This window comes from Schistocerca gregaria, chromosome 2 (assembly GCF_023897955.1).
Source record: "Schistocerca gregaria isolate iqSchGreg1 chromosome 2, iqSchGreg1.2, whole genome shotgun sequence".
NCBI classification, from domain to species: domain Eukaryota; kingdom Metazoa; phylum Arthropoda; class Insecta; order Orthoptera; family Acrididae; genus Schistocerca; species Schistocerca gregaria.
In genome coordinates, this window is record NC_064921.1 from 1,009,615,077 (window position 1) to 1,009,687,165 (window position 72,089).

Below are 72,089 nucleotides of genomic sequence, written 5' to 3' on the forward strand. Positions count from 1 at the left end.
TTGTTATTTTGACAATTTACGAGTTGTTTGGCTCTCAGGATATAAATGTATTGCATTGTTTATGGGTGTTCTGCCGGTCCATAAGCTGTGCACTGTATTATTTTGGCAGTTTACAATTATCAAGTGCATATGCAGACCATTATGTTGCACGTCTGCACGTTATGTACTGAAATTATTTCGCTAATTGGAGTACGAGTTGTGTGTTGTGTGTTATTTCGGTAATTTATGAGTGGTTTACAGGTCTGTAGGCTGTGTGGCGTGACCCTAAGCATGTCAGAGTGTGTGTTTTGTATCAGTATGATGAAAACAGGATCTTAAATCCATCCATAAATGAAGTGTTCCAAAATAAATAAAGTACACTCTTACCTCTCTCCTGCAGACCAGTGTAGGCTGAGTCATTTTCCCAACAATCCATAGGAAGAGGTGGCAGTCGGGTGACTTAGGTTAGTGGAGGCAGTCCAAGTGACCTATTTTTTCACCATTTTCTTAGGTTAGTAGACTGTGTTGCATTGTCTTGATGAAATTTGAACTTTATGCCATTTTCTGCTGGAGGGGAGGAGAGTGGTGTTATGTTAGTGGAGGTAGCGCATTTGACCTATCTTCCCTCCAAAATTCAAACTTCACGCAAAAATCCGCCATCTTGGGTGATATAGTGCTTTTGCCAACTTGATTGATCTCATCGGCGCCATCTTGGATACGTCTGGCAACAATGGAGTGTGGGGTAACAGCTGCTAGGTCCCACTACTGTGGTGTGTGTCATCTTCAAGTACATTTCAACGTAGCATCTAAGGCTAACCTGGTGCGGATTGTAAAATTATTGCTTAAGACTGGTTTTCCTAACCTTTTAGAACAGAGTTTGAACAATGTTTATTAAGGAAAGTACGTTAAAAATTGCTGATGGTCGCAGCAGTCGTCCAGGGTATCCATAACCTACAAAGCTGCTTCACCCTGTATGTACCATACGATGTGTTGATTTCCTGTCGGCACTTCATGTTATTGTTCGATAATACCGTTTTAAACGGCTTGGGAAAAGCTACAGTACAGGTGGTTCTTTGCTTGGGTGTACGAGTAATTACCTGAAACTGATGGTGCATCAGAAGCCTACACTACTGCCCATTAAAAATGCTACACCAAGAATAAATGCAGAAGATAAACTGGTATTCATCGGACAAATGTATTATACTAGAACTGACGTGTGATTAATTTCCACGCAATTTGGGTACAAAGATCCTGAGAAATCAGTACCCAGAACAACCACCTTTGGCCGTAATAACGGCCGTGGTACACCTGGGCATTGAGTCAAACAGAGCTTGGATGGCGTGTAAAGGTACAGCTGCCCATGCAGCTTGAACACGATACCACAGTTCATCAAGAGTAGTGACTGGTATATTGTGACGAGCCAGTTGTTCGGCCTCCATTGACCAGAAATTTTCAATTGGTGAGAGATCTGGAGAATGTGCTGGCCAGGGTAGAAGTCAAACATTTTCTGTATCCAGAATGGTGCGTACAGGACCTGCAACATCGGTCGTGCATTATCCTGCTGAAATGTAGGGTTCCGCAGGGATCGAATGAAGGGTAGAGCTAAGGGTCGTAACTCATCTGAAATGTGACGTCCACTGTTCAAAGTGCCGTCAGTGCTAACAAGAGGTGACCGAGACATGTAACCAATGGCACCCAATACCATCACGCCGGGTGATAAGGCAGTATGGCGATGACGAATACAGGCTTCCAATGTGCGTTCACCGCGATGTCACCAAACTCGGATGCGACCATCTTGTTGCTGTAAACAGAACCTGGATTCAACCGAAGAAATGTCATTTTGCCATTCGAGCACCCAGGTTCATCGTTGAGTACAGGCACTCCTGTCTGTGATGCAGCGTCAAGGGTAACCGCAGCCATGGTCTCCGAGCTCATAGTCCATGCTGCTGCAAATCTCGTCGAACTGTTCGTGCAGATGGTTCGTGTCTTGCAAACGTCCCTATCTGTTGACACAGAGATCGAGACGTGGCTGCAAGATCCGCTACAGCCATGCGGATAAGATGCCTGTCGTCTCAAATGTAGTGATACGAGGCCGTTGGGATCCAGTGCGGCGTTCCGTATTACCCTCCTGAACCAACCCATTCCATATTTTGTTAACAGTCATTGGATCTCGACCAACGTTAGCAGCAATGGTGCGATACGATAAACCGCAATCGCGATTGTCTACAATCCGACCTATATCAAAGTCGGAAACTTGATGGTACGGAGTTCTTCTCCTTACACGAGGCATCACAACAACGTTTCACCAGGCAACTCCGGTCAACTGCTGTTTGTGTATGAGAAATCGATTGGAAACTGTGCTCAGGTCAGCACGTTGTAAGTGCCACCACCGGCGCCAACCATGTGTGAATGCTCTGAAAAGCTAATCATTTGCATATCACAGCATCCTCTTCCTGTCGTTTAAACTTCGCGTCTGTAGCACGTCAACTTCGTGGTGTAGCAATTTTATTGACCAGTAGCGTATAATCTAACAATATGGACGTACTGCCCCAGGATTATATAGTGCATCATTATGTTCTCCTAGATCGGTGAGGCCAGCCGGTGTGGTCGAGCAGTTGTAGGTGCTTCAGTCTGGAACCGCACGACCGCTACGGTCGCAGGTTCGAATTCCTCCTCGGGCATTGATGTGTCTTTAGGTTACTTAGCTTTAAGTAGTTCTAAGTTCCAGGGGACTGATGACCTCAGATGTTAAGTCCCATGGTGCACAGAACCAATTGAACCATTTGATTTATATCGACGAGTGTTCACAAAGACAAGGGTATCGTCAGGTGCGCCCCAGAAAATGTGATGAGACCACCATTACTCTCTATGTACATAAAAGATGTGGCGGCCAGGGTGGGCAGCAATTTGTGAATGTTTGCTGATGATGCTGTGGCGCACGGGAAGGTGTCAAAGCGGGGGTGACTGCGGGACGATACAAGATGACGTAGACCAAATTTCTAGCTAGTGTGTTGAATGGCAGTTAGCTCTAAAGGTAGAAAAATGTAAGTTAGTTCTGATGAGTAGGGAAAACGAACCCGCTATTTTCGGATATTGCATTAGTGTTGCTTCACTTCACACAGTCACGTCGTTTAAATATCTGGGTGTAACGGAGCAAAGAGATAGGAAATGGAACGAGTCTGTGAGGATTGTAGTAGTGGAGACGAATGATCGACTTCGGTTTGTTGAGAGAATTCTGGGAAAGTGTGGTTCATCTGTAAAAGAGACTGCATATAGGACAAGACCTACTCTTGAGTGCTGGTCGAGTGTTTGGGGTCCGTATCAGGTCGAATCAATGCAGGACATCGAAGCAAATCGGAGGTGGGCTTCTAGATTTGTTACTGAGAGGTTCGAACAATAAGCAAATGATACGGACATGACTCAAGAATGCAAATGGGAGTCCCTAGAGGAAAGGCTGGATTCTTTTCGAGGGACGCTATCGAGAAAATTTAGAGAACCGACGTTTGAAGCTGACTGCAGAACGGTTTTGTTGCCTCCAACACACGTAGAGCGTAATGAATTACGAGGGTGAGGTATGTGAAGTTAGGGCTCATAGGGAGACACTCTACTTGCGAGTGAAACAGGAAGGGAAATAACTAAAAGTTGTTCGACGTACCTTCCAACATGTGCCGCACGGTGGATTGCGGAATATTTATATAAATGTTGATGTGGATTAGTATGGGACTGAATACTCAAATTGTTTCCACAGTTTCGTGCTGCTTCGGCAGGACTGTAATTTTCTTGCGAGGGTGCGAGAGTTGGTGAAGTATGTGTCACACGTTCTTGTATTTGTTTCACTTCTGTTTGCAACTGAAACAAATGCGAGGTCGTACTCTACTTCTAAGTCGGCAGATCCTTATATCGATGGGTGCTGTGAGTTGTTTGGAGTCATGACTATTATCACTTTGCGGAATTTCATGATGTGTGAAGTACCATTCTGAATAATTCTGCTAGGGGCATACATTTCCTCACAAAATTGCACTTTAAAGTCAGTAATGTGCTCAGTGGTAAAATGGTCTACTCTAAACGTGAGTACAGACTCACTTCGCGTGCCGTTTTCTGCAGTACGTGTATCTACATTCTATATGGACTATCGCATACATTAGTTATGTTCGACACGTTACTGGTCATCGCGTCTTGTTGTTTCTTTAAATCCGTATTTTGTTTGGATATTTTGTCATCATCAGTTTCAGACGTTACAGTAATCTAATTTTAGACTAGACACTGACCAGGATCGATCAGAAAACTACATTGTTATATTCTTTTTCATTTTAACAATTTTTGAAGTAATTTCATCTGACAGTTTAGTGGTAATTTCTTATGACACATTAGCACTGAGGGTATCAAATGTAGCGTGCGTTGCGTTAGTGCCATCCATATTGTCTAGGATATTTTGCGTCATTCCCTACACAGCGAGTTCATCAGAATTAGGTGATGTCGGAAATGCCATGTCATCTAAAGGTTGAACTGTTGCATTTGCTATCTGTACATAGCTCGCAGTTGGCTGAATATGTGGCTGAACTGTACTACCTTCAGCTGGTGTAACTATGTCGCACGCTGCAACATTAATATCATCGGCAATAATATTGCTTTCCAGTTCATTGCATTCTTTTTTCGAAAATATGTTACTAAGCTTTGGTCCGTCCATTGTTTCTTTTTGTACGATTTTCACCATAGTACTTAGAGATTAAGAAATCGATGTGGGACGTTTTTCATCTTAAATGACGTTGAATCACAGCTGCTGAAAGATTACTACAACACAGCTAACTGTAATTTGCACAATGGAATACGCCATTATGCATGAAATGGGTTATAGTCGTCCATCTTGGATCGGCTAAGATGTGTATTATAGTGTCGGCTACTGTCAACTATATTATGTGAAATTATGCAGTGAGAATAATGTACTGCAGAATTCGTAAACGAAAGGGTAAGAAAAGCAGCCTAGTACTCAACACCTTAAGCAATGAAGCACAATAGCAACTCTTCGCTTACCTAATGTGTTTATGTACTGTTTCGGCTTGGATTTATCTTTGCTGTTATCCTTCATTACTATATAATATATTAATTATTCTATTTATCTTCATTTTACAGTTTCATTTGAATATCATATCCATGTAACAATGCTCTTAACAGTTCATCGATCACGAAAAAAATACAGTTATTTTATGCAAACAATTACAGTTTTTACATAACACATATTGTTGTTGTTTATAACAATGGTGCAGGCGCGGTTGGCAATGTGAGTTGCAACCCCTATCTTGCCTGCTTGCGAAGATGTAGTCGTAATCATATATCATTTCTCAGCATCAGTAACGTTGAGGAAAACTTACCGAGCAAATGCTTGTTGAATCCTGCTGTGTTTTACTCTTACTCCAGCCTGGTGTTGGAGGAAAACGCAAAGTTACAGACGTGGCCCAACGTAATTTTGAAAAGACGAGTACATAACGCGATCGTTAAACCGCGTACGCTTAATTGAGTGTCGAACTTCGTTTCTGGGAGGCTGCAGGTTCACTAATGTACGGTAAAGGATCTGATAATTTCCTAATCAGTATTAGGATCATACCAATCAGGGACCAGCTACACGGCAGCGATTTCCCATTTCTTTCATGAATGGCTGCAGATAAAGCTGATAATCACAAGGGATTAATTCAGTGGGATGTGTTTGGGTTGTTAAATGAAAAAATCTCAATGGTTCTAATTTAAATATACGTAACTACATTCATGCTTCTTAAGAGCTAACAAATGGCCCAGATGGCTCTGAGCACTATGGGACTTAACATCTGAGGTCGTCAGTCCCCTAGAACTTAGAACTACTTAAACCTAACTAACCTAAGGAAATCACGCACATACATGCTCGAGGCCGGATACGAACCTGCGACCGTAGCAGTCGCGCGGTTCCTTACTGAAGGGCCTAGAACCGCTTGGCCACTTCGGCCGGCAATGAGCTAACAGGATTGCTGTTTAAATAGCGAAATCTGAAGAACAAGAAACGATACGAATCAACAAGCCTTCTTCTTCCTTGCCGCAGAAAAAATTTGAAGCCTACGCTTCCTTTATTGTAATAGAAAATATTACAAGTATTCAATATTTATGGACTCTCTGGTCCATACATTTTATATTTTATAAGCATACAGAAAGAAAAATATTATTGTGGTCTTACGCTTCACACCTTTAGATGTGTGTGATTTATCGTGTAACCAAAATTTAACTGATTCCTTCTAATACTCATGGGGTACACAATGGTTCAAATGCATCTGAACACTATGGGACTTAACTTCTAAGGTCATCAGTCCCCTAGAACGTAGAACTACTTAAACCTAACTAACCTAAGGAGATCACAAACATCCATGCCCGAGGCAGGATTCGAACCTGAGACCGTAGCGGTCACACGGTTTGAGACTGTAGCACCTAGAACCGCTCGGCAACACCGGCCAGCTACTCATGTGGATGACCTCACACTTTTCAGTACCTAAGCTCAACTGCCAGATTTTGCACCCTACAGTATCTTGTATCAGTCATTTAGCAATTGATTTTGATGATTTTACGAGACAGTAAATGACACCATCATATGCAAACAATCTAAGAGTGCTGCTCTGATTGTTTCCTATATCGTTTATGTAGATCACGAACAGCAGAGGACCTGTAACACTGCCTTCGGGAACCTGATAAACCTTCTATTTTAGTTGATGGCTTCCTGTCAGTTAATATGAACTACAAACCCTTTGACAGGATATCACGAATCCAGTAACACAACGCAGATGATTCAGCATTGGATAGTAGTTCCATTGGAAGTGTCTTCTGAAGGTCGGTATCAAAAATCTACTGGATCTCTAGAAATATGAAATCAATTTGATACTTCCTGTCGATAGAACTCATTACTTCATGAGAGTTGAGATGTAGTGTTTTACAAGAACGATATTTTCTGAATCCCTAATGACTATGTCAATAGTTTGGCTCATTTAAGATTGTACTATTGCAAATTCAACTTGAAAAGCACGATTAGGACACATATGTAGATCAAAATAGTCTGACAGATCTGGAGTACTTTATATATGCGAGAACCTTGTCGAGTGTTTACTAGAGATGGAAAGCCTTTCATTAATGATACGTGACAAAGTTACCGGGAGGCTGGCAACTGTAAGCCAAGGGATGTGGGTTCTTATATCAGCAACAAGGTCGGAATTTTACGACCGGCGGTACTGCAGGGAAATTCGAGCAATCTGAGTGCCAAGAACGAGGCGCTTGACGCCGCCCAGGAAGTTTGGCTTCACGCCAGACGCTAACAAGTGATTATGCAAAAGAGGCAAGCAGCGGTTCGGCATCAGAGGCGAAAGCTGTGCGTTAGGGGTTCCAAATGGTTGCCTCTAACTCTTGCGATTAGCATTTGTAAGATGCGTCTTTTTCCTAGTGACAGATTTCGCGGTCTAACTGTTGAATTAGAGAACGTATGCATTTCAGTGAGATGAATAATTTTGCCCATTATATCAGCATTCTTCGACAGTAGAACTGGTATTACACCGTTTGTTATGATGGGGTATGTGGTAATTTTTGGCTTTTTGGGTGCGTAGTAGAGAGCGAGGAAAGCAGTGTATGCAGTTTATTGAATGTGGTTAACAGTAGGACGTACTTAATGTACATTGACTGTGTAGAGGATCTACTTGATACATCTACATCTACATGGGTACTCTGCAAATCACATTTATGTGCCTGGCAGATGGTTCATCGACCAACCTTCACACTTCTCTATTATTCCAATCTCTTATAGCTCGCGGAAAGAATGAACACCTGTATCTTTCCGTACGAGCTCAGATTTCCGTTACTTTATCTTGGTGATCGCTCCTACCTATGTAGGTTGGTGTCAAGAAAATATTTTCGCATTCGGAGGAGAAAGCTGGTGATTGGAATTTCGTGACAGGATTACTTCGCAACGAAAAACGACTTTCTTTTAATGACGTCCAGCTTAAATTCCGTATCATTTCTGTGGAACTCTCGCCCATATTTCGCGGTAATACAAAACGTGATGCCTTTCTTTGAACTTTTTTGATGTCCTCCGTCAGTCCTATCTTGTAAGGATCCCACACCGTGGAGCAGTATTCTAAAAGTGGACGGACAAGCGTAGTGTAGGCAGTCTCCTTAGTAGGTCTGTTACACGATAGATACTATACGATAGAAGACAAGGCCTAGTGGAACACCTGCTATGAAATGGAAGCAACAGACATTCGTTTGTCGGCATTTAAGACCGCGGCTCAGGTCTGAGACATACAGGGCCGGTCTGTGTGGCCGAGCGGTTCTAGGGCCGTAAGTCTCGAACCGCACGACCGCTACGTTCGCACGTTCGAATGCTGCCTCGAGCATGGATGTGTGTGATGTTCTTATGTTAGTTAGGTTTAAGTAGTTCTACGTTCTAGGGGACTGATGACCTCAGATGTTATGTCCCATAGTGCTCAGAGCTATTTGAACCATTTTTGAGATTGGTTTTGTCAATAATAACCAATGTAGACAAAGGTAATTGGAAATGCATGTATCTTTAGCCAGAACAAAATAGCAGAAAGCAATATGCCTTTACAGTCTTTCTAGAGTTCAATATAAACAAAAATGTTGAACGTGCTTTTACTAAAGTGTTATGATAGAGGTTGGGTGCAGTACGTAAGGTATTTGGTAGAAACAAAGCTGGGCTAGAAGCCACACTGGTTAGCGAGGATGGGTAGTTGAGGGTGTACATATTTATAGATGCTTTTAGAGTAGAAACGGGGTGCACTCCGCCTCGTGATGCAAACTGAGGAGCTACTCGACCGAATAATAGTGGCTCCGGTCAAAGGAAACCATCATAACGACCGGGAGAGCGCTGTGCTGACCACACGCCTCTCCTATCCGCATACTCAATGGAGGATGACACGGCTGTCGGATGGTCCCGATGGGCCATTTGTGGCCTGACGACGGAGTGTTTTTTTTTTATAGAGTAGAAAAATTGTAAGCCCTTTTTGAACTGCACGATGAGGTTCATAAGTACGTATTAGCAGATGTCCCTACGTGTTTTATTGGGTTTGAAGAAATGATGTAGAATCATGATGATGATGTTTGGTTTGTGGGGCGCTCAACTGCGCGGTCATCAGCGCCCGTGCAAAGTCTCAAATTTCTTTACAGTCCAATTTTTTACAGAGTCCAAACGAGCCACTGTCACGAATGATGGTGATGACGATGAATTGATGAGGACAACACAAACACCTGGCCCCAGGGCAGCAAAAATCCCCAACCCGGCCGGGAATAGAACCCGGGACCCCGTGATCCTCAGGCGGCAACATTAGCCACTTTTTTCTTTTTGTTGATCTCATTTTGTTCTATATCGTTCGTTGAATTTGTTTTTGGCGGACGTCTGCTGACACTCGTTCTGGTTGTTCGTCGATCCGTTCACTCTGTTGTCTTTATTGCAGAGGGTAGCTAAACCCTCTGACCGAACACTCTGAGCTACCGTGCCGGCGTCACAAACTGTGGACAGAAATGTAGGCTACGGTAGTTTCTCAAGAGTTCAGAATAGTAGCCTGTGTACTTGGATGGCTTTATTAAGTGTGGCACGCAGTTTCGCAGCGGGTCACAAGAATATCTATGAACGATAACTGCGATTTTTTAAATCAGTTCTCTAGAGTGATGTCATTGTCGGCTGAATTTGGCTTTATCTACAACTGCTGTTTGCATATTTCGCAGTTCTCTCGTATTATGTTAACGTTTCAAACAACATATCGATGCATCTCATACACAAGAAACACACCTCCTCAAACACAATAAACTCCTAGTCTTCAATCACGTAAAGAAAGGGAATAAAATAAATACTCCAGAATAAATGGAAATTTTAAGTGATTTTAAAAATCATCCAGATATACTTGTATATGAAGAAACTGAACTACAAACGCAGAGTGTATTTCGGTAAATTTGACGGTGTTCTGCTGATGGCTAATCAAAATCACAGTAGGCAGTCCATCCTTAGTTTTATCACTAACAGATAGGTTTATTCATTCATAGTGCTCAAATTAAAAAATAAGATTATTCACGTCCTCTGTTTGCCAAACACACTTCGTGGGTGTAATGATTGGGTTAAAAGAGGAGTAAAGTGTAGGTTAACCATTGTCTGAAACCGCTTTATTTATGCAAAATGTTGTGTGTGTTAGACATTATATCATGGGCCAGTACAGGTTTTTGGCGTGTCGTGGTCACCTGCATATCAACTGAAGTTGCTTGACGGCAGTGGCCCTGCACATTTCAATCAGGAAGCAAGAGAATATCTCAAAGCTGGTTATCCCAATAAGTGGACAGGTTGTGGAGTATCAGTTGCTTGGCCCGCCAGATCTCGGGATCCTAGCCTCTGGACTTATACCTTTTTGATTGTCTCAAGGAGCTCGCTTATGGTGTTGCAATTGAGAATGCAGCACAACTTCAGCAGCGAATTAAAAATAGTTGTACAACAGTGCAGAATAAGATGAACGGAGCTTGCAGCATTCAGAAAGAGTCAACAGAACTAGATCCTAATATGCTACTGTAAGGAAGATCCTGCATCCTTACATATATATTATGATGTATTTTTAGGCACATACCCTATGTGTTCCCCCCCATGAACCATGGACCTTGCCGTTGGTAGGGAGGCTTGCGTGCCTCAGCGATACAGATGGCCGTACCGTAGGTGCAACCACAACGGAGGGGTATCTGTTGAGAGGCCAGACAAACGTGTGGTTCCTGAAGAAGGGCAGCAGCCTTTTCAGTAGTTGCAGGGGCAACAGTCTGGATGATTGACTGATCTGGCCTTGCAACATTAACCAAAACGGCCTTGCTGTGCTGGTACTGCGAACGGCTGAAAGCAAGGGGAAACTACAGCCGTAATTTTTCCGAGGACATGCAGCTTTACATGATGATGGCATCCTCTTGGGTAAAGTATTCCGGAGGTAAAATAGTCCCCCATTCGGATCTCCGGGCGGGGACTACTCAGGAGGATGTCGTTATCAGGAGAAAGAAAACTGGCGTTCTACGGATCGGAGCGTGGAATGTCAGATCCCTTAATCGGGCAGGTAGGTTAGAAAATTTAAAAAGGGAAATGGATAGGTTAAAGTTAGATATAGTGGGAATTAGTGAAGTTCGGTGGCAGGAGGAACAAGACTTCTGGTCAGGTGATTACAGGGTTATAAACACAAAATCAAATAGGGGTAATGCAGGAGTAGGTTTAATAATGAATAGGAAAATAGGAATGCGGGTAAGCTACTACAAACAGCATAGTGAACGCATTATTGTGGCCAAGATAGATACGAAGCCCACACCTACTACAGTAGTACAAGTTTATATGCCAACTAGCTCTGCAGATGACGAAGAAATTGAAGAAATGTACGATGAAATAAAAGAAATTATGCAGATAGTGAAGGGAGACGAAAATTTAATAGTAATGGGATGACTGGAATTCGAGTGTAGGAAAAGGGAGAGAAGGAAACATAGTAGGTGAATATGGATTGGGGCTAAGAAATGAAAGAGGAAGCCGCCTAGTAGAATTTTGTACGGAGCACAACTTAGTCATAGGTAACACTTGGTTTAAGAATCATGAAAGAAGGTTGTATACGTGGAAGAACCCTGGAGATACTAAAAGGTATCAGATAGATTATATAATGATAAGACAGAGATTTAGGAACCAGGTTTTAAGTTGTAAGACATTTCCAGGGGCAGATGTGAACTCTGACCACAATCTCTTGGTTATGACCTGTAGATTAAAACTGAAGAAACTGCAAAAGTGTGGGAAATTAAGGAGATGGGACCTGGATAAACTGAAAGAACCAGAGGTTGTACAGAGTTTCAGGGAGAGCATAAGGGAACAATTGACAGGAATAGGGGAAGGAAATACAGTAGAAGAAGAATGGGTAGCTCTGAGGGATGAAGTAGTGAAGGCAGCAGAGGATAAAGTAGGTAAAAAGACGAGGGCTGCTAGAAATCCTTGGGTAACAGAAGAAATATTGAATTTAATTGATGAAAGGAGAAAATATAAAAATGCAGTAAATGAAGCAGGCAAAAAGGAATACAAACGTCTCAAAATTGAGATCGACAGGAAGTGCAAAATGGCTAAACAGGGATGGCTAGAGGACAAATGTAAGGATGTAGAGGCTTATCTCACTAGGGGTAAGATAGATACTGCCTACAGGAAAATTAAAGAGACCTTTGGAGAGAAGAGAACCACGTGTATGAATATCAAGAGCTCAGATGGCAGCCCAGTTCTAAGCAAAGAAGGGAAGGCAGAAAGGTGGAAGGAGTATATAGAAGGTTTATACAAGGGTGATGTACTTGAGGACAATATTATGGAAATGGAAGAGGATGTAGATGAAGACGAAATGGGTGATACGATACTGCGTGAAGAGTTTGACAGAGCACTGAAAGACCTGAGTCGAAACAAGGCCCCCGGACAACATTCCATTAGAACTACTGACGGCCTTGGGAGAGCCAGTCATGACAAAACTCTACCAGCTGGTGAGCAAGATGTATGAGACAGGCGAAATACCCTCCGACTTCCAAAAGAATATAATAATTCCAATCCCAAAGAAAGCAAGTGCTGACAGATGTGAAAATTACCGAACTATCAGTTTAATAAGTCACAGCTGCAAAATACTAACGCGAATTCTTTACAGACGAATTGAAAAACTGGTAGATGCGGACCTCGGGGAGGATCAGTTTGGATTCCGTCGAAATGTTGGAACACGTGAGGCAATACTGACCTTACGACTTATCTTAGAAGAAAGATTAAGAAAAGGCAAACCTACGTTTCTAGCATTTGTAGACTTAGAGAAAGCTTTTGACAATGTTGACTGGAATACTCTTTTTCAAATTCTAAAGGTGGCAGGGGTAAAATACAGGGAGCGAAAGGCTATTTACAATTTGTACAGAAACCAGATGGCAGTTATAAGAGTCGAGGGGCATGAAAGGGAAGCAGTGGTTGGGAAAGGAGTGAGACAGGGTTGTAGCCTCTCCCCGATATTATTCAATCTGTATATTGAGCAAGCAGCAAAGGAAACAAAAGAAAAATTTGGAGTCGGTATTAAAATTCATGGAGAAGAAATAAAAACTATGAGGTTCGCCAATGACATTGTAATTCTGTCAGAGACGGCAAAGGACTTGGAAGAGCAGTTGAACGGAATGGACAGTGTCTTGAAAGGAGGATATAAGATGAACATCAACAAAAGCAAAACGAGGATAATGGAATGTAGTCAAATTAAATCGGGTGATGCTGAGGGAATTAGATTAGGAAATGAGACACTTCAAGTAGTAAAGGAGTTTTGCTATTTAGGAAGTAAAATAACTGATGATGGTCGAAGTAGAGAGGATATAAAATGTAGACTGGCAATGGCAAGGAAAGCGTTTCTGAAGAAGAGAAATTTGTTAACATCGAATATAGATTTAAGTGTCAGGAAGTCATTTCTGAAAATATTTGTTTGGAGTGTAGCCATGTATGGAAGTGAAACATGGACGATAACTAGTTTGGACAAGAAGAGAAGAGAAGCTTTCGAAATGTGGTGCTACAGAAGAATACTGAAGATAAGATGGATAGATCACGTAACTAATGAGGAGGTATTGAATAGGATTGGGGAGAAGAGAAGTTTGTGGCACAACTTGACTAGAAGAAGGGATCGGTTGGTAGGACATGTTTTGTGGCGTCAGGGGATCGCAAATTTAGCGTTGGAGGGCAGTGTGGAGGGTAAAAATCGTAGAGGGAGACCGAGAGATGAATACACTAAGCAGATTCAGAAGGATGTAGGTTGCAGTAGGTACAGGGAGATGAAGAAGCTTGCACAGGATAGAGTAGCATGGAGAGCTGCATCAAACCAGTCTCAGGACTGAAGACCACAACAACAACAACCCTATGTGTTGTGGCATGCAAGATTTTTCTAATAAATGTTGAGCTTGAATCGGTTTTTAGGGAAGTAACAATTTCAACAGTATACAATGTATCTTACGACTTGCCTTTAATTACTGTCAGTTAAATCGTTTATTGTGCGTATCAATTTGCTGCTACTAAAGAATCACATATTTTTGGCCGATTGAAAAAAACTTGTGTGGAGAGCAGTACTGCAGCACTGCAATGTCTTCAATACTTGTACTTGTTTCTGGTGTAATGCGGAAAATGGTTTGTCTTATTTGAGGTATTTAAATTTTTTGTACCCCACAGAGTTGGTTGTATCAGAACTAGCCATTAGTTATACCTCTTATACAGCTTTATCAGCAATGGTGCTGGAAAACTGCGACTGTGATGAAAACGGGTTTCCATTAATGATTACAACAGTTCACTTTTTGTGATGGTTTAATGTTTATTTTCCGTTACCGCTTTCAAATCGCCTAGCGATTGATCATCATCATATACACTACTGGCCATTAAAATTGCTACACCAAGAACAAATGCAGATGATAAACGAGTATTCATTGGACAAATATATTATACTAGAACTGACATGTTATTACATTTTCACCCAATTTGGATGCATGGATCTTGGCAGAACAGTACCCAGAACAGTCACATCTGGCCGTAATAACGGCTTTGATAATCCTGGGCATTGAGTCAAACAGAGCTTGGATGGCGTGTACAGGTACATCTGCACATGCAGCTTCAACACGATACCACAGTTCATCAAGAGTAGTGACTCGCGTATTGTGACGAGCCAGTTGCTCGCCCACCATTGACCTGACGTTTTTCAGTTGGTGAAAGATCTGGAGAATGTACTCGCCAGGCCAACATTCGAACATTTTCTATATCCAGAAAGGCCCGTACAGGACCTGCAACATGCGGCCGTGCATTATGCTGCTGAAATGTAGGGTTTCGCAGGGATCGAATGAAGGGTAGAGCCACGGGACGTGACACATCTGAAATGTAACGTCCACTGTTCAAAGTGCCGTCAATGCTAACAAGAGGTGACCGAGACGTGAAACCAATGGCACCCTATACCATGAAGGCTAGTGATACGCCAGTATGGCGATGACGAATACACGCTTTCAATAGGCGTTCACCGAGAAGTCGCCAAACACGGATGCGACCATCATGATGCTGTAAACAGAACCTGGATTCATCGGAAAAATTACGTTTTGCCATTCGTGGAACTGCTCGTGCATATGGTTGTTGTCTGGCAAACGTCCCCATATGTTGACTCGGGGATCTAGACGTGGCTGCACGATCCGTTACAGCCATGCGTATAAGATGTCTGTCATCTCGACTGCTAGTGATACGAGGCCGTAGGGGTCCAGCACGGCGTTCCATATTACTCTCATGAACCCACAGATTCCATATTCTGCTATCAGCCACTGGATGTCGACCAACGCCAGCAGCAATGTCGCAATACGATAAAACGCAATCGCGGTAGGCTACAAACCGACTTTTATCAAAGTTTCACCAGGAGACGCCCGTCAACGCTGTTTGTGTATGTGAAATCTGTTGGAAACTTTCCTCATCTCAGCATGTTGTAGCCAACCTTGTGTGAATGCACTGAAAAGCTAATCATTTCCATATCACAGCATCTTCTTCCTGTCGGTTAAATTTCGCGTCTGTAGCACGTCATCTTCGTGGTGTAGCAATTTTAATGGCCAGTAGTGTAGTACAATTTTGGTATCCATTCACAGCATTGTGGGAGCTCTTTCTTAGCGCACAAATAACTTTGCAGGCATATCAGTTACACACTGTTACCCAGTTTTTACCAAATTTTGTACCCTATAAATCATTTGGGAATTGTTACCTGTAATAAAGTGCGTGTATTTGTGTATAAAAAACAGAAATGACGAACATAAACAATGTTTCTCAGGATGATTTCTCCACCAACAGAATTCTTTTTTAGTCATCAGTCTCCTCAGTGTTTTGATGCGGTCCATCGCTGCTACGAATTCTTCTCTTCATCTCAGAGTAGCACTTGTACCCTACGTCCAGAATTACTTGTTGAATAAATTCGAATCTCTCTCCTTCCCAAAACTTTTCATCCTCTACAGCTTCCTGTATTACCATAGAGGTTATTCCTTAATGTCTTTGTGCATGTCCTGTCATTCTGTCAATATTTCTTATCAGTGTGTCCCTTGTGTTCCTTTTTTCTCCGAAGCTGCCGAGAAATTATCCCTTACTTACCTTATCAATCTACATAGTTTTCAACGTCTTTCTGTACGAGCACATCACATACTCTTAGACTCCATTCTCCGGTTTTACAACAGTCCATGACTCATTACTATTAAATTGCGCGCTGCGGACGTACATTCTCAGAAATATCTTCCTCACGTTAAGGTCAATGACACCAGCACAGTCCTTTCGACCATGAAAACCACATTAGTGTATGTTAGCTTGCTTATATGTCCTCCATCATTCTTAATTCGTCCGGCTTGTGTAATTTTGCTTTCAATGTAGCAGGATTCCTTAATTTGTGATACTTCGAGGACACCAGTTTGACTGATATGTTTATTGATAATGTTGCTTCTGCTGCTCCCCATTACTTAATTTTTTTTATCGGTTTACTCTTAGTACTTATTCTGTTTCTCTTTAGACTGTTAGTTTCATTCAACAGGTCCTGCAAGTCGTCTTGGCTTTCACTGTGGGTGGAAATGTCTTCATAGAATCTCTTGAAACTTTCCTTTATTAACTTCATTGTTTCTTCGATAAATAGACTCAACTTTAGGGGCAAAGGTTGCATCTCTGTCTTACATCGTTGTTAAGCAGAGCACATTGTTTTTGGTCTTCCAGTATTATTGTTTCGTCTTGGTTTATGAACATCTTGCATCATTTTACATTGTCTAACACTTTTTCCTGGTCGAAAAATCCTATGAACGAATCTTGGGGTTTCTTAAATCTTGCTTCCATTATCAAGAGCAAAGCCAGAAGTGCCTCTCTGGTGGCTTTCCCTTTCCGAAAATCCGAAAACCAAAATGCTCGTCATCTAACAACTCCTCTATTTTATTTGCCATTCTTCTGTATAGTATTCTTTTCAACAAATTAGGTGCATGAGACGTTAAGCTGAATGTGCAGCAGTTCTCGCGCTCTTCTGCTCTTGCTGTCTCCGGGATTGTGTGGCTAATACTTTTCCGAAAGTCGTATCGTATGTGTCCAGTCTCATAGATTCTACACACCTCTGGTAGCTGTAGATGTAGGGACCATGCAGCAGTCCTCAGCAGTTAGGAGGACTAGGTTAGTTGCAAAGTCTAACAGAAAGAAGAAGGTTCTGCTGCCATGTAGTTTGCACGGTACAGGTGTGTGTCAGCTGCTGCAGGAAGTGTTGGGGAGTGAGTATCAAGTCACCAGCGTTGTGAAGCCTAGTGCAGGGTTGTGTCAGGTGACTGACCGCATAGGGGTGTTATATAGGAATTTTACGAAGGAGGATCAGGTAATGATAGTGGATGGAGCAGGGAACAGTTTTGATAGGGATGGGGAATATGACGTAGGTGGTGAACTGGTAAAGGTAGCTACTCAAACTGGTGGCACTAATGTGCATTTCGTGCAACTTTCTCAGCATCATGATCAGCCTCATCTTAATGCATCTATTAGACGAGTTAACATGGGTCTGGAGAGGGCACTAATGCCAGAGAGCATGGGTCACATTGCAGTGGTGGCAGTTGAGTCTATCAGTAGTTCGGATTTCAATTGGTAACTCCTGCTCCTCAATAGGTATGAAAAGGGGAGGCTGGCAAGCTTTTAAGGGACAATGTAGTGGGTGAGGTGGGGGGGATCACTAATGGAAAAATTCCTGTAGTAGTTGGTGTTAGAGCTTTGCCTTTTTAAGACGGAAGTCAGCTCATAGGTCTACCTGCTTAAAGGAATTCCCTCTGACTAAGGGCTCACGTTCATTGGACGGCATTTTTCCAAGTAGAGAAGGAATTAGCTTAATTCATCAAAATACACTCCTGGAAATTGAAATAAGAACATCGTGAATTCATTGTCCCAGGAAGGGGAAACTTTATTGACACATTCCTGGGGTCAGATACATCACATGATCACACTGACAGAACCACAGGAACATAGACACAGGCAACAGAGCATGCACAATGTCGGCACTAGTACAATGTATATCCACCTTTCGCAGCAATGCAGGCTGCTATTCTCCCATGGAGACGATCGTAGAGATGCTGGATGTAGTCCTGTGGAACGGCTTGCCATGCCATTTCCACCTGGCGCCTCAGTTGGACCAGCGTTCGTGCTGGACGTGCAGACCGCGTGAGACGACGCTTCATCCAGTCCCAAACATGCTCAATGGGGGACAGATCCGGAGATCTTGCTGGCCAGGGTAGTTGACTTACACCTTCTAGAGCACGTTGGGTGGCACGGCATACATTCGGACGTGCATTGTCCTGTTGGAACAGCAAGTTCCCTTGCCGGTCTAGGAATGGTAGAACGATGGGTTCGATGACGGTTTGGATGTACCGTGCACTATTCATTGTCCCCTCGACGATCACCAGAGGTGTACGGCCAGTGTAGGAGATCGCTCCCCACACCATGATGCCGGGTGTTGGCCCTGTGTGCCTCTTGTCGTATGCAGTCGTGATTGTGGCGCTCACCTGCACGGCGCCAAACACGCATACGACCATCATAGGCACCAAGGCAGAAGCGATTCTCATTGCTGAAGACGACACGTCTCCATTCGTCCCTCCATTCACGCCTGTCGCGACACCACTGGAGGCGGGCTGCACGATGTTGGGGCGTGAGCGGAAGACGGCCTAACGGTGTGCGGGACCGTAGCCCAGCTTCATGGAGACGGTTGCGAATGGTCCTCGCCGATAGCCCAGGAGCAACAGTGTCCCTAATTTGCTGGGAAGTGGCGGTGCGGTCCCGTACGGCACTGCGTAGGATCCTACGGTCTTGGCGTGCATCCGTGCGCCGCTGCGGTCCGGTCCCAGGTCGACGGGCACGTGCACCTTCCGCCGACCACTGGCGACAACATCGATGTACTGTGGAGACCTCACGCCCCACGTGTTGAGCAATTCGGCGGTACGTCCACCCGGCCTCCCACATGCCCACTATACGCCCTCGCTCGAAGTCCGTCAACTGCACATACGGTTCACGTCCACGCTGTCGCAGCATGCTACCAGTGATAAAGACTGCGATGGAGCTCCGTATGCCACGGCAAACTGGCTGACACTGACGGCGGCGGTGCACAAATGCTGGGCAGCTAGCGCCATTCGACGGCCAACACCGCGGTTCCTGGTGTGTCCGCTGTGCCGTGCGTGTGATCATTGCTTGTACAGCCCTCTCGCAGTGTCCGGAGCAGGTATGGTGGGTCTGACACACCGGTGTCAATGTGTTCTTTTTTCCATTTCCAGGAGTGTATAAGAGGTATTAGAGATAAAATTAGTGAACTGCTTATAGAGGTTTACTCTGAAATTGTTGGTATATCTGAGCACCACTTAAATAATTTGATAGTTCAGAGGATTCCTTTATCAGGATAGGGATTAGCAGATTTTTCAAGGACTTTCTTGCGGGGTGGGGGAGTGGCTTTGTACAAAAAAAAAACGGTATTCCATTTGAGTCCATAGACGTATCACAGCACTGCACTGAACACATATTTGAATGTTGTGCAGGGGCAGTTGAATTTAGTGAAAATAACCTTTTAATTGTTGTTGTTTATAGGTCCCATAATTCTGACGTCAGAGCATTTCTGCTCAAGCTAGAGAGATTTCTTGATTCACTTTGTAGGAAGTACCAGAAATTAGTTGTATGTGGGGACTTCAATATAAATTTTGTATATGATGATACAAGAAAAATTGTGTTGGTAGGTCTCCGAAAATTCGTATGATCTGATGCAGACTAAGTTTTTTCTTGCTAAGGTGCAGGGTAACAATAGCACATCCATAGTCAATATTTTTATTCATTCTTCATTACTAGATGGCCATTCTGTTGGTATAAGGGTGAAAAGCGTTTCTGACAGTGATTCACAAATTTTAACACTAAAAAGATTTTGTAGAGAAACAAATGTCACATTTAATAACCGAATATGTAGGACAGCTATTCCAACTGCAAGAGAGAGTTTTTTAACCTCGTCAAGGAACAAGAGCAGCAGGATGTTTGTAGTGCAGATAACATAAATGATAAATATAATGCTTCTCTTAACACATTTATCATGCTCTTTGAGAGTTACTTTCCATTAGAAACGTTCTAAACGGGGTACTACCAGTAATAGGCAGCCTGGTTGGCTGACTAGTGGGATAAGGATATCATGTAGAACAAAGCGGGAATTATATCAAAATGTTAAAAGTAGTCACAATCAAGATACAGTAGCCAATCACAAACAGTATTGTAAGGTGAACCTTCCTGGCAGATTTAAGCTGTGTGCCAGACTCACCCTTGAACTCCGTACCTTTGCCTTTGACGGGCAAGTCCTCTACCAACTGAACTACCGAAGCACAACTCACACGCCGTCCTACTTAAAGCTGTGAAGATGAGGCGTGAGTCGTGCTTGGGTAGCTCAGTTGGTAGAATACTTGCCATCGAAAGGCAAAGATCCCGAGTTCGAGTCTCGGCCTGGCACACAGTTTTAATCTGCCAGGAAGTTTCATATCAGTGTACACTCTGCTGTAGAGTGAAAATATCATTCTAGTATTAGGAAGGCAAAGAGTATGTGGTATGCAAATAGAATAGCTACTTCACTGGATAAAACTAAAGTTATATGGACAGTTGTGAAGCATGTGTCCGGTGAGCTACACAAGGTCGACGATATAAAGTCAGTTCGTAGAAAAAATATTTCTGTTACTGATAAATCTGATATACATGCAGTATTTAACAATCACTTTCTGAGAATTTCTGGTGAATTAAATAAAAATTTATTTTTTACAGGGAATCATATAACTTTCCTTTCCCAAATAGATGTCTGAAATACTCCTCTGTGATGTAAACAAGGGTGAAATTCAGTCAGTAATTAAATCGCTGATGACCAAAGACTCTCATGGATATGATGGAGTGCCTAGCAGAATATTAAAGTACTGTGCTGCACATGTTAGCCCTGTATTTAGCCATATTTGTTTTTTTTTTCTTTTATGAATGGTTAGTTTCCTGCATGATTAAAGTACTCAGTAGAAAAGGCACATTATAAGAAGGGAGAAATGGATAATGTAGACAATTTTAGATCTATTTCTATGCCATCAGTGTTTGCTAAAGTTATTGTTAAGGCTGTGAATGTAATAATAATTGATCATTTTTTATCACAAGATTTGCTATCAAATGTACAGTTGGGCTTTAGAAGTCTTTTAACAACTGAAAATGCCATATTCTCTTTTCTCTGTGATGGCTTAAACAAAAGTTTTTAACGCGAGACATATTTTTTTTTATTTAACTAAGGCGTTTGATTGTGTTGATCACAAAATATTGCTCCAAAAGTTGGTCCATTACGGAATATGCAGAGTGGCTCACAATTGGTTCACCGCTTATTTAATTTATATAAATGATACGCCCTTTAGTATTACAGGTAACTCTAAAATATTTCTGTTTGCAGATGTCACTAGCTTGGCAGTAAAGGACGTGTGTGACACTGGTCCAGTTTCAAATCGTGCAGTTCATGACCTACGTTCGTGGCTTGTACAAAATGAAGTAACGCTAAATCACAGTAAGACTCAGTTTTTACAGTTTCTAACACACAGTTCAACAAACCTGATGTTTTAATTTCACTGAATGATTAGTGAAACTGAGAAGTCCAGATTTCTAGGTTCACGATAAAGGATTAGGGCCAAAAACGGTTGCAGGATAAAAATTTATTAAAATTCTTGACCAAGGTTTCGGTGCATGTAAATATACCTTCATCAGAAGTAAAAAATCTAAAATTACATCATGCAATGGAGATTAATAAAACAATTGTGCCAAAGGCGTCATCAATAATTGAGACATCTTCTCCATGACTATGGGCACAGGCTCAAAGCGAACAGTTTCGCACCATTACTTCGCCTACAGTATTATTGATGACGCCTTTTGGCACAATTGTTTCATTAATCTCCATTGCATGATGTAATTTTAGATTTTTTACTTCTGATGAAGGTATATTTTTATGTACCGAAACCTTAGTCAAGAATTTAAATAAATTTTTATCCTGCAACTGTTTTTGGCTGCCATCCTTTATCGTGAAGCCATGTTTAAAATCTTCAAATTTCTAGGTGTTCCAATAGATAGTAAACTGTCGTGGAAAGCCCACGTTCAGGATCTTTTTCAAAGACATAATGCTGCCATTCTTACTATTCGAACGGTATCTGACGTGAATGATCGCTAGACATGAAAATTAGTCTACTTTGCTTATTTTCATTCACTTATGTATTATGGTATTATATTTTGGGGTAGCTCTTCCCAGTCTAAAAGGATATTTTTGGCTCAGAAATTGGCGGTTCGGCCAATAAGTGGTGTAAGTTCATAAACTTCTTGTCGACCCCTGTTCACGAGTCTGGGTATTTTAATATTGGCCTCTCAATATATGTATTCTTTACTATCATTTCTTGTTAACAATATTAGCTTATTTCCACGAATAAGCAGCTTTCACTCATTTAATACTCGGCAGAAATGCAACCTTCATTTGGATCGGACTTCCTCAGCTCTTGCGCAGAGAACTGTGCAGTAGACTGCTGCATTCATTTTCAATAAACTACCATTCGAATTAAAAAATCTTAGCAGTAATACACGCGCTTTCAGATCGAAACTGAAGAGTTTCCTCAAGGGTCACTGCTTCTGTTCTGTCGACGAGTTCCTTAAAAAATTGAGCTGATTCTTGTGGTATTGTTCATTAAGTTTACTTAAACTTATGGGTTGACTTCTCTACGGTTCATAAACATTTTATTTTTATCTGTTATTACTTTTCTGTTGTAATTTCATGTACTGGCATGTTCCATTACCTTGGAGATTTGCTCCTCAATTTAGTCCTAAGCAACTTGACGTATAAGTAAATAAAAAATAAAACCAACTTGAATAATTGTTTGATTGCCAATTCCCCCAATTATTAGAAATTTGGAAGCTTTGTATGAGAGCAAGTCGTCGAAATGTGTTGCAAACTCTAATACTGGACCGCGTATCTACATATCGGCTGCCAGAGAAGGTGATGTTATGGTATGGGGGTATTTTACATAGTTAGGATGCACTTTCCTTACTGCACTTACGAAAACCTTGAATATGGAAGTGTATGAACACATTCTTCACCAATCTACGAATAACAGAGGAACGGTTCAGAGATGATTACTTGTTGCATCAGCACGCGAATGCATCGTGTCATAAAGCAATGGTTTGCAGTAGAGAGTCATTGTATGTTTTCGCTCAAATGACTTGTCATAACTCTTTTTCGGGTGTCACATAATAGCTGATGCAGCTGTAAATGTCGTATTCAAGATCACTGGCGGCTCAGTCAAGGTAAAACTAGGCGATGTAGAGGAATCAGACCAAGGGATTTGCTCTTATCCGACAGGAATCATTTGAGTTCTGCGCTCTGCATTGAGAAGACTACCCTCCCGTTATTTTATTAATCTTCTAACAATTCCATGTCTGCCCGCACTTCATGGACCCCAATTGTGCCTACTACGTGACACTGTAAATAAGTGATCCATAACAAATGTTCAAATGTGTGTGAATCTTATGGGACTTAACTGCTAAGGTCATCAGTCCCTAAGCTGACACACTACTTAACCTAAATTATCCTAAGGAGAAACACACACACCCATGCCCGAGGAAGGACTCGAACCTCCGCCGAAACCAGCCGCACAGTCCATGACTACAGCACCTGAGACAACTCGGTTAAAAACCGCGCGGCTGATCCGTAACATACTCTTCATATGCAGTGCCGAAAAGTATTTGAACGAACATATGGTGTGGCACAATCGTTACACTGGTATCGTACCAGTGTCGCTCCTGTGTCACACCGGGGTTATACCAGCGTTGCACCGACGTCGTGCTATGTACAGCTGCTCTCCATTTGAGCCCTTTGCGCTGCTGAGAGAGATGCTAGTCGAGGGACACCCTACTGTCAAGCAATTTGTGCTCAGAATTTAAGAAAAAATTACGTTGTTATTAGACTATCACACCTTACAGCTAACATAGCAGTACACACATCAACCAAAATTTAGCATCCCTTCCGTTTTGAGAGTTCCGGAAACTGTGCAGAAAACTGGAATAGAGATCAATATAAACATCATTACCGCCCTTTTATAGCACATGAAAACCACACACTGCATGTTGTACCACCATACAATGATACCTTCAGAGGTGGTGGTCCAGATTACTGTACACACTGGTACCTGCGATACGCAGTAGCACGTCCTCTTGTATGCACGCATGCCTGTATTCGTCGTGGCACACTATTCACAAGTTCATCAAGGCACTGTTGGTCCAGATTGTCTCACTCCTCAACGGAGATTCGGCGTAGATCCTCAGAGTGATTGGTGGGTCACGTCGTCCATGAACAGCCCTTTTCAATCTAGCTCAGGGTGTTCGCTACGGTTCATGTCTGGAGAACATGATGGCCACTCTAGTCGAGCAATGTCGTTATTCTGAAGGAAGTCATTCACTAGATGTGCACGACGAGGCACGAATTGTCGTCCATGAAGACGAATGCCTCGCCAATATGCTACCGATATGGTTGCACTGTCGGTCGGAGGATAGTATTCACTTAATCGTGCAGCCGTTGCGGTGCCTTCCATGACCACCAGCGGCGTACGTCGGCCGCACATAATGCCACCCAAAAACATCAGAAAACCTCCACATTGGTGCACTCGCTATACAGTGTGAATAAGGGGTTGAGCTTGACCAGGTTGCCTCCAAACACGTCTCCAACGATTGTCTGGTTGAAGGAATATGCGACACTCAACAGTGAAGAGAACATGACGGCACTCTTGAGCGGTCCATTCGGCATATTGGGGCCATCTTTACCGCGCTGCATGGTGTCGTGGTTGCAAAGATGGACATCGCCATGGACGTCGGGAGTGAAGTTGCGCATCATGCAGCCTACTGCGCGCAGCTGAGTCGTAACGCGACGTCCTGTGGCTCCAAGAAAGGCGCTACTCTATATGGTGGCGTTGCTCTCAGGGTTCCTCCGAGCCATAATCCGCAGATAGCGGTCATCCACTTGGCCACAGTTACTGTCTCTCTGTATCTCCTCCATGCCCGAACAACATCGCTTTGGTTCACTCTGAGACGTCTGGACACTTCCTTTGCTGCAAGCCCTTCCTGGCACAAAGTAACAATGCGGATGCACTCGAACCGCGGTTTTGACCATCTAGGCACTGTTGAACTACAGACAACACGCGCCGTGTACCTCCTTCCTAGTGGAATGACTGGAACTAATGGGCTGTCCGACCACCTGTGTCTAATAGGCGCTGCTCATGTATGGTTGTTTACATCTTTGGGCGGGTTTACTGAGAACTTTGAACAGTCAAACGGACTGTGTCTGTGACACAATTTTCACAATCAATGTCTTTCTTCAGGAGTTCTGGAAACCTGGGTGATGGAAAACTTTTTTTGACGTGTGTAAAATGTTAGGTTAGAATGCTAGATGAACAGTGTAATTTTTTTTTTTTGACGATGTGTAAATACGCCAACGAATGGTGTATATTCAGACATCTCCACAGTAAATACGTCTGTGCGTGATGTATACAGGGTGTTGCGAATAGGTACGACCAAACTCTTTCAGGAAACATTCCTCACACACAAAGAAAGAAAATATGTTATGTGGACATGTGTCCGGAAAAGCTTACTTTCCATGTTAGAGCTCATTTTATTACTGCTCTTCAAACCACATTAATCATGGAATGGAAACACACAGCAACACAACATACCAGCGTGACTTCAAACACTTTGTTACAGGATGTTCAAAATGTCCTCCGTTAGCGAGGATACATGCATCCACCCTCCGTCGCATGGAATCCCTGATGCGCTGATGCAGCCCTGCAGAATGGCGTATTGTATCACAGCCGTCCACAATACGTGCACCAAGAGTTTCTACATTTGGTACCGGGGTTGCGTAGACAAGAGCTTTGCAATGCCCCCATAAATGAAAGTCAAGACGGTTGAGGCCAGGAGAGCGTGGAGGCCGTGGAATTGGTCCGCCTCTACAAATCCATTGGTCACCGAATCTGTTGTTGGAAGCGTACGAACACTTCGACTGAAATGTGTAGGAGCTCCATCGTGCATGAACCACATGTTTTGTCGTACCCGTAGAGGCACATGTTCTAGCAGCACATCAAATGGGCATCTGCCAACTTCGCATTAGTAAACATTGCACTGACTGCAAAACCACGTTCGTGGTGAACACTAACCTGTTGATGCTACGTACTGATGTGCTTGATGATAGTACTGTAGAACAATGAGTGGCATGTCAACACAAGCACCGAAGTCAACATTACCTTCCATCAATTGGGCCAACTGGCGGTGAATCGAGGAAGTGCAGTACATACTTACGAAACTAAAATGAGCTCTAACATCGAAATTAATCGTTTCCCGACACATGTCCACATAATATCTTTTATATATTTGTGTGTGAGGAATGTTTCCTGAAAGTTTGGTCCTACCTTTTCCCGACACATGTCCACATAATATCTTTTATATATTTGTGTGTGAGGAATGTTTCCTGAAAGTTTGGTCCTACCTTTTTGTAACACCCTGTATAGCTGCTGCGTAAGTGATCGCCTTGTCATACACGTGTCATAATTCTTTGCAGATTCTGTGCAATATTCCTTTGAAATACAGAGGAGGTGACTGCACTTTGGTACATGCCGGCCTTCTACATCTACAACTACATCCATACTCCGGAAGCCACCTGACGGTGTGTTGCGGAGGGTACCCTGAGTACCTCTATCGTTTCTCCCTTCTATTCCAGTCTCGTCTTGTACGTGGAAAGAAGGGTTGTCGGTATGCTTCTGTGTGGGCTCTAATCTCTCTGATTTTATCCTCATGGTCTCTTCGCGAGACACTCGTAGGAGGGAGCAATATACTACTTGACTCTTCGGTGAAGGCATGTTCTCGATACTTTAACAAAAGCCCGTACAGAGCTACTGAGCTTCTCTCCTGCAGAGTCTTCCACTGGAGTTTATCTATCATCTCCGTAACGCTTTCGAGGTTACTAAATGATCCTGTAACGAAGCTCGCTGCTCTCCGTTGGATCTTCTCTATCTCTTCTATCAACCCTATCTGGTACGGATCTCACACTGCTGAGCAGTATTCAAGCAGTGGCGAACAAGCGTACTGTAACCTACTTCCTTTGTTTTCGGATTGCATTTCCTTAGGATTCTTCCAATGAATCTCAGTCTGGCATCTTCTTTAGCGACGATCAACTTTATATGATCATTCCATTTTAAATCACTCCTAATGCGTACTCCTAGATAATTTATGGAATTAACTGCTTCCAGTTGCTGACCTGCTATTTTGTAGTTAAATGATAAGGGATCTATCTTCCTATGTATTCGCAGCACATTACACTTGTGTACATTGAGATTCAATTGCCATTCCCTGCACCATGCGTCAATTCGCTGCAGACCCTCCTGCATTTCAGTACAATTTTTCATTGTTGCAACCACTCGATACACCACAGCATCATCTGCAAAAAGCCGCAGTGAACTTCCGATGTCATCCACCAGGTCATTTATGTATATTGTGAATAGCAACGGTCCTATGACACTCCCCTGCGGCACACCTGAAATCACTCTTACTTCGGAAGACTTCTCTCCATTGAGAATGACATGCTGCGTTCTGTTATCTAGGAACTCCTTGGCAGCCATTGTACAATAGGAGGCGTGATGGTGAACGGAGATAAGGTTGCTTCAGTGTGCACCTCCCAATGCCTGTGTTGCAACATATTAGTGAGGAGAATAGAGATTTTCTTCATTAATAATGAAAAGGCGATCAAAACCGCAATTTCCTACTCAAGTATTTAAAATGTTGCTAAAATATATGTTAATGAATATCAAAAATATCTGCCGCAGTTGGGTGACGTTAACCATCTCATCCTAAATAAGGATTTTTTTTTAATATTCGGTCGAGGCTTAAACAGGGACGCCTGTAACGGTTTCAGCATGATGCTAGTCTTGTACAGTGAGTTTCTTCTGGTAGAGTTATCAGAAAATCTACGGTATAGTGACGTCGAAGTAATATTATCCCTAGATGAGTGCAATCGTCTCTGTACTGTCTCAACGCAGACTGCTCTTTTATTCCACCGAAACCCTCTATCCATTTCAGTGATATTGAGCCGTCATACTATCACAGTAGGAGACTTCCTTCAAACAGTTAAACTACATGGTCATAAAAAAAACCGTACACCTGGAAAGGCGATGTCGAGTTTGATCCGATAGTGGCTTACGCTACCTGGGGGTTTGTCGATGTACTGTCTACCTCGAGCAGATAGCGCAGTGGCATACCTACCAGAACGCCACCTATGTCTGCCCTTTAACAGGGAATGCTCACATCCAGACGTCTCAGTGTGCTGCAGACATTTAAAGCAAGCAGGCAACCCTACTATAGAGAAACACTCGTGCTTGCCACAGCCAAATGAGCGAGTTTGAAAGGTGTCAAATTCTGGCATTGCCAGTGGCGGGCCTGTCCTTTCGGAGAGTTACTACACAAGTTAGACATGCTGCACCAGCTGTGCTACAGTGCTGGTATCAGTGGTCACGTGAACATTCTCACAGCGTTAGATTAGGTTATGGACGTCCACGAAACACATATAACCGCCAGGGTCATCGTATTGTAATGACAGTACTGACAAATCGTACAGCTACGGCAGCACAGATAAGAGGGCTTCTGAGCCCCAGTCTGTCAACACCAACTGCTGCGAACCAGTTATAGCAGTGGCACACCTCTAACGCATCCTCCACTCACGCCATAGCATCTACACTACTGGCCATCAAAATTGCTACACCACGAAGATGACGAGCTACAGACGCGAAATTTAACCGACAGGAAGAAGATGCTGTGAAATGCAAATGGTTAGCTTTTCAGAGCATTCACACAAGGTTGGTACCGTTGGCGACACCTATAACGTGCTGACATGAGGAAAGTTTCCAACCCATTTCTCATATATAAACAGCAGTTGACAGGCGTTGCCTGGTGAAACGTTGTTGTGATGCCTCGTGTAAGGAGGAGAAATGCGTACCATCATGTTTCCGGCTTAGATAAAGGTCAGATTGTAGCCTATAGCGATTGCGGTTTGTCGTATTGCGACTTTGCTGCTTCCGTTGGTCGAGATCCAATGATTGTTAGCAGAATATTGAACCGGTGGGTTCATGAAGGTAATACGGAATGCCGTGCTGGATCTCAACGGCCTCGTCACTAGCAGTCGAGATGACAGGCATCTAATCCACATGGTTGTAACGGATCGTGCAGCCACGTCTCGATCCCTGAGTCAACAGATGGGGACGTTTGCTAGACAACAACCATCTGTACGAACAGTTCGACGAAGTTTGCAGCAGCATGAACTATCAGCTCGGAGACCATGGCTGCGGTTACCCTTGACGCTGCATAACAGACAGGAGCGCCTGCGATGGTGTACTCAGCGACGAACATGGGTACACGAATGGCAAAACCATTTTTTATGATGAATCCAGGTTCTCTTTATAGCATCATGATGGTCGCATCCGTGTTTGGCGACATCGCGGTGAACACACATTGGAAGCGTGTATTCGTCATAGCCAAACTGGCATATCACCCGGCGTGATGGTATGTGGCGCCATTGGTTACACGCCTTGGTCACCTCTTGTTCACATTGATGGCACTTTGAACAGTGAACGTTACATTTCAGATGTGTTACGCCCCGATCCCAGCGAAACCCTACATTTCAGCAGGATAATGAACGACCGCATGTGGCAGGTCATGTATGGCCCTTTCTGGATACTGAAAATGTTCGACTGCTGCCCTGGCCAGCACATTCTCCATATCTCTCACCAACTGAAAACGTCTGGTCAATGGTGGCCGAGCAACTGGCTCGTCACAATACGCCAGTCACTACCCTTGGTGAACTGTGGTATCGTGTTGAAGCTGCATAGGCAGCTGTACCTGTACACTCCATCCAAGCTCTGACTCCATGCCCAGGCGTATCAAGGCCGTTATTATTGCCAGAGGTGGTGGTTGTTCTCGGTACTGATTTCTCAGGATCTATGCTCCCAAACTATGTGAAAATGTAATCACATGTCAGTCCTAGTGTAATATAATTGTCCAATGAATACCCGTTTATCATCAGCATTTCTTCTTGGTATAGCAGTTTTAATGGCCAGTACTGTATATGGACGGTTCGACTGGTGATGTCGGAGGATCACTTTGAATGGGCATGGTGGTCTCCAGTGATAATAGCAGATTCTGTCTCTACGCAGGTCGTGCTCGTTTGTGCATACGGCGTGTGTGCTGCCTTGTCACACTGGTCCCGCCTCCTGATCTTGTGGTCGGAGGTGTGATAATGTACAGTCATCGTTCATCTTTGATGATTCTGCAGGGGACACTAACCAGTGCTCGGTACAAGCAGAATGTTGTCATACCCGTTCTGTTGCTGTTGGTGCAGCCGAAGGTGATGCGTTGCTTCAACACGATAATGCTCACCCACACACCGCCCATAAAACTCACCATGTTCTACAAGGCGTGCGGGAACGTCCTTGGCCAGCACGATAACTGGATTAGTCTCCAATTGAGAACACGGGGGAATTATAGAATGAGAAGTGACTCGTGCGAGTCATCAACCAGGAAGTCTTACGGGACCGCATGGAGAGTATTAACAGGCGCTAAATAACGTATCCCAGGATAGTATTCGCCAGGGTGTGTGATCGACCGGACACCAGAGTCAGCGCATGCATTGCCGCCCATGGAGGCTACACAACGTACTAACGTGGGGGTGTCAGCATGGTACCTCAGAACTCCTTGGCCTAATGATATCTAAATGTAGTCATCTCAGGTAGGCCATATGCACTGTTGCAACAATAAATCTTGAGTGAACTGGAAACCTTTAAAATGGTGTGCTAATTTGGTTTTCCAGCAAATTAACGAAAGAAAGTGCACTCACCTACACGAACACACTTTTAAGAATTTCATGTTTTCCAGACATGCAGATCAACATGGTCTAGAATATTGGCAAGGCTGACAACTATAACTCTATCGATTCTATGAGAGGATGTAGAACAAACTGTTTCAGACGGCGCACAAAACTCTTCACCCATCAGAAGCAACCGTCACTGAACTCTACTATTCACATTGCACCTCGATACAAGAAGAAGAGGAAATGTGTGAGTTAAATACAGACATACAACTATGATTTTACATAAGTAAATCCGTATAGTCTGCCGCAGGTAAGAGTTCAGAAACAAGGAATGTACCTAAAGGCCCTCTGTATGCTGATGTAATTGTATAGTAGTCATCATGACTTGGTGGAAGAAGCACTCCCATCACAAAAGCCTTGTAGTAACGGACTGGAACAGCAATGATATTGGAAACCAGGGGAAGATTAGTAGTAATCTACTACCCAATTATATAGATACTGTGACTGTTGGGCCTTCTGATTACTTGATGGCTAATATTGTTCTGTTTCTGATAACATATCCTGAGGGGATTCCTTCGAGCTTCATTATTATTTTCAAAAATTCTATTTCAACCCAAACGAAAGCTAGTATACGGGTTGTTACGTAGCGTTGACGAAATAAAATATTCGACATATGGTGAAAGCACTGGAATTACACCATCAGAAACAGTATAGTGGAATACTGTGTTCATATGTAACGATGTGGGAGTGAAAAACCAGGATCAGATATATTTTTGTTTCGGCCCTCATATGAAATCTGACGTCATGTACTTAAGCCAGATATACTCCAGGATTGCAAAGCAGCTGGTGAGGGGTCAAGCAAGTACTATTATTGCATTCTGACAGCCCTCGAATTTAAAACATGTTTACCAACTGCACATAGGAACCGACATGATGTTGAGTGAATTTCTCCGCATATGTGGTGTAATTTAACGAGATGGGACCTGGATAAACTGAGTAAACCAGAGGTTGTACAGAGTTTCAGGAAGAGCATAGGGGCGCAATTGACGCGAATGGGGGAACGAATTACAGTAGAAGAAGAATGGGTAGCTTTGAGGGATGAAGTAGTGAAGGCAGCAGAGGATGAAGTAGATAAAAAGACGAGGGCTAGCAGAAATCCTTGGGTAAAACAAGAAATTTTGAATTTAATTGGTGAAAGGAGAAAATATAAAAATGCAGTAAGTGAAGCAAGCAAAAGGAATACAAAAGTCTCAAAAATGATATCGACAGGAAGTGCAAAATGGCTAAGCACGGATGGCTAGAGGACAAATGTAAGGATGTAGAGGCTTATCTCACAAGGGGTAAGGTAGATACTGCCTGCAGGAAAATTAAAAAGACCTTTGGGGGAAAGAGAACTACACATGTGAATATCAAGAGAACAGGTGGTAACCCAGTTCTAAGCAAACAAAAGAAAGCAGAATGGTGGAAGGAGTATATAGAGTGTGTATACTATGGCGATGTACTTGAGGACAATATTATGGAAATGGAAGAGGATGTAGATGAAAATGAAATGGGAAATATGAGACTGCGTGAAGAGTTTCACAGAGCACTGAAAGACCTGCGTCGAAACAAGGCCCCCGGAGTAGACAACATTCCATTGGAACTACTGACGGCCATGGGAGATCCAGTACTGACAGAACTCTACCAGCTCGTGAGCAAGATGTATGAGAGCGGCGAAATACCCTCAGACTTCAAGAAGAATATAATAATTCCAATCCCAAAGAAAACAGGTGTTGACAGATGTGAAAATTACAGAACTATCAGTTTAATAAGTCACGGCTGCAAAATACTGACGCGAATTAGATACAGACGAATGGAAAAACTAGTAGAAGCCGACCTTGGGGAAGATCAGTTTGGATTCCGTAGAAATATCAGAACACGTGAGGCAATACTGATCTTACGACTAGCTTAGAAGCTAGATTAAGGAAAGGTAAACCTACGTTTCTAGCATTTGTAGACTTAGAGAAAGCTTGTGACAATGTTGACTGGAATACTCTCTTTCAAATGCTGAAGGTGGCAGGGGTAAAACACAGGGAGCGAAAAGCTATTTACAATTTGTACAGAAACCAGATGGCAGGCATAAGAGTCGAGGGACATGAAAGGGAAGCAGTGGTTGGGAAGGGGGTGAGACAGGGTTGTAGCCTATCCCCTATGTTATTTAATCTCTACATTGAGCTAACAGCGAAGGAAAGAAAAGAAAAATTGGGGGTAGGTATTAAAATCCATGGAGAAGAATAAAAACCTTGAGGTTCGCCGATGACATTGTAATTCTGTCAGAGACAGCAAAGGATCTACAAGAGCAGTTGAACGGAATGGACAGCGTCTTGAAAGGAGGATATAAGATGAACATCAACAAAAGCAAAACGAGGATAATGGAATGTAGTCGGATTAAGTCGGGTGATGCTGAGGGAATTAGATTAGGAAATGAGACACTTAAAGTAGTGAAGGAGTTTTGCTATTCGGGAAGCAAAATAACTGATGATGGTCGAAGTAGAGATTATATAAAATGTATACTGGCAATGGCAAGGAAAGCGTTTCTGAAGAAGAGAAATTTGTTAACATCGAGTATAGATTTAAGTGTCACGAAGTCATTTTTGAAAGTATTTGTATGAAAGTGAAACATGGACGATCAATAGTGTGGACAAGAAGAGAATAGAAGCTTTCGAAATGTGGTGCTACAGAAGAGTGCTGAAGATCAGATGGGTAGATCACGTAACTGATGAGGAGGTATTGAATAGGATTGGGGAAAAGAGAAGTTTGTGGTACGACCTGGCTAGAAGAAGTGATCGGTTGGTAGGACATGTTCTGAGGCATCAAGGGATCACAAATTTAATATTGGAGGGCAGCGTGTAGGGTAAAAATTGTAGAGGGAGACCAGAGATGAATACACTAAGCACAATCAGACGGATGTTGGTTGCAGTAGGTACTGGGAGATGAAGAAGCTTGCACAGGATAGAGTAGCATGGAGAGCTGCATCAAACCAGTCTCAGGACTGAAGACCACAAAAACACAATTGGGGGGGGGGGGGGGGGGGGGGTGCAGAAATCACACAAAAAATGATTTTCTAGTGATTGACAGAAGGAGGATATTGAGTGAAGCTCGTTTTAAACGAAACTTCTAGGAAGTTATAATTAAAAGGTAGGGAACTAATTCGCATGTACTATATAATGGCTACAAACGCATGTGCAAATTTATATAACTTGCAATGGCGTGTCTAGCATGGATTGGTGTGAACTCTGATTCTCTGCAGGAGATGTACGTGGGTGCAACAGAATAAAAGAGCTCGTGGACCTTTTATTTGTCATCAGTATTCTGACTGGTTTGATGCGGCCTGCCATGAATTTCTCTCCAACGCTAAAATCGTCATCTCAGAGTGGCACTTGCAACCTACGTCCTCAATTATTTGCTAAATCTACTCCAATCTCTGTCTTCCTCTACAGTTTTTGCCCTCTACAGCTCCCTCTAGTACCGTGGAAGTCATTCCCTCATGCCCTAACAGATGTCCTATCATCGTGTCCCTTCTCCTTATCAGTGTTTTCGACATATTCCTTTCCTGTCCGATTCTGCGCACAACCTCCTCATTCCTTACCTTATCAGTCCACCTAATTTTTAACATTCGTCTGTAGCCCCACATATCAAATGCTTCGTTTCTCTTCTGTTTCCGTTTCCCCACAGTCCATGTTTCACTACCATACAACGCTTTACTCCAGACGTACGTTCTCAGAAATTTCTTTCTAAAATTAAGCTTGATATTTGGTATTAGTAGACTTCTTTTGGCCAGGAATTCCCTTTTTGCCATTTCTAGCCTACTTTTGATGCCCTTCTTGCTCCATCCGCATTTGGTTATTTTACTGCCTAGGTAGCAGAATTCCTTAACTTCATCTACTTTGTGACCATAAATCATGATGTTAAGTTTCTCGCTGTTCTCATTTCTCCTACCTCTCATTACCTTCGTCTTTCTTCGATTTACTCTCAATCCATACTCAGTACTCATTAGACTGTTCATTTCGTTCAGTATTTTTTTTTCGCGTCGATGTGTAAATACGCAAACAAATGGTATATATTTCTTCTACTGCGTATTCTATACGGCAACTTCGGAAATTACAAATTTTTTAAAGTACGGACTTTATGGATGGCTTACGTCAAGAAATAAATGGCTGACGGAATCTGAAATATTTCAGCTGTGCAAATAGAAGAATTTTCGCGTGTTTCAACACAGATGGTGCTGACTTATGATTCGGAAGTGTGCTTATAAGAACAGTCTGGCGTAATACGCCACGCCAGAAATATGAAGAGTAATAAATTCTCTCACAGAAGCGTAAGTTATGGGCAACATTAGAATTCTAATTTGCGTAATTCTTTTGTGAAATGATAGGGAACTGAAACTAAAAAATGTTTTTCTTTCAGAATTTCTGATGAGAGAGTTTGCATGTGCTAAAACAGTGCTAATGGGAGTTACCACTTCAAGCAAACAGATTAACTTCAAAACTACATGGAATGTTCATAAACTTGTGCAACTCTTGCAAAGTGAACATAGTAATTTTGTTTTACAAACTTATTTCAGGTATGAGTGTGTACGTGCTAAAATATGTATTAATGTCTGTTGATACACTTAGAAAATAGATTAACTTCAAAGTTATGTACAATATACAGATATTTGTACAACCTTTTGGATTTTCTCAATTTTGATGAAGTGGGCGCAAGATGACGATCAGTTTGGTTTAGGAAGCGTATAGGCACCGGAGAGGCAATTCTGACGATGCGGTTCTTAATGGAAGCAAGACTAAAGAAACATCAAGACACATTCATAGGAGCTGTTGACCTGGAAAAAGTGTTCGACAGTATAAAATGGTCAAGATGTTCCCAATTCTGAGAAAAATAGGGGTAAGCTATAGGGAGAGAGATAATATACAATATGTACAGGAGCCAAGAGGGAATAATAAGAGCGGGCGACCAAGAACAAAGTGCTCAGATTAAAGCGATACCAATACTTTCGCAAGATTCCTAAAGGTGGTGATGGCTCATGGTTACCAAAAAGTGTTCCTGGCTGACTAAGGCACCTCCTACAGGAACTGCCTGGGTTTAGCCCTGACTCTTCTCCCACTCGGACTTTCAAACTACCCTCGACTTGCCTATACCCCGGTTTTAACATTGGCCTTCTGGGCATCGTTAGATTAGATTACTTTATGATACTGATCCTATGGCAATTGGTACCATGGATATTGTATACTCTTTGTATGAGATTTTCTTAGACCATTGGAAAACACGTAATCTGCCTTAAAGGTTTATTCTTCCGTTCACTTTATAGGCGATGGGACTATCTCGCCAATTCCATTTTCATTTCAGCGAGTTGCCGTCCATGTATTTTCTGTTGCATTCATTTCTGCCTTTATTTACTCCTTTCTTTTTTCATTTGTAACATCTTCCATTACTTTACACCTGCAGCGGGAGGTGTGTTTCTGAATAGTGTCGTCGCTGCTGGAGGCATCGCAGAGTATGTCTCCGCTTTTATTTTCGATTTCTGGCAATAAGTCTTGCTACCCACAGCACGCTGTTTTACGTGCTGCGTCGACACCAGAGGATGGCAGTATTTTTGGAGAGGAAAAGGTAGGGCTACAGGGGAGGTAGGAGGTAAAAAAAAGCGAGTATGAGAGAGGGATGTAATCTTAAATCTATACATCGAAGAAACAATGATGAAAATAAAAGAAATGTTCACGAGTTGAATTAAAATGCAAGGTGAGTGGATATCAGTGATAAGATTCGCTGATGACATTGCTATCGTCAGTGAAAGTGCAGATGAATTAAATGACCTGTTGAATGGAATGAACAATCAAATGAGTCCAGAATATGGATTGGGAGTAAATTGAAGAAAGGCGAATGGAATGAGTACTCGCAGTTATTAGGACAGCGAGACATCAAGATTGATGGTCACGAAATAGATGAAGATAAGTACATATCGAGGTTTTCTTAACCAACATAGGCACATTCACCAGAACGGCATGTAGAGAAAGCATTGACCTGTAAATACGCAAGTTTAGCTCTAGAACAGTACGGAGCGAAAATAGTGAACCATGATAACTCGGTTTAGGCAGCAAAAATGAGGTGGCAGACTACAGTTAACCTTACCGCATAGCTAGTGTTATTGCGCTTCCAATATTATCGCGCAATACTCGTGATCGCCAAATGACCGAAATGGCAATCGAATCGGTGCGGCATTACTAGACTGAGCACGAACTAACGAGCCGTTAAGCTTCAACGCACTATGGCGGAGCGCACCTATAGACTGTAAGACACGGTAGAGGGCACACGGCACTTGGAGTACCTTCCAAGAAGACATTACGGAAATTTTCCGGATCGTGTGATGTCCTCGTCCGCTTAAATTATGTCATAATTAGGAATGGTAATTTCTCTAATGCCTGAGATTGGCAATGGACTCGAATCAACGGGATACGGTCGCGTGCAGTAACTGCTCAACCGTAGAAATATTGTTTACCCTGTAGATTACACATCGATTGCCCACTGTCACAAATTACATATAAGTAAATACTTATTCCAAACTGAGAATAGAGGACACATGACTAACTTTATACGAACTGAATTTGATATGACTTTTTAACTAACAAGACCACTGTATGTGCATCGGTGCCCAATGAGCATCTCTACACGCACTCACACACAAATAACTGCTTTGGATCTAAGACACTTTACGTCACTAATCAAAGAAATATTATATTGACTAGGCTGCAAAGCATAGAGGATGCTTAGCTTACTGTGGCGGCAGTAACTGCAACTGTACAGTGATGAACATTTGTTTCATACGAAATCTGAAATCATTGAGAATAGTTCTCAGTATCTACCAAGAGATTACAATTTCGGTTTGAGCTATCCCTTGAGCCTAACTTTGAATAAGCAGAGTATTATTTCGTCACACAAACACGAATTAAGAATGTACAGTCCATCACCATCATTTTAATAAGAACAATACAAGTTTCACAATACCTTGGGGTGCAATCTTCTTCTTAACTTTAGCACCAGTAGCACGTAACCTCTACAATAATTTACGTATTAGCTTCATTTAAGTAGCTGGCCAATATTCACATTCGGGTTTCTTGCAACTTTTATCACTGCAAAACATAACCTGTTTAACACAAACTCTCAAAGGAAAAAAAAAAATCGTGTCCTGTCTACACAAATTATAGCACCGTAAAATCGTTTACATTTAGAATAACTCAAATAATTATTACGTAACTCGAAAATCAGAATGGAGGATGGCTTTCGCAACTCAAATATGGCTTCCCTGTGTGAAGTGCAAATTGTACAAAACGCCACTGCTTCCAGCTTTGTACTAATATCCAGTACCGCAACATATCTGGCACATATTTTGTAATAAACCAGAGCCTATTTCTTCTTAGATAATACACGTATTTCTTTAGCTGCCCTTTTTGTAAGAATGTGACATTCTACTATTGTCATCCGGGGCTCCATTTTCACCATACGGACACATTACGTCTCCATGTCACCAGGTCTCTATCCTGCACTTTCTGTAACTACAGTTACTGAAGCACACCAATAATACATCAATAGGTATTTCCCACAGAACATTCCTTTATACTAAAGCTACGTCACCTTACAATGATAACTTTACAATACTCTTATTAACATAATACTTTTAACAAAATTAATAAAACTTGATACATTTAAACATTTCACAAATATGGTTTATGAACATCTGCAGCATCATTAGTTGTAACATTAGGCTCGAGGCGTCAGCATGTTACAGTTACTTTCTATGTTACTGTCACTCCACAACATTAGTTCTCGTTACACCAGTAAGATGGCATATGTGTGTAGTGAGGCGTGGTCTATGCGTTATTGGTTCGCCGCTGTAGACAGATCACATTCAGAAGTACCGAGACACTTTTTACACCGGCTTTAGTATGATATTAACAATTTGATACCAAAACTAAACTTGGATTAAACATGTGAAGAGCAATGGTACTGTGTTTTTTCTCCACTGTATTATAACACAGATTCCACTTCATTTACATTCTTTCGGTAACGGGACAAGAAGTGACGCACAATAATGTTTTTTTTTTACGTTTTCTATTGTACTTATTCATAATGTCGGATCTCTGTTTTACTCAGTTACGTTGCAATGACGCTGTGGACGGCACCAAAGTGTCACGAGAAAACAACTTAGTTAGAACTATGAAACTGTTACAGCAAATGATGTAAGCGATTTGCGCCGACTGCTTGTCCATCATTATTTGCAATTTTTATGTAATAACCTTCCTGCATTTTATAGACAAGTAACATCACTATACATTTTTTCGCCATCTCACCAGAAAAGTAGGATCATGCACTATGCATAAAAAATAAGAAAAGGTGAAAACTGTACTCAAAATTTGGACTAATGACAGAAGTGACAGCCAACAAGATCAAGCACCATGCATAAAAAAAAATATGCAAGATCAGTATTCAAATCCTAGTGTAATGAAAGAAGTGACAGTCAGCAATATTTTTTGCGTTTGCTATCGCACTGATTCATATTGTCGAACCTGCTCGAATTGATTACGTTACACTGACACTGTATAGGAAACTCTCTTATGTATAAATACTTCGATAACTACAAGGATCTCAGAACCTGTATAAAATGGAGGAAATTAACGGACTGTCAGGTATAAATTTTATCTGCATATGAACACAGCAGCAATATGTATGCACTCAGTAGCAGTTTACTAAAACACACCTGCGAATTCATCAGCCACTTATCTCATTAACTCACAGCCATAATATCGTAGAAATTATTTCTGTAATGCATGACTTTATAATACTGTGTCTCCGCATGTAAAGTGCCTCACATCAATATTACATTTACAATTACACCTTTGTTGTACGTGTCTATGAAAAGCAGCTGGGTCTCCGTTCACATACTTCTCTTTCCATCCGTAGCAACCACAATACTGGGCCATAGCTTTCACTAAAACTCAAATTGCAGGAAGTTATATAAAATAAGGTGAAAACATATAATATTCAATTTTCACTATTACCACAAACTGTATAAAAACATCGTCGTCCGAGAGTCACGAAGTAGCCCGGTTTGATGTTGACAACATTCACAGTAGGCTATACTCACCCAAAGATATATTTACTCTATGCTCCTTACTGAGGAGAACAGACAAGTGCTTAAGTGTTGCCAACTGTTACAATGCAACGTTGTTACGGGAAAAAATTGTGTAGTAGGAAGTTTACTGTTTACTGTCGTAATTATACATGTACCGTTACAAGCGGCGATGCTCAGGGATTTTGTTAGTTGGAGGCACCTCACACTAGTTACCTACGGCTGGGGATCAAGCATCTAGCTGAAGCGTGCAGGGCCACAGAACAAGCCGCTTCCTTTTGGTCCCAGAGGTTTCCCAACCTTTCACAGCATCGGCTGCTGGAACGGCGGGCTTTCCTGTATTCGTGCGCACCTCAAGACTAAGGAAAATCTTCATTTAAACTTGGAACTATTTAACAGCAGCCGCCATTTTGAACAGGGTATTAATTCCATTCAAAATGACAGCATGCACCATCTGTTTATAGATTTCGTTTCCTATGTGTGTGCGTGATTATTATTATAAGATTCCTTTCATTTCTGTAATTATTTATAAGCTTTAATTCGCAGGTTTATCTTCAGATACTTCGAAAAAAAATTAATAAGCAAATTATGGATACAGCAGCACCTCGTTCCTCATTGAAAGGTCCTGAATATTTCACTTGATTTAATGTTCATTAATTGCGTCTCGACTCATCCTATTTTTTCAGCCTAGCGAGTCCGTCAGCGCCCTCTTCACGACACGTGGCGTTTTTGGGAGACTTCGTAACCCAATGTGTTATAATTGCTTTTGCGCATTGTCTTATTTTATAGTATTTTAGTATACGCGTGAATTTATGGTATTTTTCATGTATAAGATGGGGCGTTTTTCTAAGTGGAGTGTGATGTCTGCCATCTGATCCAAATTTTGAAGCTTGTCTTCTAGATGAGTTACGTGGTTTGGGTGAAAACCAAAACGGGAACTACCACGACATTTCTGATCATTCTGACGCTGAATCTCGTTTTGTGGTAGCTGAAGGTCACTACGAAAGAAAGAGTGACACTAATGAAGAAAATATTTTATTGGAAGAAGAGCATGGTGCGATCTTTACCACAGATAGCCTCTCACATCAAACGTAGTACTTTTATGGCAAAAATAGTTTCTGAGACTATTCGAGAAAGCAAAACACCTCATCATTACATTTTGAAACGAGGAATGCCTGGACTAACTGCTGAAAAATGGAGTTTTGGGGTAAGGGCCTACTAAATTTCAAATACGGGACAATGTACTTGAGAGGAGATGAACTCCCTAGTCAACATCACTTGGACAACGTTAATTGCCGATTACCGTTTTCTGGTCTAGCGGTTCTAGGCGCTCAGTCCGGAACCGCGCGACTGCTACGGTCGCAGGTTCGAATCCTGCCTCGGGCATGGATGTGTGTTATGTCCTTAGGTTAGTTAGGTTTAAGTAGTTCTAGCGGACTGATGACCACACATATTAAGTCCCATAGTGCTCAAATCCATTTGAACCATTTGAACCATTACCGTTTTCGGTAAGTGTGATTTCCATCTCCTGAATTGTGAATGCATTCATACAATGTCAAATTATGCAGAGATAAAAATAACTGTGCAATACCAGGTGTATTTTAATAGCAAAACAGTGTTACATCTTACCTAGGCAAAAGTTGTTGCGTATCTTATATACCTGCTGTACAAGCACCGTTTTTAAAACGTTACTATGTGTGTGAGCGACGTGATGAACGACGCTTCGGCAAGTCAAGGTGAAAACTACAACATAGAGAGTGAAAAAAGTGGAATGTCGTGTGGAGAAGGCTCCCGGCAAGTAAGCCTGAAAGCCTGGTGCAAGTCTTTTGAGGTGACGCTATTCGGCGACTAGCGCGTCGATGAGGATGGAATGATGATGTTTAAAACGACAAAAACACGCAGCCCCTAAGCGGAGGAAATCTCCTACAACCCAGCCGGGAATCGAACGCGGACCCTCCGACATTAGAACCCGGCACGCTGGCGACTTTCTTTTTCAGTACTGTTCGTTGCTTTTGGTCTGGGCAGACGTCACATGACATCCGTTCAATTTGATCGCTGATTCCTTTACTTAGTTTTTTTTCCATTACAGAGAGTAAGCTTTCCCTCTGACCGAAGACGCTGCCGATGCTGTACGACAATATTCTGTAATTTACAAAAATCTGAGACTGTGACTGTAAGATTGTAAAGATAAGTAGAAGTAAAGTTGCAAGGTGGGCTTCCGCAGAGTCGTGTCGACGGCAGTCCACGCTGTGGGTGACAGTCCACGTACACATATGGTAAGATAATTACAGTGACAGAGGACCACCCACTTAATTCAAATAGTAACAAAAGTAGGACGATGTGACCGCCTATAAGAGAGGGCCGATCTGTGGCTTCATTGTGTTCCAGGGGTTTACTACTTAAAAATATAGACTCATCACGGTGATAATAATGGATAACATAAAGTCAATGAGTTAACAACATATTAACCAAATATGGAAAACATACAAAGCTGTAGGTAGTACACAAATGTAACAGATGCATAACAAGCATGACATCCAAAAAATGCTCATTTACTGTGTTATGTCAAGGGTATCCTCCCTTGAGCTGTATTTATCTTCGTTGCCCACAATTCCTACCAACATATGTTGTTACAGAAGTAAACCCAATGCCCAAAAACGCTGACATTGGGAGGAATGAACTAATGGGGGTAAACTAACGGGAGAATTCATTTGACTACGTGTTAGAAGCAGTGAAAGAGTGGGAAAGAGAAAGACGTGTATGAAGTGTCATGAGTCCAAGAAAAGAAAAACGTCGTGTAAGGGCACCAAACGTGTTCACAAGTTTACCTGGAATGTAGTGGAAAGATATGATTCGACTCTGCAAAAGTTCTGTGGTTTCATATTTCTGGTTCATTTGATTAATACCCTCGTTTATATTTTGTACAATTTTTCATTTATACTTCTGAAAATTATTTGGAGACTGTAAATGACAACATGTACTCATGATACTTCGTGTTCGTTTTAGATTGTGTGAACAACATTTTTGTACGTGCTCAATAGGTCAGAGTTTACTTATACCATGTATTAGCTATCTATCTTCTTATTATTTTCTCAGCTAATGTGTAGTTACGTGTTAAAAACGTTAGGTCTACGCACATGCGAGTGTTGTTTCATGTTAAGAGGTAACGCATCGATAAGGCACAACACCAGTGCTGTTGTAGAGTGCTTTTTACAACAGAGCGCCCGCTGGGGGTTAACTAACGTGGTTACCTACATCGCTTACGGGATGAAAATCTAGGGCGGTTCTTTGAAACGGTTACAGCCAATTTACTTCTACAGCTTAGAGTAATCCGAGTGTGTGATCGGTATCTAATGACATCGTGTTCGGCGAGAAAAGCCCTAATCTTGCTTTCTCGCAGCAACCAAAACGTTATCTATTTATAGAGGAGAGACGTGTTAGACCTATTAAAATAATCTTAACTTCCGTTAGTTATTTCTTAATTTCAGCGTCAGAAATGGGGAATTGGAGTCCAACATCCCGTCGACGAGAAGGTCAATAGAAACGGAAAACATACTCAGACTGGGGAAAGTTTGGGAGGGAAACTACCCGCATCCATTTGAAAGAAACCACGGCTACTGCATTAAGTAATTTAGGGAAGCACAGATAACCTAAATCAGGGCGGCCGGATGGAGAATTATATCCACCACCTCTCGAATGAGAGTCAGGGTCCATTATTAAGAATGTTCTCTTCTTCTTTTTAACAGTTAAGTCTTTCGCAGTCTGGTAAGTAGTTAGGTCCTTTGTAATCTACCCCTTTATCATCTCGCAATTACTACTTTTCGCTAAACCAGGGAAGAGGGATCCACGATTTTGATACAGATATTTGAACTGGGAACTGTCTAATTACTGTTACAATAAAAATAAATTTTCACTTTTGAACGCCATGAAAATTTCATTCATTTCTGATTCCGGAACTGCCTTTGTCCATGGTGGTAGATGTGTCGTCAACGTATTACGTATAAGGAGCTTACACTTTCGCCGATTAGCGGTACTGTAGAACGGATTAGTTTTTGCTTCATTCGGAGCACATTTTCATTCGGTACTTTTCTGCCATCTGTAGCGGAACTTGTGAACTGTTAGTTCTACCGCTCGTCTGTAGGTGGCAGATGGGGTCAATACACATCCACTGCGAGGACTCCACAGTGCTTTCGCAGTGCCCAATCCATTCAATTGTTTATTGCGTCACATATTTTCTACCACCTTAGCATTCGGTGATTGGATATATTAAATCGAAAATAATGCTGTACGCATTTTTTGCAGTTTTTTTGACATGCAAAGAGCGACACATCGTTATATGCTGCATTTTTATTACAATAACTGAGGCAGTGAGTTTGAAGAAACTCCACAAGCCAAACTGTACAGAAGTAGCTGTTGACTCGGTAATTTTTGTAGGAAGATATATTACCTAAAAGGTACTCATGATGCCTTTAGTTTACACTAACTACATAGTTTCATAACAGTAATATGAAGGTTTACTTTTCAACTTAAAGGATAGATTTTATATCCTATAGAAAATAAATCTAGCAAGTGACCTACAAAACTATTAAGTACTTACGAAAATATTCATAAGGCAATAATATTAGATTCACAATTAAAAGGCTAATAAAAACTGGTAAATATCAAAACGACAGAAATTACCTTGCATGCTTCTTCAAAATTGAAGCCGTCTACAGGGTCTTTCGTAAACACTTTCACTAATTTTAGGAGTGTATTAGTCACGCGAAACAGAAACAACATTCGTTAAAAGTACATTACATGTAATTCAAGAGCAACGGTTTGCGACGAATAAATAAAATGTATTTTATTAAATATCAGACCGATAATATCGATACAAATTAGTCTGCCGATGCAAACATTGTATACCTAAATAAACACATTTGTATTGCGCAGGCAGATATTTGGGAATTTTCTGGCTTGAACTTGTCAACATATTCACATGAACAGTGTCCCCATTTCTTAAAGTTAAGATTTTCGCTCAAGTATTGCCGTACCGTATAATCGTAGTATCACCTCCAGCGTTCAGTAGGCCCTACTCGACAGACAGTTGGTCAGCCTCTATCGTTTTGATGGTGTGTAGTCTTCGCTCCTGGAAGAGCTCTAGCGAATAATTTGCTGTACAAAGTACCAGTCTTTTTGTGTTCGGTCTTGTTTTTACATGAGGGTTCAAATGGTTCAAATGGTTCTGAGTACTATGGGACTTAACTTCTAAGGTCATCAGTCCCCTAGAACTTGGAACTACTTAAACCTAACTAACCTAAGGACACCACACACATCCATGCCCGAGGCAGGATTCGAACCTGCGACCGTAGCGGTCGCACTTGTATGAGGGATCATTTGGAAAAACGGGAAGTATAAATTTTCACAACCGATTTTTGTTGGCGGGTAAAAATTCTCTGAGTTAGAATCATGTTACACAGTATCATTGCAACGATCTTTCGGCTAAAACTGGAGGCAATTGTCTGTTAGCTCTATATGTTTTGCAAGAACATTTTATGGGTACTGCCTACAAGTAGATTATTCGGAATCAAACTTTACTATAAATTGCCCAAGGATATAAAAGATGTAACTGCAACCGACAAGTTTAAAAATGAATTTCCGGAATATCTCTTAAATAATTACAGTCTGTAGATTACAGGGTTACTTAAGTCACAGAAAGTGGGGGATGACAAAAAGAAAAATTAATCATCTGTCATTATGGATACGACAGTGTGTGTGTGTGTGTGTGTGTGTGTGTGTGTGTGTGTGTGTGTGTGTGTGTGTGTGTGTGTGTGCTTGCAGTGAGTGTAGTATCTCGAGATAATCGTGATGAGATAAGACGAAATAGTGTAACATTAGCCTCAGCATTAAGTGAATCCCTAAGTATGAATAGTATACGCTTGAGTGTTTGTTGGCCTATAATTATTTTTTATTGTCCTGATGAATTGACATGTTATATCATTGATAAATGATCTGTGTACGAATAAACAACTAACTAACGAAGAGACATTTGGAGGAATACGACGATATCATGTTAATTAAATATTATTGATGGTTGGTGTAATACCTAGTTTCGAAGCAGAAGAGGCGGAACAAATGTGATGACCTATTAGTAATAATGCTTATCAGTTCTTAGAAGGAGAGTTAAAGAATATCAAGAGAAGGGACAATGTTTATGGGGGAGGGTCACAGAAGTGTTTAACCCCAGTGATGTCTCTGCACAAAAGGCACCACGGAGGGTGTTCTTTCAAAATTTTCATTCTGCAAATATTACATTAAAAGCTTGCGACATTGGAATTTGCGCTCTTATTAATCAAAGCTGAAGGAAACAGAAAAAGTTAGAAGTATGGGGATGAGTAGAAAAAGAAGACACTGCAGATTATTTAAGGGTTGTAACACTTGCAAAATACGACAATGACAGGAAGGATGAAAAAGGTGCTTCGGACAGTATCGTATGGGCAACTTACAAGGCCTCTAAAAGTCGGCAATTGGGCAAATTTAGAAAGACAAAGCAGCAGAAGACCTAGGAGATACTGGGGATGAAGGAGTACAAGCAGCCATTAGAAGAACAATAATGTGCGTAACGAAGAATTTTCGCGTAATGTATCAGGAAACGGCAAATGGTGTAGTTTATTGACATACCTAATTTTAAATAAATATAAAACGAAAATTTGTTTATTTCTCAGTGAACCTTAACTTCATTATAGACGTTCCGTGGTCGCTTATATATATATAAGGTGAAGGCGCCAAATTTCGTCTCCGTTCATAATTTGCCCCCCTAAACTCCTCTGTTCTACTGGTAGGGGCGCAGTAGGTAACATTTTTCGTTAGTTGTGCTGTTAGTTCTGAAAGTTTCATGTGTCCAGCCCTCTGCGTGGCCGTTCGAGAAAACGCATTCTAATTTGTCCAAAGGTGAGTTGTTGAAATACTGTTTGCAAATACTGTTTTCGAATTGTTATAATGTGTTTATTTTGTTGTATTTGTCATATCTGTTTACGGTAAGCTGCAAAAGTGGATGATCTGGGCGTTTTGCCATGTTTCGTTTACTTCACGTAGTGCAGGAAGCCGCCATATTGGCAAGTAGGATGCTCCTACTTTCATTTTATTAAATATGCCGCCTAAGAAGAAGTGGGACAGAGAGGTGACAAAATCGGCAATGACTGCGTTGAGAAACAAGAAAATGGGATATAAAGCTGCGAGTAAGACGTTTTGTGTGCCTAGGGCAACTCTCAAGGATTATATAACGAAAGGAGAAGGTAAAGTGCTGACGAGTTAATTGAAAACTGATGTTAACTTATAAAACATTTTATGTGTTGTGGTTGGCAGGAGAGCCAACCGTGTTAGTAAAGGAGGCCGAAATGCACGCGTTTTAGCTCACGCAGGCTGGCGTGAGGTCTGGAACATGACAAGGGAATTAGAATAGAGAAAAACGGACGTAGCTGGTGGAATACTTAACTTTAATCCCTTAACGGAGAACGTCGCTCTTTATGGTACATGATTCACAATATCAATAGTACGGATACTGGCGCCTTGCTAGGTCGTAGCAAATAACGTAGCTGAAGGCTATGTTAACTATCGTCTCGGCAAATGAGAACGTAGAAGTCAGTGAACCATCTCTAGCAAAGTCGGCTGTACAACTGGGGCGAGTGCTAGGAAGTCTCTCTAGACCTGCCGTGTGGCGGCGCTCGGTCTGCAATCACTGATAGTGGCGACACGCGGGTCCGACGTATACTGCCGGACCGCGGCCGATTTAAAGGCTACCTCCTAGCAAGTGTGGTGTCTGGCGGTGAGACCACATTATGTGCAAGCAATAGAAAATTGGCTGTTGGTAACCTGCACACTGCACAGCTATTCAATGAAGCCTATGAAAAGGCAGCGGTTGCACAAATTCCCGTGAAAGGTTTTAAGAAAACTGGGATCCTACCTTACAGCCCGAATGTGTTTGGCCCAGAAGACTTTTTGCCTATTGCTGACGCCTCCTCACCTCGACACCTCCTGACCCACATGAAAAAAAAAAATCAGCTCTCAACAAGCACAGCTATACAGCTGGCCTTTCCAGCCACTTATCCTTCAAGCAGCAATTAGCCCAAGAGGTATCGTAGGGGTGCCCGTTACCTACTCTTCTTCATCTTCATCTAAGCGATGATGGATGAATGGATATGGTATTGTGGGCGCTCAACAGTGTAGTCTTTAGCGGACGTCTAAGTGATGAGGCAGTCCTTCTCTTATTACAGGCTGACCTTACAAGGTGGAACTACAACAGTCTCAAGAGAAAAGCAGTAGCAGTGTGAGAAAACGGTTAGATCTACTTCCGAACACATCGCGAGGAAACGTAAAGATACCGTTAAAAAGGATGAAAAACTGGAAATATCCAGTGACTCCTATGAAGACTGTGATGTCCCATACAAAGATTCAGGTGGAAGCGAAGTTATTGAAGGTGATGCGGAGTGCTCCATTTGCCCAAAATGTTTTTCTCAAGACAGTCATTTGGAAAAATGGGTGCGCTGCACTTAATGTTCTGCGTGGCAACACGGAATGTGCTCAGTAGAAAAAAAAAAAATAAAAAAATAAATAAAAAAAGATAAAAAAATGGAGAATTATTTGCGGCTCTTGTTTGGAAGGGAAAAAAATTAATCGTACAGGTGCTAATCAATACTTTTTGGACCAAAAACGAGCGTTTGTAACTTGTTTCTAATATAAATAACTATGGTAAAGTGTCTTTTATGTTATTATTTTAATACTTGTTTTACAGGACCTATTAGTAGGGGACGAAAATGCGATCACTTTTTCAAGTTTGTTACGAGTACACTGTTTTTGAAGGTTTTTCTGTAAAGATAACAAATCTTTTATGGTATATTTTGAGCTAAATACCATGTGTAGGCTTAGCTGGTGGTGTTACATAATTGATGTGTTACTAAGAGGCCAAAAACAGACTGGGGGCGAAATTTAGAGCCTTTACCATACTATCAACACTGACTTGAAAAAGAATGGGAAACTGATTCTCAGGGACATACACACGAAATGAAATTTTTAGTCACTATCAGACGCTGTTTAGTCGTACCGCTAAGGCCTTCTACGTCGATCAAACAGGAATATATTTTCACCAACTCTGCAGAGAGAGTACTAACGCTTTTTTTACAAATAATTATCCAAAATTATGGACATTGCTAACCTACGTATTTTATGATGTGGAACATGATCTTCATGTTGTCAAAGTGGTCCTCAGTCCAAAGACTGAACTGATGCGATTCTACGGCTTCTGCATCTCTGCGTAACTATTGCAAGTCTACCCAACATCCATTCCAGTCTGCCTACTGGAGTCAAATCTGGACCCTCCCCCTCTCTGTTGAGGAATTATGAAACATATATTATGTTGAAGAATTATGCCTTTTTTGGAGAACGATGATCTCTTGTATAAAAATAAACAAGGATTGCACCAACAGAGGTCCTGCGGTACTCAGCTTTCTCTGTTCCTCCATGAGACCCATAGTGCTGTAAACAAAGGCGCTCGGGTTGGTGCCGTGTTCCGCAAATTCAGGAAGACATTTTATACCGTCCCGCAGTGTCATCTTGTAAAAAAAAATACGAGCTTACCGAGTATCGGACCAGATTGCGTCGCTCTTAACTGAAAAAATCGACAAATGTAAAAAAGTTAATTTCTGGAGTACGGCAAGGAACTGTAATTTGACCGTTACTGTTTACTATGTATACAAATGATCTAGCACAAAGCGTTGGAAACTCTTTTAGTCTGTTCGCAGTTGACGTCAGTAAAAAGTATTAACGCCAAAAGAGAGTAATATCTTGCAAAATGACCTGCGCAGAATTGATGGAGCTGGAGGTTCCGGCAGTTGACCGTGATCGTAAGCAAATATAACACATGGCGGACACATAGGAAAAGAAATCCACTACCTTACAACTGAACTATTGTTGGCAAATTTCTGGGAACAGTATATAACGTAAAATTTGTAGAAGTAACTATCCAAAGCGATCTTACGTTGAATGATCACATAAAACAAATATGAGGAAAAGCAGACGTCGGACTGCGATTGATAGAAAGAATCTTAAGTAAATGTTACAGAACCAGGAAAGATGTAGCTAACATGGATCTTGTTCGACCTATTCTTGAGTATTGTGCTTCTGTGTAGAACATTTACCAAATAGGACTGACAGAAGAGCGGCGCGTTACGTCACGGGATCGTTTAGTCGGTGCGTGAGCGCAGCACAGCAGCTCGAAAAAGTCCAGGGTCAGACGTTACAAGAGAGATGTTATGCATCACGGAGATATTGCCTTTGAAATGTCGAGAGTACTCTACGCGAAGAGACGGAGAACATATTACTTCCCACATGCATCTCGCGAAATGCCCACGATGATAAACTTAGAGGACATCAGAGATAACACTCATGCTTACCGACAATCATTGCTTGCACGCGTCATTCTCAAGGGGAACACGAAAGGCGAATCAGGTGGTGGTAACAGAAAGTACCCTTCGGCACACCACGTCACGTGGATGGGGCGTATTGACGTTGATGTAAATGTGATATGTTCCCTCCTCCCCCAACGCCCCCCCACCCCACCCCCACACACGTACCTCCCTATCTAACTGCTATTTATTATTGCCTCATAATGTATTGTACCAACCAGTTCCTTCTTTTACCCAATTTAACCCCAAATTTCTTTTCTGATCAGTTCGCTTCACTAATAGCCATTTAATACTCATTATTATTCTCTTTAACACCACACTGTATAATTATTTATTCTGTTTTTGACAGTAATGTTTATCGTCCATGTTTCGCTTCCGAATAAATTCACGATCAACTTCATGACAATTTCCTTAGACTTCACTTCATGTCCGATATCAACATGTTACTATTATAGAGAAACAATTTTCTTGCTATATCCAGTCTCCCTTCTACATCATCTCAGTTGAATTACAGACCAAACATCGAAACTCTTCCAGTGCTTTTATTATGTCATATGCTAGTCAATGTCTCTTAGCATCAGCTGCTTCAATTTGCTGTTCTCCATTTCCTTTTTTTTTTTACTTTTGTTGGTTTTCATGTTATACCTTGATTTCAAGGCACTGTCAATGATCTTCAAAGACTTTTGCCGTCTCTCACAGAAATAGAAGATCTTTAATGCCCGTGGCGTCTCCAGACATATCTTGGGCCTGGAATCTCATTGGATGGAGTAGAATCGTCGTCAGTGGTTACTCCAGCTACGAACTGAAAGACGATGACCAGCGAAGAAGTGTCTGGAGTCTCCCCGGACAATGGTGGGCTACCAAACCGACTGTCGGCCGCAATACGGACCGAGCACCAGAACTGATGGCGTGAAGTGCCATTTCTTTTCGAAACAGGATACATTTGGTTGTCGTCACTGGTACCCTTACAGCACAGCGTTTCGTCGACGAAATTCTACGCCCCATTTTGTTGCCCTTCATTGCAAAGTGATCCTAAGTTTACATTTAAGCAAAATAACGCTCGCCCGCACACGGCGACAGTATCTACTGCTGGTATTCGTGATCGCCAAACCACACCTTAGTCAGTAAGCTCGCAGTATCTCTCCCCAATTGAGATCGGTTGGAGCACTAGAGGCAGGTCCTTCGAACCAGCTCGGGATTTTTACGAGCTAACACGCTACTTGGACAAGATTTGGCATGATATTTCTGAGGCGGGCACTCAACAATGCTCCAGTCATTGCCACGCCAAATAACTGCTTGCTTGAGGGCGAGAGATTGACCAACGCTCTATTGACTTGCGAAATTAGTCACTTTTCCTCTCGAATAAACACCCATTTCTTCAGAAACTAATGATTTGTATGTTTATACATGTACATCAAATCTACCGATTTCCGTCTTATTCGAATAATTCCTTCGTGGTGTGTTACTTTTTCGTCTGAGACTGTATTTTGTCTCTATCAAATAGCTGATAATTAGCCAAGGGGCACCTGAAGGTAGCAGTATGTCACCAAAATGCGGAGTGTTATCTGAATTAAAAAGTGAAACATTGTTGTCGTCTTCAGTCCTGAGACTGGTTTCATGCAGCTCTCCATGCTACTCTATCCTGTGCAAGCCTCTTCATCTCCCAGTACTCACTGCAACCTACATCCTTCTGAATTTGCTTAGTGTAGTCATCTCTTAGTCTCCCTCTACGATTTTTACCCTCCACGCTGCCCTCCAATACTAAATGGGTGATCCCTTGATGCCTCAGAACATGTCCTACCAACCGATCCCTTCTTCTGGTCAAGTTGTGCCACAAGCTTCTCTTCTCCCCAATCCTATTCAATACTTCCTCATTAGTTATGTGACCTACCCATCCAATCTTCAGCATTGTTCTGTAGCACCACATTTCGAAAGCTTCTATTCTCTTCTTGTCCAAACTATTTATCGTCCATGATTCACTTCCATACGTGGCTACACTCCATATAAATACTTTCAGAAATGTCTTCCGGACACTTAAATCTATACTCGATGTTAACAAATTTCTCTTCTTCATAAACGCTTTCCTTGCCATTGTCAGTCTACATCTTATATCCTCTCTACTTCGACCATCATCAGTTACTTTGCTCCCCAAATAGCAAAACTCTTTTACTACTTTAAGTGTCTCATTTCCTAATCTAATTCCCTCAGCATCACCCGACTTAATTCGACTACATTCCATTATCTTCGTTTTGCTTTTGTTGATGTTCATCTTATATCCTCCTTTCAAGACACTATCCATTCCGTTCAACTGCTCTTCCAAGTCCTTTGCTGTCTCTGACAGAATTACGATGTCATCGGCGAACCTCAAAGTTTTTATTTCTTCTCCATGGATTTTAATACCTACTCCGAACTTTTCTTTTGTTTCCTTTACTCAACATACAGATTGAGTAACATCGGGGACACGCCACAACCCTGTCTCACTCCCTTCCCAACTGCTGCTTCCCTTTCGTGCCCCTCGACTCTTATAACTGCCACCTGGTTTCTGTACAAATTGTAAATAGCCTTTCGCTCCCTGTATTTAACCCCTGCCACCTTTAGTATTTGAAAGAGAGTATTCCAGTCAACATTGTCAAAAGTTTTCTCTAAGTCTACAAATGCTAGAAACGTAGGTTTGCCTTTCCTTAATCTTTCTTCTAAGATAAGTCGTAAGGTCAGTATTGCCTCACGTGTTCCAACATTTCTACGGAATCCAAACTGATCTTCCCCGAGGTCGCCTTCTACTAGTCTGTAAAGAATTCGCGTTAGTATTTTGCAGCTTTGACTTATTAAACTGATAGTTCTGTAATTTTCACAACTGTCAACACCTGCTTTCTTTGGGATTGGAATTACTATATTCTTCTTGAAGTCTGAGGGCGTTTCAACTGTCTCATACATCTTGCTCACCAGCTGGTAGAGTTTTGTCATGACTGGCTCTCCCAACGCCGTCAGTAGTTCCAATGGAATGTTGTCTACTCCGGGGGCCCTGTTTCGACTAAGGTCTTTCAGTGCTCTGTCAAACTCTTCACGCAGTGTCGTATCTCCCATTTCATGTTCATCTACATCCTCTTCCATTTCCATAATATTGCCCTCAAATACATCGCCCTTGTATAGACCCTCTATATACTCCTTACACCTTTCAGCTTTCCCTTCTTTGCTTAGAACTGGGTTTCCATCTCAGCTCTTGATGTTCATACAAGTGGTTCTCTTATCTCCAAAGGTCGCTTTAATTTTCCTGTAGGCAATATCTATCTTACCCCTAGTGAGATAAGCCTGGGACGGCCGCGGTGGTCTCGCGGTTCTAGGCGCGAAGTCCGGAACCGTGCGACTGCTACGGTCGCAGGTTCGAATCCTGCCTCGGGCGTGGATGTGTGTGATGCCCTTAGGTTAGTTATGTTTAAGTAGTTCTAAGTTCTATGGGACTAATGACCACAGCAGTTGAGTCCCATAGTGCTCAGAGCCACTTTTGAGATAAGCCTCTACATCCTTACACTTGTTCTCTAGCCATCCCTGCTTAGCCATTTTGCACTTCCTATCGATCTCATTTTTGAGACGTTTGTATTCCTTTTTGCCTGCTTCATTTACTGCATTTTTATATTTTATCCTTTCATCAATTAAATTCAATATTTCTTCTGTTACCCAAGGATTTCTACTAGCCCTCGTCTTTTTACCTACTTGATCCTCTGCTGCCTTGACTACTTCATCCCTCAAAACTACCCATTCTTCTTCTACTGTATTTCTTTCCGCCATTCCTGTCAATTGCTCCCTTATGCTCTCCCTGAAACTCTGTACAACCTCAGGTTCTTTTAGTTTATCCATGTCCCATCTCCTTAAATTCCCACCTTTTTGCAGTTTCTTCAGTTTTAATCTATAGCTCATAACCAATAGAGTCAGAGTCCACATCTGCCCCTGGAAATATCTTACAATTTAAAACCTGGTTCCTAAATCTCTGTCTTACCACTATATAATCTATCTGAAACCTATCAGTATGTCCAGGCTTCTTCCATGTATACTGCCTTCTTTTATGATTCTTGAACCAAGTGTTACCTATGATTTAGTTGTGCTCTGTGCAAAATTCTACCAGGCGGCTTCCTCTTTCATTTCTTTGCCCCAGTCGATATTCACCTACTATGTTTCCTTCTCTCCCTTTTCCTACTACCGAATTCCAGTCACCCATGACTATTAAATTTTCATATCCCTTCACTATATGAATAATTTCTTTTATTTGATCATACATTCCTTCAATTTCTTCGTCATCTCCAGAGCTAGTTGGCATATAAACTTGTACTACTGTAGTAGGTGTGGGATTCGTATCAATCTTGGCCACAAAAATGCGTTCACTATGCTGTTTGTAGTAGCTTACCCGCATTCCTATTTTCCTAGTCATTATTAAACCTACTCCTGCATTACTCCTATTTGATTTTGTGTATATAACCCTGTTGTCACCTGACCAGAAGTCTTGTTCCTCCTGCCACCGAACGTCACTAATTCCCACTATATCTAACTTTAACCTATCCATTTCTCTTTTAAAATTTTCTAACCTACCTGCCCGATTAAGGGATCTGACATTCCACGCCCCGATCCGTAGAACGCCAGTTTTCTTGCTCCTGATAACGACATCCTCTTGAGTAGTGAAACATTAATGTATGAAATGTGTAAATTTCATAGGACCATCGCAGACATAATTATTTCAATTTTAATGTGAAATATATTTGCGTTAAAAGAAAGCTGTTCCCAAAAACGTGTGCCATCCTGAGCTTTTCTTTCTCGGAAATTATTAGTGAACAACTTAAATTGTGGACAAAATACAGTGTATGCATTTTTCAGATGCACAGTTTCGTTAACATCACGTCTTACAATTCTCATTTAATAGCAGATATACATTTGTCCGTTCAGTAACTGTCTGCTTTCTACAGCAAATCTTTATAATTCTACAACCATAGGGATGTAAACTAAAACTAAATTAAGTACGCTAGATACCAATTACATAGTGGTAATGAACGTTCCGGTTCGAGAAAGTATGTCATAATAGCTGTTCCGTCAGTGAAGATTTCATTTTCCATGTTCTATTCAAAAGTTGCAGATGAACTACAATTCTCGTTAAAGATGTTCTTCTTGTCTAAAAACGACTAAAACAACATATGAGGGATTTCCGGTAACTATTGCTTCTGAAGCCTTGTATGTTTGTAACGCAGTGTATACTTTTTGTGTAGTGACATTCTTGGAGATATTGGTTCTATGTTACATATCATCTAGGAAATATTGACTCGGTTACTTTAAAATATTGTTTCGAATATTCAGACGGTGTTACATGCGTATTGGCAATTACAGATAGATTGAAAAAAAACTCTTTTCAGATGGTCTACTTAGAGCTCTTGTTCCAGCGGGATGTTGGGCTGCATTACCAATTAGCGCCATGTGATGATTATGAAAAGTGGAGGATTTAACTTTTATTCTATGGAGTATATTTAAACCCCATTAAAATTAAAAATTAGGGAACAAAAGCTATCATGGGTATCAGGATCAATTAAAGAGGAACAAATAATTCTCTTGAAATTGAATTTTGCAATTACGTAATTTAAACGGGACTGTGTTTCTTAAATTTACAGTACGGGTTAGTTAGTGAAATTTTCCTCACTTGGTTTTATTTACGTATCGCCTACAGGTGGCTTCTTCCAGCGTTGCTCAGGAATACGAGCGCGTATTACCGGAATGTAGAGCACCAAGTGTTCTCAGTGCTGAGCGTGCCACCTGTTGACCGACTGCTGAACTGCTGCATCGAAAATGTCAGTAGATGGCACAAGCAGAGGTTTCATCAGCTCCGGCATCATGTTTTCCTACGCAACACGTTTTAAATGAATGAAACTGTATTTTAGTATTATTTGCGTGAACGCAACACGTTTGAAATGAATGAAACTGTATTTTAGTATTATTTGCGTTGAATAAGGTCTCAATTTTGATAGGCTTGCAGTCGCTATTATATTTTGTAGGTGATATGACAGAGCATCGAGAGAATTATTTTGATGCCTTCTTGATCCTCGCAACTCACTTTTCGTACTCCATTTTCTGAACTACAGAAGGTGGGAAGTGTATGTTAAAACGCTTTAGTAGTTGTGTAGACCAACATGAATAATACCATTACTAACATAACGACACATCCACATCGACATTAACACATCAGGAACCATTCCTTACACTAAGTTCAACTGGAGTCTGCACACCATTATAAAAAGCTCTTTTCTCTATTTCATAGCTTCCTCTTTCATAGCCTTGTTTGCAAAAACGTTTTGTTGCACATACGAGTACTTCTATAGCTTTTCTAATAAAGTGATGAAAATTAGCCAATTTCATTTAGATACTACATCAAAATCTTACATGGAACTAGGTGCCAAATTTTTCCTATATGTTACAGGTATAATTTGAGACAATTCAGATTATTGTTCTGTCTCAGTCGCACAGTTTTTAATTATACTGCTTGTTTCGAAGGCTTTGGTTCATCTTCAGATACAAAACAAGTAAAAATAACTGTGTACCATCTAATATTTTACAATAAGTAGAAAAGGGAAGATCTGTATGTAAATGTAGAATGTATTGAAGTAGTTTTGTCGGCAACCTGTCTTGTCTGCTCCGAACTTCTTATCAGAGTATTGCGTTTTGCAAGAACGGTCAGTGTTTGAAATGGAATGGAATTATCTAAAACTTCTATTTGAAACATTAGTAGCATAGAAAATTTTATATGTAAAATGTAAACCTCATAAAAAACTGAAATTATAAGATGGAGCGAGAGGGAACTGAGAGTGGGCGAGGAGGGGGGGGGGGGGGATAGGGGAGGGATGGTGGCAGGACTACTATGAGTTTGACAAGGTACAGTCTTACAGTAAAATTGAAAAACGTCGATAATGTAAAAAAAACTCTCAAGATACCAGAATGGATGTACAAAACTGTAAACAGGGAACGAAATAGTGGAAATGAAGTACCGATATCTCAGTTAGTATCTGAAGGTGTTCAGTGCGTGAAACTTTAAGAGTATAAAGTCGTAAGTTATTATTCTGAAGTATAAAAGTAATGTTGTATGAAGATTTTTTTGTTAAAACACTAAAGGTGTAGGCCTAGAACTATGGATGTATAGATATGAAAGACCTAGCGATCGTAAAAGTAGGGAAGTGGTGTTACATAGAAGAACTAGAACTGTATGAAGTATCATTAAATTTTATGTGTTGTGAACACTGAACGTATAAATCCGTAAAAATTATGAAACAATGAATTATAAAAGCGAAAATGCGCAAAAGCTCTGAAGAACTGTACTCAAGGACTGAACGTTTCACGTCAGATGCAAGGAAGAGACGATTCAAATTCTACGGACATTTAGCAAGAGTGGACGCCTCTGGAATGACCAAGAAAATCTTCCTTATCATCAAAGAAACTCGCCAAACCAGGGCACGCTGGCTAATAGAAACCCAAAATGACCTCACGGAACTCAGTATTGATCCATGATACAAGTATAGTAATGACACCTGACAAACAAGAATTAACTGATGAAATTGTCAATAATGTCTTTCAGAAAATTACTGAGTGGTTCCTTGTAAACGGACTCTCACTGAATTTCGATAAGACACAGTACATACAGTTCCGTACTGTAAATGTTATGACGCCATTAATAAATGTAGACCTTAATCACAAGTATATAGCTAAGGTAGAATATTCAAAATTTTTACTTCTGACCATTGATGAGAGATTAAATTTGAAGAAACACATTGATGATCTTCCGAAACGTTTGAGTTCAGCTACTTATGCAATAAGGGTCATTGCAAATTTGGTGATAAACATCTTAGTAAAATAGCTTACTACGCCTATTTTCACTCATTGCTTACATATAGCATCATATTTTGGGGTAATTCATCACTGAGGAATAAAGTATTTGTTGCACAAAAGCGTGTAATCAGAATAATAGCTGGAGTCCACTCAAGATCATCCTGCAGACATTTATTTAAGGATATATGGATATCCGCAGAAGCTTCTCAGTATATATACTCTCTTATGAAATTTGTTATTAACAGCCAAACCCAATTCAAAAGTAACAGCAGTGTGCATAACTACAATGCTAGGAGAAAGGATGATCTTCAGTATTCAAGATTAAATCTAACTTTGGCACAGAAAGGGGTGAATTATACTGCCATTAAAGTCTATGGTCACATACGAAATAGTATCAAAAGTCTGACAGATAACCAACAAGTATGTAAGAATAAATTAAAAGAATTTCTAAGTCACAACTCCATCTACTCGATAGAGGAATATTTAGATAAATTAAGAAAAAAAAATTGTTATATTAATTTAATTATGTTGTTAAATTAACTTAATTATGTAATGTACTGGAAAATTTGACTCGTTCCACATCATTAAGAAATATCGTATTCATCATCCATGGAACTAGTATTATTCTAATCTAATCTAATCTATCCACCAGAAACCACACGGACTGCATTCAGACAGAAATCAACTCTCATAAGTTCACAACTATTAACCCGACGAATCTGAAATTGACAAACACATAGACACAAGAGTGAAGACAGGCCCATAGTGAAAGGATGAGGAAGTTTAGGGAAGAAAAGAAGAACAAGAAAGCTAAGAACACCAGTGCTAATTAGTGGTTCCAAGTGCTCCTTAGAGGGCGAAATGAATAAATAATAATAAATATAAAAGTTAAGCTACGTCCATAATCCAAAATTATACGGAACAGGGTGTAACAATGATGGTTAATTGCATTTGCTTCTGCTTGGTGGTGTTGTACGCTGCGCAGTTTTGCAGTATGTACGGAAGCCTGTCTGCAGGCTAACCTGCTAATAGGATGGTATGTCTGCCGACGCGTTGCCGCTGTCTCTTCTGGGTGAGTGGGCCTGTTGATCTCACGTGCGCAGGGATGAGATGGTCGGTTGTAAGAGGCTTTCGAAGTTCCTAACAAATGCACTATTAATAAAATAGTTCTATTGATTTGATGTGTTGCCAGGTTCTTGCAGACGGTATGCAGAAAATTTCACTTCCTTCTCACACTGTCAGGAGATTTCCATTAGTCTCATTGCCGGCCGCGGTGGTCTCGCGGTTCTAGGCGCGCAGTCCGGAACCGTGCGACTGCTACGGTCGCAGGTTCGAATCCTGCCTCGGACTTGGATGTGTGTGATGTCCTTAGGTTAGTTAGGTTTAAGTAGTTCTAAGTTCTGGGGACTAATGACCACAGCAGTTGAGTCCCATAGTGCTCAGAGCCATTTTTTCAGTCTCATTGTACAGAAATTTTTAAATGCTTATCAATTGTTCCAACAGCATTCTTAAATCCAGAATGAGATTTTCGCTCTGCAGCGGACAATGTCCTGATATGAAACTTCCGGCAGTTTAAAACTCTGTGCCGGACTGAGACTCGAACTCGGGACCTTTGCCTTTCGCGGGCAAATGCTCTACACAGTTTTAATCTGCCAGGAAGTTTCATATCAGAGCACACTCCGCTGCATATTGAAAATCTCATTCTGGAAACATCCCCCAGGCTGTGGCTAAGCCATGTCTCCGCAATAATCTTTCTTTCAGGAGTGCTAGCTCTGCAGGACAGCCTTTGCAAAGTTTGTTAGAGCACTTGCCCGCGAAAGAAAAAGGGCCCGAGTTCGAGAATGATTGTATAAATGAGTATGAACTTTATGCTATTTTAAGCTGTCAAAATCGTATTTACTTAATGCCTGAAGTATTTACTCCAACAAATGTATTCAACACCTCCAAATCATTCAAAAAAGTTTTCTGTAATAATGTTGTTAGGACGTATATTCTCTGGACTTTGTGAGAACGTTTTCTCTTTTGCTGTACAATCCATGCACCTAATAGATTACGACGCCATATTTGTTTATACAATATGATAGTGTTCATGTGATGTGTTACGACTGTGAAAGGATCCTGTGACCACTGGAGGTACTTTATCTTACTTAATTTATGTTTACTGCTAGATACAAGTTCAATTTTTGTCAAAACAGACCAAGTTCTGAAATACTGTTTTGTTTTCTCCACTAGACAGTGTCACAACTTCCTCCAAAGAAATCGTAACACAACACAAACACACAAATGCCATATTAACTGATGTATATCCACCTGATGATGGAGGTTTAAACCTTTGAAACGCGTCGTGGAAACAAATAAACAGTGACTGGCAACAGTAAACTTATTGTTTCATTTAACCTCTTATGCACGCTTAGTGGCAGTTTTAATAACCTATTCATCATGGACCTAAAGTATGCTATCTTGATTCTTACAGGGTACGAAGACAGAGTCAGTTAAAACGACTGTGCAGATCGTATACGCTAGAGCGGTGTTTACCCGCCTCTCTTGTAACCGTAATGTCAAGTTAGTTGACGGCTCCTTTATTTTCGTGCTCAACTGTAAACGGAATTTGTGTGTGAATAGCACACACTCTCTTGGCTGTTTCATTAACATGGCGTTGATCTTCTTTAATCCTTTCCTAGGCGGTGGGAATTATACACTGACTGGCACGACAATCGCAACACTTCAATTTCTTTCAAAAACGCCGGCATCTGTGGCCGACCGGTTCTAGGCGCTTCAGCCCAGAACCGCGCTGCTGCTACTCTCGCAGGTTCGAATCCTGCCTCGGGCATGGATGTGTGTGATGCACTTAGAATAGTTAGGTTTAAGTAGTTCTACGTCTATGGGACTGGTGACCTCAGATGTTAAGTCCCATAGTGCTTAGAGCCATCTCAACCATTTTTTTCTTTCAAAAACAAAAATTTATTTGAAATTTTTGACACTAGTCCTCTATCTTATGCGGGAATATTGTGGTATGGCCCCATCTAAGTGAACAACTATGGAAAAAGGAAGACGATTATGAACAAATTTAACTAATTAAACCAGAGATGCGCACTTCAAGGAAAATTGAGTAAGCTCATAAAGACAATGCAACGGCCTTGCCACAGTGGATCACCGGTTGCCGTGAAGTCAACAAAGTTAAGAGCTGTCGGGCGTGGCCGGCTCTTGGATGGGTGACCATCCAGCCACCATGCGCTGATGCCATTTTTCGTGGTGCACTCAGCCGCTTGTTGCCAATTGAGGAGCTAGTCGACCGAATAGTAGCTGCTCCGGTCAAAGAAAACCATCGTAACGACCGGGAGAGCGGTGTGCTGACCACACGCCCCTCCTATCCGCATCCACACTGACGATGGTACGGCCGTCGGACGGTCCCGATGGGCCGCTTGCGGCCTGAAGACGGAGTGATTCATAAAGGTGATTCACATCTGTTTTAATGTTATACACTTCACACTTTACCTCACAGACCTCGGAGAAGATCTTGGAGACCTCGCTTCACGTCTACGAAAGTGTGTATTACCACGTATTTCACCAATGACGGAATTCATCAGTTCAGGTATGCTGCTAATTAATGTTGTAACGTCTTGTTGATGAATTATGTCGCACTCTTCCAGGTGTGCGTTCATTAGGTCCTGTAGGGTCCCTGGATTGTGCTGACGGGCTCTTCTCCCTAGCTGGTCCCAAACGTACTCAATAGGATTCAAATCAGGGCTTCGAGCAGTTCAACCCTATAGAATGAATCGCTGTTCCACCCAAGAACAATGTTCTCGTAACATGTGGGCGTTCATTGTCTTGCACAGTGTAAAATCGTCACCAATAAAGGAGCTGATGGCACAAAAAGCTCCATATGGATTTCCTCCACATACCAATGTGCGGTAGAGCTCTCATGCACCACAAAGACCAAATCCGTCCTTGCAGCTGGATTGATTACTGCTCACACCATCACAGAACCAAACTGAAAAGGCGTTCTGGGCGAACCCCTCTCTCTTTGGTCAGGTGAGCGGAGGCCCAATCGCGCTTGATCAGTGATCACCAGTTGATCCCATTGTTGTACTGTCCATCCAAGATATTCCCTTCCGATACGTAGTCGAGCTGTGCAGTGCTCTCTGGTGAGTTTAAGTTATTCTGGACTAAATAATGACTTCTTCCAGTCTTCTCCGAAGGGTTCTCTCACTAATATTGACCTCTAGAACCTGGTGGAGTCGACTCATCGACTTGCGCCATAGGGTGGTGGGGTTTCGAGTTCTGCTAAATAGTTCAGGTGTCCCCTACACACTGGAGGCGACTACATTGGTAGCAGGGGCTGTGTGGTGTGGACTGGGATGTTTTTTAGGTTTCACAGTCTGGGGACAGATCAAAAAGAGCTCCATTCTCAAAGAACAGAAGTGACATCTGACGTTCAGGAAGGTAGTGCCATAGGCTCTCTGCTGTTCCTGGTTTACATAAATGATCTCCGTGATAATCTGAGCAGCCCCCTTAGATTGTTTGCAGATGACGCTTCATTTACCGTCTAGTAAAATTATCAGATGATCAATTCCAATTATAAAATAATTTCTGTATGTTGCGAAAAGTGGCAATTGGCACTAAACAAAGAAAAGTGGGAGGTCATCCACATTGGTACTAAAAGAAATAAGAAAAGTGTTGGGTATACAATCAATCGCAAAAATCTAAGGGTGGTCAGTTCGACTAAATACCTAGGAATTACAATTACGAGCAACTTAAATTGTAAAGATCACGTAGATAATGTTGTGGAGAAGGCGAGAAAAGAATGCGCTTTGTTGGAAGAACACTTAGAAGAGTGACAAACCCACAAAAGAGACAGCTTACATTACGCTTGTCCGCCCTCTCCTGGAATATTGCTGCGTGGTTTGGGATCCTTACCAGGTATGATTGACGGAGGACATCCAAAATGTGCAAAGAAGGGCAGCTCGTATCGTGTTTTGCGCAATGGGGGTGAGAGTGTCACTGATATGATACACGAGTTGAGGTGGCAGTCACTGAGACAAAGGTGTTTTTTTTTGCGGCGAGATCTATTTACGATATTTCAATCACCAACTTTCTCTTCTGAATGCGAAAATACTTTGTTGGTACCCACCTATGTAGGAAGAAATGATCACCATAATAAAATAAGAGAAGTCGGAGCACGAACGGAAACATTTAGGTGTTCCTTTTTCCCACGCACCATTCGAGAGTGCAATGGTACATACGTAGTGTGAAAATGGTTGAATGAACCATCTGTCAGGCACTTAAGTGTGAATTTCAGAGTAACCATGTAGATGTGTATGTAGATTTCGTGCGACGGTATGGATGGTGTGACAGTTGTGGAGAACTAGAAGTTGCAAGAAACGGCCATCTCTCTCTGATGTTGCTTGCTTTGGGCCTGTTTCTGGTCTCCTTGCACAGCCTTCAGTTTCCCTATACCTTCGTACGGTTCTGGAAATCCTGGAAGGTGTAATCCTCCACACAACGGCAACGAAACGCATGCTGCGCCCATCTTCCACCAAAGCACAGGCCTTCGCAGCTTATTCAGGGCTTAACGGAATGTGTACCCCAGAAAGCTGATTACGACAATCATGGAAAGATCCTACAAATAGTTCTAATTTAAAGGGGAACTGTTCAGGATGCAACAATAATCGCTACAAGAGCGGGAAAACTTTGTTTACTCACATTCAGTTATGTGTTTTCCAGGTTGTGGGAGAGAGAACAATTGAGGCTAGTGCAATAAACGACCAACGCATTCATCATCTACTAGCAAAGCAACGCCAATAACATACACCGTCTCAAAAAAATGGTCGATGTGCTCCACATTGATTAAATATATAATTACGCAATGACTAATCATTTATTCCGTGCTGCGTTTTTCGTACCGGTCCGTGTACTTCGCAGCTTTTAAATAATGAAAAAGCTTTCCATAGGTGCGGATTTCCCAGGATCGTGATGTGCTGCTACCTGGGCCTCGCTTGTGAACTTATTGCCCCAACCGCTTTCCGTTTCTCGCCTACTCTTCTGCTTGTTGCACCGTTGTGTAGTGTTGTGTTACCAGTTATTTGTTTTCCAACTAGATCTAGTTTTTTTTAAAGGCCTTCTGGTTGAAAAATTTAAGATCTGGTTGCTAGTGAGAAATTTTATACCGTATTTTTAAAATATTATCTGGTCGAATTCTAGTTTTTTTTAAATATTATATTTTTCGAAAAGTTTATTTCGTTCATTCTAGTTCATTTCAGTATGTTCAACATTTCATAGAAGAAATTACATTCTCGCAATTGCTTATAGTATAAAATTTGTTAAGAAACATGAAGATGAAAAGCTAGCTCTATTTACTTATGACACATGTATAATAATTACACATAACGAACAAATATGAGAATACTGTAAATAATGTCCTTCAGAAAATTATTAAGTGGTTCTCTGCAAATGGACTCATACTCAATTTTGAGAGAACACTGTTCATAGAATTCTATGCAATTCTTTAAGGCAGAATATTCAAAATCTATGTGTGTGCATTGATGATAAATTGAACTGGAAGGTACACATTGATGATGTGCTGAAACGGTTAGGTTCATCTACATACACTATAAAGTTATTGCAAATTTTGGCGATAAACGTATCAGTAAACTATCCTCCTATGCCTGTTTTCAACCAATGCTTTCATATGGCATCATATATAGGAGTAATTCATCATTAAGAGGAAAAGTATTCATTGCACAAAAGCATGTAATCAGAATAATCGCTGGAGCCCAGCCAAATTTACATTTAGGTATGTTCTTCTTCTGAATCATTTCTCTGGATTGTTTGCAAAAAAACAAGACCTGGGAATTTATCCCAGCAATATCCAGATAACGGAAAACAGTGCTAAGGGCCATCTTCTTGTGCTCCTTTGTGTACAGTAGGATGTACACATAAAATCCACAGTATCGACTCCACCTTATGTTTCACTGTAGTCCAAATTTACAACAGACTTGCCTGTAGCGGTGTCGATTTCAGCATTTTCATGCATTGGCGACAGGAAAAGCACAGCCTTGTTCCTTTTTGTTTGGCACGAAACAAGACAGAAGTCATCTTGAAACTAGAAAAGACAATTTCCAATCTCTCTAGATCTGATGGGCAAAAATTGCGGAGGAATTTCCTTCTTGTTCTTTTTCACTGTTCGAATGAACGTTAGCCCATTTTCCAAAAGATGCTGGGTTACAGGATATCTACTGTAGTAGTTGTCCATCATTACATTCCTTTTAGTTCCCTTGATTGGCTCAACCAATCTATTCACAATATCCATTTGCTGGTTAGATGCAAAATATGGTCCAGGATTCTGTCTCCCGCAGTATACTTCAAAATTAAAAGTATAAAATATCTTGCTATCGCACAATGCATACATCTTCAATCCATACTTAGCGGGCTTATTGGCCATGTACTGAACAAAACCACAACGTCCGCGAAACGGCGAAATGAGACAAGCATTTTGTCTATGGTTGTGAACTCCCCTGGACTGTTGTTATTTCTGCAGTTGTTAAGAAATGCTGAGTGGAGATGGCGGATGGCAGCAAGTTTATCAGTTACTAATCGTTCTTTTCTTGTACAAGTATCGTCAAACCTAAGTGGCCGATCAGTGTGGCCGAGCGGTTCTAGGCGCTTCAGCCTGGAATCGCGCGACCACTACGGTCGCATATTCGAATCCTGCCTCGGTCATGGATGTGTATGATGTCCTTAGATTAGTTAGGTTTAAGTAGTTCTAAGTTCTAGGGGACTGATGACCATACATGTTAAGTCCCATAGTGCTCAAAGCCTCCAGGGTGTACAGAAACACAGCAGAGGAAATGAAATACAGTACTAAACTGACTATGGCACCGGCCGGCCTTTTTCAGTCATCTGGAGATCCAAATGGGTTACTATTGCGGAATCTATCGTTAATGGAGAGATCATCATGACTCATGCCCTGTGGATACACATTAGGCGTCTTTAATGCAGTGGTCTACATTGTCTTCTTCATCCCCATGCCGTTGATCATCGCTCACTCTTCCACCGTTAGGAGCAGTTTCCCACCTCAAGAACAACAGACTGTCCTTAAACTCTGTCCGTTCGTCCGCCCTCCTTGGCAAAGATATTGCCTGAATTAGGGTAATTTCATACGCCTGAAGTCTAGGGCCGCTACTGGTGATGACGTATATACAAATTGCCACTGTGATGGGTTTCTAACACTGGACCGAGGGCGTTTTCGTTACTAATCAAATACGCTACCCCTACAGCACACCATAATAGTCGAAAATGTCACTCAGCAATACTTTGACCGATGATGAATGGGTATTCGCTTTATTCGGCGTCTTATTCTCAGACTTTTACTAATAGACCAACAGGTGTCCTTGATGAGTAGGCCTCGTCCGGGTTCACCGGAGAAATTGTCTATATCTTCTCCGGTGAACCTAGGTTTGGTGAGCTTTTTCTATGGGTGTGATGCGTAATGGATGCTGACTGGCGACGACATTTGTTACGTACAAAAGCTGATGAAAACTAATCGATCACCGACTTTTACTTTGTCCACTGTTACCTGGGTTGTGGTGAGCCAGCCTCACGGCACTGGGGCTTACACTCTTATTGTAGTTCCCGCTTCCTGACAAAGAGGTTGTCCGTGATTTCGTTTCTCGTCGTTCAGACTTGCCTGACCAGACGGGAACCGTATGTGCCCGCCGGTCACTGTGTCCTATGACGGCATATTGTTGCCGTGCGCTTCAACACGAACTTATCGCAGGATGTTGCAGCATTGTTCCTCTTTAAAGGCTGAAAACGAATTACCGCACGATACTCCACTGTATCAAGGCTGTACCATTTCCTGTGGCTCCTTTAGTGTCCTGCTAGGGCACTTTAGGGCGGGAATTTGAGTGTGTACCAGAACTGTTGACAGGCAAAGAAGTATCTACACTACGGGCCATTAAGATTGCTACACCACGAAGATGACGTGCTACAGTCGTGAAATTTAACCAGCAGAAAGAAGATGCTGTGATATGCAAATGATTAGCTTTTCAGAGAATTCACACAAGGTTGGCGCCGGTGCCGACACCTACAACGTGCTGACATGAAGAAAGTTTCCAACCGATTTCTCATACACAAACAGAAGTTCACCGGCGTTGCCTGGAGAAACGTTGTGATGACTTCTGCAAGGAGGAGAAATGCGTACTATCACGTTTCCGAGTTTGATAAAGGTCGGATTGTAGCCTATCGCGATTGCGGATTATCGTATCCCGAAATAGCTGCTCGCGTCGGTCGAAATCCAATGACTGTTAGCAGAATATGGAATCGGTGGGTTCAGGAGGGTAATACGGAACACCGTGCTGAATCCCAACGGCCTCGTATCACTAGCAGTCGAGATGACAGGCATCTTATCCGCATGGCGGTAACGGATCGTGCTGCCACGTCTCGATTCCTGAGTCAACAGATGGGGACGTTTCCAAGACAACCACCATCTGCACGAACAATTCGATGACGTTTGCAGCAGCATAGGCTATCAGTTCGGAGACCATGACTGCGGTTACCCTCGACGCTGAATCACAGACAGGAGCGCATGCGATGGCGTACTCAACGACAAACCTGGCAGCATTAATGGCAAAACATTTTTTTTTCGGATGAATCCAGGTTCTGTTTAAAAAAATCATGATGGTCGCATCCGTGTTTGGCGACATCGCGGTGAACGCAAAATGGAAGCGTATATTCGTCATCAAAAATGGTTTAAATGGCTTTGAGAACTACGGGATTTAACGGCTGAGGTCATCACTCCCCTAGAACATTGAACTACGTAAACCTAACTAACCTAAGGACATCACACACATCCATGCCCGAGGCAGGATTCGAACCCGCGACCGTAGCGGTCGCGCGGTTCCAGACTGAAGCGCCTAGTACCGCACGGCCACACCGGCCGGCCTATTCGTCATCGCCATACTGGCGTATCACCCTGCGTGATGGTATAGGGTGCCATTGGTTACACGTCTGGGTCACCTCTTGTTCTCATTGACGGTACTTTGAACTGTGGGCGTTACATTTTAGATGTGTTCTGACCCGTGACTCTACCCTTCATTCGATCCCTACGAAACCCTACTTATCAGCAGGATAATGCACGACCGATGTTGCAGGTCCTGTACGGGCCTTTCTGGTTACAGAAAATGTTCGACTGCTGCCCTGGCCAGCACGTTCTCCACATCTCTCACCAATTGATGACGTCTGGTCAATGGTGGCCGAGCAACTGGCTCGTCACAATACGCCCGTCACTACTCTTGATGAACCGTGGTATTATGTTGAAGCTGCATGGCCAGCTGTACCTCTACACACCACGCAAGCTCTGTTTGACTCAATGCCCAGGCTTATCAAGGCCCTATTACGGCCAGAGGTGGTTGTTCTGGGTACTGATTTCTCGGGATATATGCACCCAAATTGCATGAAAATGTAATCACATGTCAGTTCTAGTATAATATATTGTCCAATGAATAGCCATTTATCATCTGCATTTCTTCTTGGTGTAGCAATTTTAATGGCCAGTAGTGTATAATATTTCACTAGTTATGCCACCTTGTTATTATACTAACTATGGTACGAAATCGAAGACAAAGCAAAAACAACACTTGAACAAGGACTGGAGGATAGGAATGAAAGAGGAAGCTACCTGGTAGAATTTAGCAGAGAGTATAGTTTAATCATCGCTAATAATGAAAAAGTATATATACTTGGATGAAACCTGGAGACGCCGAAAGGTTTATGATTGATTATATAATGGTAAGACTGAGTTTCTCGAACCAGATTTTAAACTGTAGGACTTTTGCAGGGGCAGAGTGTACTCTGGCCACGATTTATTGCTTATGAACTGTAGATTAAACCTGAAGAAACTGCCAAAAGTTCGGAATTAAGACATGGGACATGAATAAGTTGAAAGAATGAGAGATTAGTGCAGCACTAGGCAGTGATTGAGTAGAACTGGGGGAAGGAGTACAGTAGGAGACGAATGGGTAGCCTTAAGAGATAAAACAGTGAAGGCGGCAGTGGATAAAATAGGGCTAGTAAAAATCTTTGGATATCATAGGGTCATCCAGTTTAATTGATCAAAGGAGAAAATATAAAAGTGCAGAAAATGAAGCAGGTGTCTCTAAGACCTAAGTCGAGACAAAGCCCCTCGACTAGACGACACTACATCAGAATTACTGACAGCCGTGATAGAACTATTTAATCTGGTGTACCAGGTGTATGAGATGTGTGAAATTCTCTCTGACTTCAAGTAGAATGTAATAATTCCAATTGTAAGGAAAGTACAGGCTGAAACATGTGAATATTAACCAATGATTAGTTTAAAAAGCCATGGCAGCAAAATACTGTTACTAATTCTTTACATAAGAAAGAAAAAATTATTAGAAACACACCTAGATTTCCGGAGAAATGTAGGAACAGGCGAAGCTATACTAACCGCACGACTCCTCTTGGAAGAGTAGATGGGTTGAGGAAAGGCAAAGCTACATTTATAGCATTAGAGACTGAGCGACTTAGAGAGATCTTTTTAAAATGTTGACTGGAATATCGTCTTTCAAATTGTAAAGATAGCAGCAATAAAAGACAGAGAGCAAAGGTTGTTTACAATTTTTACAGAAATCAGACGGTAGTTTTAAGAGTCGTGGGGGTTGAAAGGTAAGCAGTGAGTAAGAAGAGTGTGACACAGGATTGCAGAATCTCTTTCGATGTTATTCAGTCTGTACATTGAGCAAGCATTAAGGAAAGACTAAGAAACTTTGGAGTGGGAATTAAAAATCAGTGAGAACGAAGCAGAACTTTCAGGTTTGTCGCTGACACTGTAACTCTCTCAGAGACAGCAAAAGACTTGGAAGGGCAGTTGAATATAATCGATAGTGCCTTGAAGGAGAATGCAAGTATAAGGTGAGCAACAACAAAAGCAAAAAACCAAGAATATCGGAATTTAGTTGAGCTGAAGCAGTCAAATCCAAAGGAATAGGATAAGGATGCGAGACACTGAAAGTGTAGCCATGTACAAGAAGAGAACAGAGACTTTGGAAATGTGGTAATACAAACGAATGCTGAAGAATACATGGGTTGACTGGGTAATTACTGAGGAGGTACTGCATAGAACTGTGGAGGCAAGACATTTTTGCACAACTTGATTAAATGAAGAGAGCGGTTTATCGGACACGCTCTCAGCCATCAGGGAATCACCAATTTAGTATTATATGGAAGTGTGTGTGTGTGTGTGTGTGTGTGTGTGTGTGTGTGTGTGTGTGGAAGGAAGAATGAGAGGAAGGAAATAATAGAGGGAGACCAACAGATGAATCCATTCAGCAAATTCAGAACGATTTAGATTGCAGTAGTTCTTCGGCAATGAAAAGGCTTTCACACGATAGAGTAACAAAGAGAGGACCCTCAGGCAAGTCTTCAGACTGAAGACCAAACTACAACGTAGCTTTACTATTTCAGTGACGTATATTTTACTAACTTTTGTAGTCTGAAGTGTGGGAGATCAACAGTATTATACAAATGGTTTCATTTATTCATAAGGAGCTCATATTTAGTGGCACTGACAGCACATTTTTCAGGAAATAATGTAAAAATGTGACAATACTGTAAAATATCGAACTAATTATAACGTAACAAAGCACTGTAAACGTTCGTAAAGACAGCAGCTGAAAAATGTGAGCTGTAAAAAGCTTCCAAGATTACAAACACATAAGCGATAAACAGCGTGATGGAATTCGTTACGTCATTATGACGCGAACTCAAAGCCATCATGTGCGTCACTGGGGAACTAAATTAAACAGTGTACTGGTAGCGTAAAGGGCTTCATCTTGCAAAGCAAGTAGAGGGTAAATTTAACGTTTGTTGATCGCGTAACTTGTTACCGGATGCTGATGAAAATTGTTAGAGGATCTTATTCCCACAAAATGAGAGAGTAGGCTAAAAGGAAGCGCACGGGGTCTGTTAACGACCCACTTGTTCCCAGAAAAACACAGTAATCCTCTCGATCTACACATCCTACAGTATTTTTGTAGCATTTGCATCGACATTTCTAATTTAGTCGATGACGTTTATGTTTTTCCTGAGTAATATAACGACGAGTAATGAAATTTGGTTTATTATCATAGTAGTTGAAGACCCATAATGAGAAGTACATGTTTCTTTCTCTTGCATATTTACCTTGATTTCTAAATTTCATCTGGCAGCCAGACACCTACAGAGTGACAAACTGGTTAGAAATAATATTTGATTTACTCTTGTCCAATATCGCAGTTTCTTTGCAACAAGTCACCTTTTTTTCAAACTATTTCTTCCCGATAGCAACTATTTAATCAGTTTTACATCTATTTTCCATACTAATTAAAAATACTAGCTTTAGGCCTCTGCATGTATCTAAATAATGTTTTGACAATATGATCAACATCATCAGTGACACCAAGTGTTGCTCAGCTTCTCTCCAGCACCTGGTGTATATATAGATCCCGCCGTTAGCTGCGTTAGTTGAGTTAGCTCGTTATGACTTACATATAACACATAGAAGATACAGGCAGGGAAAAATTTTCCCTGACCGATGTTGAAGTTAACACTATTATGAAATGTGTTTAGTTACTTTAGGTACTTTTAAATGGCGTAAGGCAGAAATATTTGGATAGTGCAGAAAACAAAGTAACT